We start from the raw sequence: 54746 nt of genomic DNA on the forward strand, positions 1-54746 counted from the left end.
TACCTGTAATTTTATTCACAGGGATCCACCAAGACAACTAGGCTTGCACTTTCCAGCAGCTTCTGTGTGTGCCTCTTGAACACAGAACAAATACCTAACAGCAGATACAGAAGAGGATCACCTATTTAATTGAAATGCTTGTCTCAGAGAAGACAAATTTAATCGGTTTTCTGTTGCACCATCAGGAAACTAAATAAAAAATAATTTTTAACCTAATGAATGCCAAGTATGAGCCAATTTAAACCAAGGAAGCCGGACCAAGCCCCACCATTCTATTGGGAAGTGGATCGAAGCAAACCTCGTCCTAACCTGGACCAACAGCAGTCACAATAACCCAGATAAGCTCTTGTAAGTCACTGAGCTGCCCAAGCTGAGCCTGAAATTGCAGTCTTCCTGCCTTACCCTCCCAGAGCGCTGGGATTACAGGTATGCCAGAACACCCAGCTCACATGGAACCCTCAGTGGAAACCTCCACCCCCTCCTCCAAAGCCTCTTCCTCCGCCAGCCTTCTCCACCTGAGAAAATGGTGGCCCCATCAGCCAGAGATTTGGAAGTTACTGTTCATGCACCTGCTCCCTAACTTCCCGGGTCCAGAAAATGACGTCATCCTGTCCATTGTACCTCCACACCTCCGAATTCATCTCCTCCCCTCCCCCAACACCATCTTCATCTGCGCCATCTTATCTCCCACCCACAACGAGGGCAGTGGGGTCCTGACCAGGCTGCATCTTTCCGCTCTGACCTCCATCACATTCCTCTAAGCGTCCCGGTGTGTCTCTTCTTCTCAAAGTACCTAGCCGTTGCCCTCATAGCACTGGTCACAAGGTGTTTAAATAAGTGCATATTTATTGGTTAGGTGTTTGTCTTCTCAGGATTTACATTCCACAGAGACAAAGGCTACGTCTGATTATTTTTACTGAGGTATGCCTGGCACCTCACATACAGCTTGGCATCTAGCTGGTATCAATAAAGCGTGTAGAAAGAATGAATGGATACTTTGTAGAACCCCTGCATGACAGAATTCTTTCTTGCACAATGGACAATTGCCGGTCAAAGTTGAGTCTCTCAGACGCCCTTTTCCCGTCATAGCCGCAGAGAGAAGGCCCTCTTCCTTCAGGCTGCCTGTGTGGTGATTTGCACCAAAGCCAGGGCTCTGAGGCTCATCCAGACAGACAGAATCCAAACCCAGCCCACCTCTCTGTCGTGCGATGGAGGCGGACGGATTTCTTTTAAAAATGAAATTTAAGAATTAGACCGCTTGAGCATTCCTGCCATCTGGTGGTGGTAAGCTACAGACCCAAGCATTCCCTCTGCCTCTGAGTGTCTCAATTCAAAAAAAAAAAAATTATGCTTTTAACCTCGGTGTGAGTCTCCTTTGATTCCCCTGCCTTCTACCCTGGAAATTTACATCCTTCAGTTCTGAGAAACTTTCTTGAATTATTTCTCTGACGTTTTCTCCGTCTTCTCCCCTGCATTTTTCTCTTGTTAGAGCTTCTGGTTAGACGCCTTAACTGACCTTTTACTTTACTGTCGTTGTCCATTTCCCCCCTCTATTTTTCTTATATTAGTTTTTGAAAAGTAATGATTATGGCTCTATCAAAATATCCTCAAAACAACTGTCAATTATTTTGAGATAGGATCTTGCTAAGTTGCCAGACAGGGCCTGATCTTGCAATCCTCTTGCCTCGGCCTCCAAACTACTGGAGTTACGGGCTTGCATCACCATGTCTGGCTATTTATGAGGTTTTGAAGTCTGGCTTAAGACAGGTCTTCCCATCCTAGGCTTGACCTGACGAGGATAATAGTTCAGGGCTGGCACACACAGCAAGCAAGGATTTTGAGGCAAGGGATTCAAAGAGCTGTGGGGAGTACACTGTCACTGGATGGTACATTGGACAGTTTGATGTTCATTTTAGGGAGATTTGGGGGGCGTTCCTAGAATAAAAAACATTATTTACATTTTTTATTGCCTCGTGAAAGAGTTCCCCATCAAGTTCCCTGTTAGACTGGGCAAGACTGCAGAGGTGAAGTCTTATAAACATAAACAGGAGGGGCTGGGGATTTAGCTCAGCAGCATGGAGCCTGCCTGGCAAGCGCAAGGTCGTGAGTTCGATTCCTGGTATCAGAAGGAAAACAAACAAACAAAAATGTAAACAGGAAACCCTGTGGATATGGAGTTTCACGCCATCTGATTTTCCTTCTGTATTGGGGGGAGTCTGTTTGCTTTCATTACTTCATGCTAGAGATTGGACCCAGGGCCCCACGCAAGCTAAGCACCTGCTCTGCCACTGAGCTGCATCCTTTGCTGCCTGCCTTTTTGTTGGATTTTTCTACTGTAGTATTTTCAATTTCCCAGCAATCTCTTTCCTTTTAAGTGTCCCTTTTTAAAAAAAAAATCTATTTTATAGGGGAGAAGAGATACTGTATCGTTTCTTACCCATAAGAATGGATCATTACTTTTTTAAAACACGTTTTCCACCAACTTTTTGACCTTTATTTCCCAAGTTTCCTTTTGTGTGTTTCTTGTCTCATGGGGGAGGCAATCTAGACGTCTGAAGGTGACCCTATCCATTTAAGAGCAAAATCTAATTAGAACGGGGAGAAAATACCCATTAAACAAGATGAATAAGCTCTAGAGGCCCACCGTACAACACGGTGCCTACAGGCACCAAAAATGTACACTTAAAGATGTGGTAGGAGGGGCTCATCACAGTAAAGGAAAACTCAGGATGAACCATGAGACCAAGAGGTGGGGGTGAGGCGGGGCGAGAGACTGCGCTGGTTAGTGCAGAGCGATCTTATTAAGCTGCACAACTTTCCCCTCCTGAGCTGCTAAGTTTCCCCAGAGAGGAATTTTCCAAGCGCCTGTGGGTTGAGGGTGAGCCAAGCTGCAGTATCCTCAGATCAGAGGTGGAGAAAGGAGTAGAGATCTCATGTCTAACACAGACTTTTGCTTAATTCCCACTTTCATTACAGTACCCCGGTCCTCAGCGATGCCTCCGATTTTCGTCCCAGTCACTTCCTGCCTTTCAGACCCCCACTGCCTCCCACACCCCAGCTTTCCTGGGGTCCTGGAAGTCAGCTTGCCCTGGGCTTCCCACACTGCCGAGCTGGCTGACGCTTCCATAGCCTCCAGAATGTGGTGACTGTTGTCATTTTACCCAGTTTCTTTGTCCCTGCGGGTTCGTGCATTTTGAAGATATTGTCATTTTAGAAGACTTGGGGTAGGCAGTGGGGATAAATCCATGTACTCGTGCAAACACATGTAACCAGGAGCTTGCATGATGTCCGACCTCTAATTCTGCAGTTTGAAGTGAGCCTTAATTAAGGCAAGAGTGAGTACATAACTGGATACGATCTGAAGAAATTACTACTTGGGAGTCTCTTGCAAATAAGGGGGGAAAGAGAGACGATTAGCTTTAGCTTTTTAATCATCAGTCTAGACTTTTAATTGAAAAAAAATAAACTTCTAATTGAAACTGAAGTCCGCCAGGCTTTCGTTCCTTTTTTCTCCCTACCTTAGTCTCCCTCCTCTTTTCTCTCATTGCACGATGTTCAGGGGTGCTGAACGTCAAGGGTCAGCAGCAGTCCCCTGGGGCATTTTCCTGGGGTATCAACAGCATCCTTGAGGGTCTCCCCTTCAGGGGAGTTCGTTAACACCCTGATTCAGCAACAGGCCACGTTCTCCTGTAGGATCGAGTTAGTCTTGGTGAGACAGGATCTCTTCCAAATTTTTTCTTCTCATGAGTCCTCTGCTTGTGCCCTATAGGTAGCTACTCTTCTCTCTGAGGCAGGAGATTAGCGCTTGGGCAGCCAGCTGGGAAAGTGGGCATGCTCTGTCAATCACAGAGATCCGGGACACATGGGCAGAACAGCGTCCAAGCCCTACACCTGGGACCAACCACGGAATGCCATCTCAAATTCTTCTGACGCAAGATCAAGCAGGTTTTGGATATGGTGCCTAGAACTGACATCAAAATGGGGGATACAAAAGACAGCAGCCATTTTATAGGTAAATGGATGCATCTAGGTACTATACTCATCAATGAAATCAATCAGGGCCAGGCGTGGTGGCCTATACCTGTAATCCAAGCACTCGGGAGGCCAGCCTGAGCTGCATATCAAGACCTTGTCTCAAAAAGACAAAAAAAAAAAAGAAAGAAATCAGACTCACATGTGTAGACATTGCATCATCTCCCTCATGTAAGAACCGGAAAGAGCAAATAAAATCTAAAAGGTACAATAGAGAGCCGGGTGTGGTGGCGCACACCTGTAATCCCAGCCCTCGGGAGGCTAAGGCAGGAGGATCGTTGTGAGTTAGAGACCAGCCTGGGCTACAAAGTGAGCTCAAGGCCAGCCTGAACTGCGTAGGGAGACCGTGTCTCAAAAATAAATAAATAAATAAATAATAAAAGGTACAATAGATATTGTGAAAAGGAAAGACACTGCTCAAATGGAAAGAATGACTGGGATGAGGGAAAAGAGAAAAGAAAGAAGGGAAAATATGAATATATACATATATACACACACACACGCACACACACACACACGATAGCTAAGATAATTGTACTACTAATTTCTACTGTTTTATTGAAAGGAACAGTTAATGTTTACTTGTTTGATCAATCTTCCATGCTTGTATTTGTTTATCTGAGTAACCAATTTGAAGATACCAATATGTAATACAGCAACATTGTTAATTTCTCATCACCCTGTCTGAAATTCTGTACAACTTTTACGTTTTTATGTCGTGTTATTTATGTCTGTGTGTTTGTTAATATGTTCTGGTTCTTGTATCTGTAAAATAAAAGAAAAAGAAAAATAGATTTACTAAATACTATTTAGTTCCTGCCTCATATTGTCTCTATAAAACACATTGCAGGATATCGGACCTCTTCATATAGTCTAAATGGTAAGATTATCAGACAAGAGAATTGAAAGCTGATCTTCTCTTCACTGAAATGTTTACAAGAAATATAAGTTACCATAAAAAAGATGGCGGCCATCCACCTCCACTGTGAGGTTTTTCGTTGCCCTGCTTTGCGCTGTGCAGAGTGTATTTCTCTTCCTACTTTACCTGGCCCACACTCGCTGCATAGAGCACAGTCCTTTTCCTGTCTTCAATACTTTTAATAAGCGTACAAACATTGCTGCCTTGTTTCCTGTCCAATTCTCTGTTCAGGACAAGAGCCTGGAAGGAATCTCTGGAAGGACCGCACAGCACCCCCAAAATCCCAATAACACCTCCCCCTGCTGTTTTTGTATTCTTTTTAAATTCTGTACATTACCCACTGATCCCTGTTACTACAGAATTATGCTTTACATTAAACTGTCCCTATTTAATGTGCGATTTCTGTTTCCTGACGGGGCCTGTACCTGACAAAATATCTTCTTCATGCTTCTTAAAAATATGTATAGGGATAGATAAAGATCACACACACACACCTTACACTTGTGCACATGTGTAACTGTTTAAATAGACCAAATTATTACAGGAAGGGGTAAGATTAAAAACTAAGTATAAAAAGATTTTTCTTTCTATACTTTTGTTTGAAATTTTTTATCATGGACTATATAAGTTCCAACAACAGAAAATATACTGCTTTTTAAAAAAATTAACATAAACCTAAAACCAACTTTGGAACTAGGCCACACCTGTGTATGCATCAGGCTTCGTCCCGGTGGTCCCAGTTAGGGCGCAGTTCACTGACCCGGGAATGGACATGCAAGAGAAAAGGTAAGCAGAAGCTGGCCAGCCCCAGGCTCGAGATACTCACTCTAAGTAGAAGTCAGGAACTCCAGTGAAAGATAACTGTTCATGGGTTCAAAGGTTGCCTAAGTCACTCCTAAAGCCTGGGAGCCTCGAGGAGAGGGGAATTACAGCAGATTGAGCCCAAACACACGAGTAATGATTATTCCAGGAATTTCCAGCTTCCTGTGCCGAATTCCTCCCACTCCTGCCTAGCTGCCTACTCCGCAACCTGCCGCTACCTTCAGAGCTGCAAAGATAGCTTCCCTCACTCCCACGCAAGCAGAGAATCGCCAAATACAAATTTTTCTTGAAAGTAAAGCTTTCTGTAGGATGAAACAGAGGGAATGAGCTGGAAGCAGAGAAGTGAGTTTATGTGCAGCTCGCGTGATTCAGAATGACATTCACCAAGAATATATGAGCCTGAGGCTTAAGATACAGACTGTGGTGTGTTTTCAAAAGAAAAATAAAAGGCCCTGCCTCTGTGTAGTAATTGTTTTACTTGTTCAAGTAGGCGAGTTTTAGAGTCAGATATCCTACCTCCACCACTTACTAGCACATGAACCACTTAGCCTGGCTTCTCACTTCTTATTAAATAATAATAATAATGATAATAGTAATAAAACTTAGGCTTTTTTTGTCCTTTTGAGACAGGATCTTGTTATGCAGTTCAGGCTGGCCTTGAGCTCACTTTGTAGCCCAGGCTGATCTCCAACTCTCAGTGATCCTCCTGCCTCAGCCTCCCAAGTACTGGGTTTCAGGTGCACATCACAAAGCTTAGGCTTTTGAAGAGTGGTGTACATGAACGATTTGCCGAGCGCTCAGTACTTGCTGAAATCTCAACCTATGTTATTTTCATCTCTCTGGATCTTAGGGTGCTAAAATTTTTTTTATTTTTATGAGTACATGTTTGTACTCATAAAGATTCGGTTCATCATGGGGAGTCGGTCCGTGTACACAACACATCTTCACTCTTTTCATGTCCCCTGCTCTTTCCCTCCCCAGTCCCTCCCTCTCCCGGTCCCATTCCAATCTGCCGATCTACCTTCAGGTTTCCTGTTATCCATCTTTTATCTTAATCTTTAGCCTATTTATACTTCAGGTTTCTCATCTAAGAGAAACCATGCAAAATTGTGTGTCAGATTTATTTCACTTAACATTGTGGTTTTAAAGTGGATCTATTTTCCTACAAATGACTCAAATTTATCCCTTTTTTAGAGCTAAGTAGTACTCCATTGAGTCGAAATGAGACACTTCCTTTATCCCTTCATCTGTTGATGGCATATTTAGCTGCTTCCAAGATTTAACTACTAGGAATTCTGCTGCTAAGTCTTCATTTTCTTATCTGACAATGCAGGCTCCTGTAGAGAACCAAAAAGCCCATTTGTGCCTTCCCATTTGAGGTCTGAAGCGGAAGTGGGATGCATAGTCTAAGATGGAAGTCAAGGGAAGAAAATCCATTAGACAGGTGGTGGGTAGATGAGTGCAGACTCCTCAGGGCGTCTGTGGCAGAGGACTCTCCGAAGGGCCAGGGCTGAGCATGAAGGCAGAGTCACCCATGGAGGTAATCCTGCCTCAACACTGGGCGTGTGAGGGTCGAGCTTGCGGTAACGCCGACAGCGATCCTGCCAACCTGCCGGCCTAGAAAGAGGAGGAGGATGATGGTCTCCTGCCCCCAAGAGGACCAAGGAAAACTCCCAGTTCCGTTCCCCTCCTAAGGAGACTTACGACTCTAACTCAGGGCTGCGGGCCTAGCACAGTGGCAGAGCCCTTGCCTAGCAGGTGCAATGCACTCCGGCCCCAGAAATAAAAAAGCTACCTTGCTGAGACAGTAAGGAAGATTATGAAGCAATCTCTTACTAAAATGGAAAAAACGTGGTCAAGATCTTTAAAGAGCTCTCCGAGTCGGCGTCCCCAAAACTAAAGGAACCCTCACTCCAGGGCTGAGGCGAGCGAGCGCGGGACCCTTAGGTGCAAGGCGTAGGCGGAGGACGCGGATCTCCCCCTTCCTTCCCGCGCCTCCTCGGCAGCCAGTCGTCCTGGCTCCGCTTGGCTCCCTGTCCCCGGCGTCTCCACCACGCGAACTTCGGATGTGCTAAGCCAGCTCCCCGAAGCGAAGTCCGAACGCGCGTGACCTACGCGGGGCTGAGTTTGAGGAGAAACTGCGCGGGAGCGGGAGACGCCAACAGGGAGAGGGGGCGAGGCCGGGAGGACGCGCTCGCAGGGGAGGTCGGGGTGGCCCGGCCCACAGCGCAGCCTCCGAAGCTTAATCGCACGGAGAGCTGCCCCGCGGCGGGTGAGAGGGCGCCTCGGTGTGCTCCCGCAACAGTCCGTCCTTGACTGCGGGCCGCGGGACAGGAGGCGGCCTAACTTCGTGGGTGAGGCGCCCCTGCAGCGGGGGCTGACTCTCTGGGGCGGGGTGGCCATTAGCACCGGCGGGCCTCGCGCTGCGGACGGGGGCTCCAGGTGGGTCGCGGGCCACCCGGGCAGAGCACCATGGTGCCTACTGCACCCGACCTAGTCTCACTCCTGGGCTAAGGCAGCAACCCTCCGATTGACAAGCCAGGCCTGGGAGGCCACGCCTGGCTCACCTGAGGCGCTCTGAGTGAAGAGAGACTGTCTTGGGCTGCATTTAAAATACATACCTGGGAGACTGAGGCAGGAGGATCACAAGTTCCAGCCCTACTTGAGCAACTTAGCAAGACCTTGTCTCAAAATAAAAAATTAAAGAAGAGGCTATGGATATAGCTCAGGGGTAGAGCACTTCGGGATATATATATATATATATATATATATATATATATATATATATAATATTCTTCTTTTCTGAAACATTTTTGTTGTAACACACACGTGCCCCACCCATGGCTCACAGGTTGGATAAGCCTGGTAGACTCAACCATCTCCAGTTCACCATGCACTCTGCAGTCAGGACGATCCTTTCAAAAAGAAAATCTAATAGTGTAGCTTGAAGTTATAGAAGAAAACTAAACTCCTTAACATTTCCCATCAGCCCTTCACGGTATGACCGTACATTACCTTCCCTGCAGGGCCTCACGGTAAACAGCGCACAGCAAATAGCCGCAGCGGCGCTGCACCCACGCGCACGCGCAGCCCTGCTCCAGCCACGCCAGGCGCGGGCTCCCGGTGGCCTGCTCCGCACGCCCCTGTGTCTGCCTCGGACACTTTCGGGGTTGGGGAGGGCACCAGGTGCACCGCGCCCGCGCTCTGCGATCGCGTCTTTTCAGTTAGGCGGGCAGCTCCGGGTTATATCCCCAGAGTGAGCTCCTCACTGTGAGTTGTTGACCTTCCGGCTTTGTCACCTGTTGAGTAACAAGTTCCATTGCTTTACTGCTCCTAATCCTTCCTCAAGAGCCTCCAAACTGTTCTCCCTAATCCCCACAACCCACAGCCTTTTCTTTTCTTTCTTTTTTGGAGACAGGTTCTCACACAGTCCAGGCTGGCCTTGAACTCACCATGTAGCCCAGACTGGCCTCCAACTCCTGGCAATCCTCCTGCCTCAGCCTCCAGAGTACTGGGATTACAGGAGTGCGCCACCACGCCTCACACAAACCTTTCTTTTAATACTATAGAATCTGTTCCGCCTGAGCAGACTCATGGTTTCTGCCAGCCTCACGCTGTCCCTCGGGGTCTCCAGCTGTCCTCTCTAACGCGATGGTTGGTACTGGAGCCGGGATTTGAACACCGAGATTGCTTTCCTTGGGGAAGGAAAGCATCTCTCCGGACCCAGAAAGTAGCACGGACAGGATGGGAGATCTGAGGGTGGTCTGAGCTCCAACCAGCGGCCAGCCGGGATGGGGGAGCTGGCGGGCCAGCAGAGCCGGTAGGCAGGGCAAGTTGCGCTGAGGGCCGCTGTGTGCGCGTGCGCAGGCAGCAGGCGACCTGCTCTGGTCCTGGGAGCGACAGCCCTGGGACCTGCAGCCAGGAAGCGGTGTGCTGAGGAATTCGGGCTGCTGGCTGCTCCGATGCTCTGGAAGGAGGCCGGGTATCTATGCACACTGTACTCTTCCCTCGGCAGAGCTAGCCTCACCGCCCCCAGGGGCACCGGGGTGTGCAGTCTGACGGCAGGGTCACTGAGCAGCCCGGAGGTCCTTCCAGTGTGGCCCCCGCAGCAGGCCACCGCCGCCTCCCCGCCCTTCTGCCAGAATGGAGCCGCCCTTGCCAGGCTGAGCTGGGCGCAGCGCGGAGGTGGCCAGCCACTTGGCCCCCTGGAGGAGGAGCGTGGTACCCAGCTGGCTGCTTTCAGTCCAGGCTCGGCGTCCTTGTGAGGAGAGATCTCAGCCTGTTTCCAGTTCTGGCCCTTGGGGACTGCTTGGTATCAGAGACTGAACCCAGCGGCGCTCGCAGGCTGAACCAGTGCGTTACCACGGAGCCCCCAGCCCCAGCCAGGGCTCTAGTTTATATGTGATTCCTGCTCGGCTTCCCGCAGTAGGAAACTATTTCCCCTGTCTTCATGCTGTCACTTGTGTCCGGGAGGAGCTGGGCTTCCTTGCTGCGCCACCAGCCTGCTCAGTAGGCTGAGCAGGTCAGGAAGAGGAGGCTCGGAAGGAGCCGTCAGAGAGGCAGGAGGGAGACCAGAAGAGGACGATGTGGAAATCTGCAGGAAGACAGCAGTCCGCAGTTTCAACCACAGCAACCAAGAATGGGCTGAGCGGGGCTGAGGCAGAGGATTGCGAGTTCGAGGCCAGGCCAGGCAACTTGGCGACTTACTGAGACTCTGTCTCAAACCTAAAAAATGAAAAGGGCTGGGGCTGTAGTTCAAGGTGAAGACCCCAGGTTCAAGCCCCAGCACCATAAACACAGGCATGTGGGGTCACACATACACATGCATACAAACACACACACACACACACACAAGGTGAAGACCCCAGGTTCAAGCCCCAGCACCATAAACACAGGCATGTGGGGTCACACATACACATGCATACAAACACACACACACACACACACACACACACACACATGCACGCAGAATGTACTGAATCTGACAGCCAGGGGGTGACTGGCAGGCTGAAAGTGCTGTCTAAGGGTTCTCGGGTGCAAACCGAGCCTCATGTCCAGACATGCAAACAGCAAGTGTGACGCTGTTCTAAGGACAGCCTTTTGAAAAAACAGTAGTACTGAGAGTGACAGGATATTGCTTGAGAAGGGGAGGGGACAGGAGCTTTTTGGACAGAGGACCCGTGGGCCATGGAGGCGGGTGGCCCCAGCACTGGCAAGGCCCATGCTCCTTGTGCCTGGATCCTCCAAACACACAGCTTGTTTTACTTCTGCTGCCAGAAACCTGTCCTAGAAAGGTGAATGCACAGAGAGATTCCCCCACCTCCATCCAATCCCTGCGACTTCCAATTTCAATCTTGACCACATGGTCTTGTAGCTAGTCATGGTCAGCCATGCAGTCAGGAGCCTGAAAGGTTGACTGCCACAGGTCTATTTTTACAGAACTCCTGGCAGCAATCAACACACGTAAGACAGAGCTTTATTTATTTATTTATTTTGGTCTTTTTTGAGACAGGGTCTCGCTATGCAGTTCAGGCTGGACTTGAGCTCACTTTGTAGCCCAGGCTGGTCTCAAACTCACAATGATCCTCCTGCCTCAGCCTCCCAAGTGCTAGGATTACAGGTGTGCGCCACCACATCTGGCTGTAAGACAGGCCTTGACTGTTGTTGTCTTAGTCACATTATCACTGGGACCAAATACCTGACACCCACAATGCTAAAGGAGGAGAGATTTATTTGGGGTTACAGTTTGTAAAGGTTCCAGTTCGTGACTGACTGGCTGCAAGGCAGGGAAGCATGGCAGGGAAGAAATGGCTCATGGCATGGCAGCAGGAAGCAGAGAGATCAAGGAGGAAGGAGGGAGATAGACCCTTCCAGGCCACACCCCCCAGTGACCCACCTCTGACCAGGCTTCACCTCCCAACATCACTTTTAGCTATAAATTCATCTGTGGACTCATCCATTGCTGAGTATCACATCCATCGCTTCTTGGCCTTTTGGCTAAGATCAAGTATAGCATCTTAGTATCACGTCCTAGTGATCCAGTCACTTCCCCAAAGCCCCACCTAGGAGCATAAGAGGCTATGGAGGAGCTACCTAGATAAAAACCATAATAACTGTCCTAGGTCTTGTCTAGCTCTGGTCCTTACAGCCACTCTCTCATGTTAGGACAAGTCTAGTTACAGAGAAGATTGAGGTTAGAGGGGTCAGCCATCCATCTCATGTGTTGGCAAGCAAGACAGCTGAGGTTCAAACTTACATTTTTCTGATTCTAAAGACGGTTCGGTATTTCTCCCCTTTGATTACCTGAGCCCAGGATATGAGCAACGAGCAGTGTGACGCCTGAGGCCATAAGAAGCCAGGGCTTGTGGGGAGTATTGAATTATGGGATCAGGAAGAGAGATTAAGGCCAATGAGTTTGCCAGATGAAATTTATATTACCCAGATACATTTGAGTTTCAGATAAACAATGAATAATTTATCATCTTAAGTATGCTCCAAATGTTGTATGTGACATATTTATATTAAAAAAAAGAAAGTATTCATTCATCTAAAATTTAACATTAACTGGGCATTCTGTACGTGTATTTGCTAAATCTGACAACTACAGGGCCAGAGAGTGGATACTTTTAATACATGCTAAAGAATTTAGACTTCATTCCATGGTTAATACAGCCCTATGGAGAATTTGGGCACAGAAGACTGACGTTAGTAAAGTGATGTTTGAGACCAGCCAAAGACAGTGGCATTTATCTAAATAGGAATTTCTAAAATATAAGACTGGGGATGAGGGAAGAAGAAAGAAAGACAGGTCCTAGTACCTGATTAAATATGGGCATATATAGAATCCAGTATGGGGAGCTGGGGGTATAGCTCAGCAGCATAAGTGCCTGCCTGGCAAGCATGAGGTCCTGAGTTCAATTCCTGGTACCAAAAAAAAAAAAAAATAGAGTCCAATATGACACGTTTATAGACCAAATGCCTAAAAGAATGGCAGGTACCAATGGAAGGACAGATGTCCAGAGGAAAGAATGCTTTCAGTAAAAGAAAAACATTGACTTTAAGATGATACCTGTGTGTCTAAGTGAATTTTTCTGTGACAGGAAAAGTAAGTTATTTTTTTCAGCATCTTCTACCAGGTGCTGTGTGGATGGATTAGTACTCACCCTCACAGCCACCCTGCCAGGCTGGTATAAGCACAGCGATCTTCTCACGGAGGAAACCAGTGCCCCAGAAGGTGACGTCAGGATTTAAAATCTCAGGCCATTGGGCTAAAGTCTGAGCAACTCTCCACTACCCCACTGTCACTGCCTGCGATTGAAGAACTAGAACCGGAACTCCAGACCAGTGGTGGCTAACGTTATGGTAGCTGGGAGCCAAAACAGAGGAAAGTCTGCCACAGGATGCGCAGGAGGAGGAGAGCGAGCTGAAGAGCATCTTGGGCAGAGGAACAGCCAGGGAAATGCTTCGAAGCTCAAGTGAAGCTAGCGTCTTAAGCCAATGGCTTACTAGGACAGGTGTAGAAATCAAAGAGAACGTGAGGTGGTAAGGGAATCCTGGGATGGTACACAGATGCCGTGTCGCTGCACGGCAGGGACTTTTACTATCCCAATCACCACCCCACCGGAAAAGCTATTCCTATTTCCTTTGGCCAGGTGGGCTACTTGATTCTGAAATCCCACTTTGGAGGTCTGCTCCTAAAGACCTCTCTTATACCATCATTGTCTTAGCTTAGGGCTCCAAGAAAACAAAGTTTGGATTTTGTTTTGTGATCACTGATTTATTGATTGATGAAATTCCAGGGAAGAAAGTGTGAGGGGGATGGGAAGTGAAGGAGGGACGAAGTAGAAACACACATAAAGGAACGTGCTACCAAGAGCTTCGCTGGCAACGAAGCTGTTGGCTTGATATTTGAGCATATCCCCTGAGGGCAGACAGGAAGGGACGGCCGCTCGGGACATCTGCCACACTGGGAAGAGCAAGCGGTGTTGGCTTCTGTCTGTCGCCCATCTCTCACCAGTTTCAGACATGAATCCCCTCACTTCCAGGTGGCGGTGTGCAGGCCTTAAAGAGAGCTTCTTGGGGACCAAGAGCCTCTGCAGTTCCTTCCAGCCAATGTCTGGGTTCTTCAGCCATTCCTTCTCGCCAGTGCTACAGGTAGGGGGCCCCTCAGTTTGTGGGCAACAAGGTAGAGCTGGAATTTTGGCTATGCCCTTACGACTGTAAGATAACTTGAACTGGGCATGGTGGTGCATGCCTGTAATTCCAGCACTCGGGAGGCTGAGGCAGGAGGATCACTGCAAGTTCGAGGCCAGCCTGAACTGCATAGGGAGACCCTACCTCATAAAGACACACACACAAAAAGATAACTTGTATGGTCTTTCTTTCTTTCTTTCTTTTTTGGTGCCAGAAATCGAACTCAGGACCTTGCACTTGCCAGGCAGGCACTTGTGCCACTGAGCTACATCCCCGGCACCTCCTGTATGATTTGAGAGGACACATTCACATAACAATTAGTGCCTGCCATGTAGTAATCACTTAGTAAACATTAACTATTACTAGTAACTAATAAACTGTACGTGTGATTGTTACACAGCATAACTCATTTGAACAGTTCCTGAACCTGTCTTAGTGTTTGCTACAAAGCCAGCCAAATCCGAGTGGCTCAAGAATGCCACGGGCTCTGGTCCACAGCAACCTGGGGCAAAAAACTGGGCATTCAAATGACTTTAGAGTGGGGCTGGGGATTTAGCTCAGCAGCAAAAGCGCCTGCCTGGCAAGCGCAAGGTCATGAGTTCGGTTCCCGGTACCGGAGAAAAACAAAAACAAACAAACAAATGACTTTAGAGTGACTCCACAATCCCAGCCGCCACCTCCCCCCGCCACACATAGCTACACAAGGAAGTGAAGTATTTTGCTTTTATGAAAATATGACAGATGATAATCCTTCCCTTGTCTAGCCACCTGAACACATCCTTTTAAATATTTGACTTGTCTCCGAAAGCCCCTAAGGAAATAAATTGATATTGGTTTATTCTATAACTCATGGCCAGGTAGCTAAACGGTAGTTTTCTCGTTCACAGAGTCATAGATTTGCTTCCAACACCACGAATACAGGATCCTTCAAGTGTCAGATGTATTAAGAATAATATTTTCTTTGAGAAATCTGCTACGTTATCCTCTGAGTTTGGTTAACCATAAAAGAAGTCTCCTCCCTTTGATGAATAATTCAAGTCTCATGCTTGTCAAGCTGGAAAAAGAGCTGTCTGCTCAGATTTCTCTGTATAAGACATTCCACGCCACAGACATCACGTTTAGCTCCCTGGAGGGAACAACCGCGCTTGGCAAGTGGAAAGATAATTTCGTGAAAAACAAAAACCTCCTCTGCCTTTGTTAAACACTGTTTCAATATTTTTGTTCCTGCTTCAAAAGCACTTTATAGTCAAAGGAACTCTTTTGAAGAATGTGATAGGCATGAACTTTCAGACAGCAAGAAACTACATTTTGAGTTTTTAAAAATATAGCTTTTGCTTTTCTGGAAGCAAGAGTTGAGTTTTAAAAAATAAAAGCAACGGTCAAGGTTATTTGGTCTGACGAAAATCTTCGCTATAACGAAAGTGGCTTTTAACAAATTTCCTCAGCTGTGCTTTCCTGTTGAAAACAAATTTTATCGTGAATATCTGGCTCTAGGGAAGTGGGCCAAGGGATGCCTGTCACCTACTACAAAAGGTTTTGACACTTTCAACGAGTTCCTGGAGAGAAAATTAATCCATATATTTAAAATATCATATAAATTTAATTCATTTGTCACAGCTGCCAGCTCCAAAAGTGTAAACTCCAGCAGAAAGGACATGACATAAACACAAGGCATATAAAATAATCACGGGAAGTACAATTGTCCTGATGTCCTTAAAGTCTTCTAGCCTGTTGGAGAACCCTTTATCTTTTAAGATTTAATCGAACATAGTCTTGAAATTCCATCCTGTATAAGAGAAAACCCTGTATGGCCCCCCAGTACCCTGAGGACTCAAGGACACCTTGACTTTCTCCTTATAGCCTGTGGCTTTGAGACTCCCTCTACTGAATACTGTCTCCCTGCTGACTGGGCTGCCCGCCCCACCCCACGTACACTGGGCTGCCCTGGGATTCTTCAATTCTTCAGAAGAGCGCAGGTACCGGACCCGAAGCATAGCACATTCTTACTGAAGATCTAAAGGCAAGGCGAGTGAGGTTGACCACAAAGTAAATATTAGGAAGCCCTGTTTTTAACCGTCCCTCGCTTACATTCACCTCTGAGGAGTCCTCACTGGCCACTTCTTCTCAACAGCATTAGCCAAACACCAGTTTGCTCCATTTTTTTCTTTTATTTTCCCCTTTTTACCTGCTACCTAGCAAGCCACCTCCTAACTCCTATTTGACTTAGGTAGTGATAACAAACATCAGCTAAGTGTTTGCTCTATACCAGGTAGCACAAGGGTGATCAGCATACAATGAATGTTTAAATTTTGGGGAATTTACGACAGTGAGACCCGTCACCATTAACCACTCTCAAAAATATTCCCTTGTACTTTGAACTCACTCATCCCGTCATTCTTGACACTTTCTGAAGCAGTTCTGGAAGTCCTCTTTCATGAGTGTCTTTACAAGGTGTGATTTAAAAATATATGGTGAATACTACTGCTGAGTGCCATGTGTTCTAGTTTATATGTAGATGTCCCCAAGAAAAAACCTCATGCACTCATAGGTAGGGCTTTAGGGAGGTGGTTGGATCATAGGGGTATGGGATCTCAGTGGATTCGTCCACCGATGAGTTTATAGTGATGTTGGGAGGTGAAGTTTGGGGACATGACCTGGGAGGATAAATCTCCCCCAGCCCTTGACCTCTCTCTCAGTCTCTCTCTCTCTCTCTTTCTCTCTCTTTCTCTCTCTCTCTCTCTCTCTCTCTTCTCTCTCTGCTTCTTCTCTCAGCCTTCTAAGGCTGCCCTGCCTTTGAGCCGACTAGGGACTGAAACCTCTACAAAATAAATCTTTCCTCTCTGCAGTTGTGGGCGCCAGGTATTGTATCAGAGGGAGGAGAGAAGTAACTAAAATAAGATGGGATGGAAAAGCACACTCATAAAAACACCACAGTGAGTCCTCATGCACCTTAGTCACCGCACCTGGCACCACGTGACTTCTGCCTCTTCCCAAAGTCAAAACGACCGTGAAATCAATTCAGGACATCCAGGTAGCCGAAACAGTGCCACTAGACACTCAGGAGAGAGGACTTGCAGACCTGCTTCAGAAACTGGTAAGAGTGATGGGATGAGCACTCTCAAGGTGAGGAGGAGTATTTAAAGGGGTGACTGGCAATGTGTCTTTTACTGTAATACTTTTTTTAAAAATTTAAACACATGCCAGCCAGGTGTGGTGGTGCGTGCCTATAATCCAGCACTTGGGAAGCTGAGATAGGAGGATCCCTGCAAGTTCAAGACCAGCCTGGGCTACATAATAAATTCAAGGGCAGCAAGACCCTCTCTCAAAAAAAAAAAAAAAAAGAATACTCATGCACCATAATTTTCAACCATACCTCGCTTGAGTGCTTTACATTATTCTTTCACTGGAAGACATTTTCTCTCCCTTCACTTTGCTCCAGTATTTGAGACAAAATCGGTTGTTGTTGAAACAGGTAATTCTGAGGTTTTGGTAATAAAACAGATTTGGTCTCTACCCTCATGGGCTTCCATATTCAAAGATGTGATCCAAATCACTTGCTAAATAAAACATTTCTATCCTTGAAAGTTTTTATACCAACTATTTTTCAGCTTGCTGCAATAGAAAAGAACAATAAAACAAAGAACATATGTCAAAAATATCCTTCCGCCTTTGGAAAAGTGAGATGACAATAGTGCCTTCCTTGAAGACCTGGCGTCTGCATTAAGTGAGGGGAGCGGGGACCCCACAAAACACCTAAGGCTCCTTGGGCAGTGCCGGGAATGTGACAAGGCAAGCTGACGGCCACACGAAAGGGAGCGAAGGCTGTTTTTGTCCTTGCACTCTGACCGCTTGTGGGAAGATTTTTGGAACACCTTACCATTTACCCAATTTTTTTTCACATATATACATGACTACTTCTTCTAGCAGCTTCTAAGGTGGATATGATCATCATCATCTTTATTACAAAGCAGTGGAATTTGAGCTTCAGAGAGATTAAGAGACCCCGGAGGGCGGGAAAGGGACTTAGGCCAGGGCTTTCAGTCTACATCTGTGGCTCCTGATCATCTTATTCCTGGCTTAAAAAATTAGGCCACAGCAGTGCTTTTTGTAAAATCCTGATGTTAGCAGGGTGTGGTGGTGCACACCTATAATCCCCACACTCGGGAGGCTGAGGCACAAGGATCATCTCAAGTTCGAGACCATCCTGGGCTACAAAGTGAGCTCACGGTCAGCCTGAACTGCATAGCAAGAGCCTGTCTCAAAAAGACAAAAAAAAAATTAATTAATTAAAATCCTGATGTTGATTTCTTTCTCTTTTTAGTTTCTTAGTACATGTGTGTGGTACCTGATGTTGATATTCCCTATGGGAAGCTGATACATGTACACAACACACCTTTTTTAAAAAATCTCCTTTCCTGTCCTCCCTCCTCCAGACAGCCCTTGATCTCTTTCTTTTTTGTTTGTACACGTTTGCGGGATATAAGTTGCATTCCTGCCGTGGAGGCGGTAGTGTACATAGCACATCCCAATTCCTTTTCATCATCCCTTCTCCCTTCCCTCCCTTCTCCCCCCGTCTCTTGATCCCCTTCCTCTCTGAGAACAATCCGTCCCCTTGCTTCTTATCACCTGTCTTTTATTTCGCTCTCTATTTTGGCTCTGGGTTTATCATGTAAGAGAAACAATGTGATACTTAATCTTGTGTGTCTGATTTATTTCACTTAACATTATAGACTGAAGGTACATCCATTTTCCTACAAATGGCTCAAGTTTATCTTTGTGTCAGAGTGGTACTCCATTGTGGAAAGACCACATTTTCTTTATCCATTCGTATGTTGATGGACATAAGCCACTTCCAAGATTCAGCTATTACGAATTGTGCTATAAATTGTGCTATAAACATGGGCATGCATGTATCACTGTAATATGAGGATAGTAACTCTTTCAGGAAGATACCTTGGAAGGGGAATAGCTCGATCAAGTACAATTTCTGGTTTTAGATTTCTGAGGAATCTCCATACTGATTTCTATAGTGGTTGTACCAATTTACATTTCCACCAAAAGTGTAGAGGGGTTCTTTTCCTGCCCCCAGCCTCTCTAGCATTTGATTTCTTGACAACAGCCATTCTTTCTGGGGTAACATAGACTCTCAGTGTCATTTTAATTTGCATTTCTCTACTTGTCAGTGATAATAATCAATAGCTTAACCTAAGACTTTCATCAAGGGTAGATCTGGGCATCTAAAAGTGTCAGAAGTCAAACACAAACTCTTCCCACTTTAATTAGGTCCTAGAACATGCATGTCGAACCCACCTGTGGGTGCATGAAGCCCTGACAGCTGGTCATGCAGCCCTTATAAGATCACACACCTTTAGCCAGGCGTGGTGGTGCATGCCAGTAATCCCAGCACTCGGGAGGCGGAGGCAGGAGGATCATTGAGAGTTCGAGACCAGCCTAGGCTACAAAGTGAGCTCAAGGCCAGTTTGAACTGCATAGTGAGACCCTGTCTCAAAACAGATAAACAAGCAAACAAAAAGATCATACACCTTTAATACTATTACGTGATTTTTAGCAACTGTGTGGTGGTCTAGGAGCAAATAGATGCATTGGTTTTACAACACAAGGTAAAATATCCCACTAGCTTTGTATTTATGTTGCTTCTCTTTTATACATTATAATAATATTTTTTAAAAAAAAGAAAGTTTTGCTACTTATATTAACTACGTTATGTATCTTATACGCAGTCCAACACAACTCTTGACTCAGTGTGTCCCAGGCAAGCCAAGAGGTTAGACACCCACACCCTAGAAATAACTGGCCAAATACATCAAATTAAGTGTCCAGCAATAGGGAAACAGTTAACTGCGGGTCAGCTTTGTCTGAATACCATGAACCCAGTAAAACGAACGTGATTTGTGTGTACTGGCCTGGAAGGAGAGCCACAAACCTTACACCAGAAAGGCGGATTGCGGAGCGCTGTGGCAGAACGTGTAAGCAACAGACTGCCCGTTTCCCACACTACCGCCAACCCAGGCCGGCACAGCCCCTTCCCACGACGCTCGTGTTTCCTGATCCTCGCTGTCTTCTGTCGGGATTCTTTCCCAGCTCCTTGCTTAGTCTCCTTCCCTGTGTGTCAGACTCCTACTCCGAGGATGCAGACCTACTAGGAAAGGCACGGGCATCCTCCAGGGGTGCACTTGTTCCACAGATGTGGCACACTGACCCCTCTCCCAGGGCAGAGACCAAGAGTGATTGGTCCAAGTTCTGCACATCCCAGGATTCTCCGCTTCAGGATGGGTCACTTCTGTCCTGGGTCTTCTACTAAGGAGCGCCTCTCCGCCCAGCACTGGAATCAGCTGGGATTTTTATGTTAGCTGTGGCATTTTGTTGTTGTTGTTTTGTTTTGCTTTGTTTTGTTTGAGACAGGTTTTGCTGTCTTCAAGACTGGCTCTGAGCTCACTATGTAGCACAGGCTGGCCTTGAACCCACAGCGATCCTCCTGCCTCCGCCTCAGGAGTGCTACAATTATAAATGTGCACCAGCACATCAGGCTAGCTCTGGCTTTTAAGACTGTTATCAGATGCTGGTGTTAAGATTGTTATACTTCCCATGCGTATTATGACAGGGCCCTCTAAGTGCAAGAGTTTAGATCAAATTTACTTCAAATAGAGAACTGAGGATTAAAAGCTGGCCCTGGACATGCGGAGCACACTCTTTCCCACATGCTTCTTCGTGTGAGCTGGATTTCACAACAAATTGATAGCCATGAACCCAGCTACTTAAATATTAATGACAGTAGCTAAATTTACACTGGGCATATGCTGAGCACTGACCCTTCGAACAGCCTCACACCCCATACCTATAAGGTAGGTCTCTCCATCCCCGTGTACAGCTGAAGATACCGAAACACAGAGGAATTAAGGAACTTGCCCAGGATCACTATAGTGATAAGTGGTACAACCTGTATGAGAACTCAAGGAATCTGCCCCAGTGTGCAATACCACTGTGACCGTTAATCAGGATGTGTCCACTGTTATGGTTTGTATCTGGGTGTCCCCCCAGAGACACATGCAGCCACGGGGCAGGCTTTTAGAATTTATAATTGATTCATGGGTGTGAGTGCTACACCGCCTTGGGGCGGATAGTTTGCATATGTAAGGGAGAGAAAGAGGCTGCTTGCCACCACTCCTCCCCTTTTGCTTTTGTTGCTTTTGCTGCTTTCTTCTGCCATGAACGGTTGCCCTCTGCCATGTGCCACCCTGCCTTGGAGCCAGCTGAGTATGGACTGAAACCTCCACAGACTATGAGCTAAATAAACCTTTCCTTCCTTAATTCTGGGTGTCAAGTATTTTGTCTCAGCAACAAGAGAAAAGTAACCAAGACATCAAGTTAACTGGATTAAGAAATACCTAGCAGGTTAGTAAAGCACCCTTCTGGGTGTGTCGTAGAGACATGACCTTGGGTGCTACATGGTCCTTAGTCCCTTACTCTCTGGCACTATTACCTGGATCTGCTTCTCAGCAGCCATGACTAAAGCATCTTTGCTCTGCACACCTTTCCACCATATTTCTACCTTGGAGCCAGCTAACCATGGACTGAACTCCCTCACACCGTGAACCAAAGTAAACCTCTCCTCTTTTCAGTTGTGGGTATTTGGTATTGTGTCTCAGTGATGGGAAAATGGCCAATGCAACCCCCACCCACTGGATCCTGCTGCCTCAGAAAGGAACCAGGCGTAGGGCAGAATCAGTCTGCAGTTCAAGAAGCAACTTTTTGAGCTTCTTTTTTTGTTTTAACTCAAATTTGAAAAACATGGGAGAAAAAAAAAGAGGAATGGAGATTTGAGAAGAAAACCAACAGGCTGAGCTCAGAGAACTGGGAAATTGCATGGGGTGGATTAGCTAAAGGAACATTTTTTCCTTTTACTGAGTTGAAGTTCACATACAAAATCAATTATTTTAGAGTTCACAATTCAGTACAATAATACAGCACAACCACCACTTCTATCTAGTTCTAAAATATTCCCATCACCATCCCAAAGCAAAACCCCATACACATTAAGAAATCACTCTTTAAACTCCCCACGCACCCTGCCCAACCCCTGGAAAACACCCATGTATATTTTGTCTCTATGGATTTACCTATTCTGGACTGTGTAAATAGCCTTTATCCTGGCTCCTTAGTGTAATGTTTTTAAAGTTCTTCTATATAGCATGTCTAGAGCCACGTGTGATGGTGCATGCCTGTAATCCCAGTACTCGGGAGGCTGAGGCAGGAAGATCATTGGGAGTTCGAGACCAACCTGTACTACAAAGTGAGCCCAAGGCCAGCCTGAACTGCATAGTGAGAACTTGTTTCAAAAAGACAAAAAGAAAATTATATATATATATATATTGCATGTCTCAGTGCTTTATCTTTTTGATGAATAGATAAAATTCCCTTGTTTGTAGATACCACAATTTGTTTACCAATTCATCTGTTGCTGAGCATTGGACTACTCCCACTTTCTGACTGTTGTGATAATGTTCTATGAATACGTTTGCACATGTACTTGTTTGCATACCTGTTTTCAATTATTTTGAATATATATGCAGGAATGGAATTGTTGGGCCAGATGATAATTCTGTGTAACTTTTTAGGATGGACCCATATGTCCATTTTTATTTATATAATAAATACTATTGCATGAATAAGTAAATACACTAAATTGTCTCAGAACCATTAACCTTGGGCCCTGAGAATTCTTTGGTGTGCAAGGCTGACCAAGGCTTGTAGGAATCTTCGCCGCCATGCCAGTCTCTCCCAGTAGATGTCAGTAGCATCCTCCCAGTTCTACCGTCCGCTCTTCTCTGCAGCCACTGTCAAATGTCCCCTGGGAAGCACAGTTTCCCGCTTCCCACTGAAAACCACTGTTTTAACAGTTTTCTGTATTCAGCCGTACCCGAAGCAAGTACGGCTGGAGGAGAAAATTAAAACAAAGTAAGAACCTTTAACAAATGCACATTCCTAAGAAGTTTGCATACAAAAAGAACTTTTTGTTTACTGTGTTTTGATGTCAAGGAGTTTGCAGATTTACAAATATGTGACAACCGGAAAATTTTTACCATGAAATATTCATGTACCTTTTATATGTAACTTCAGTAATATAAGCCCAGTGCATCCACAAAACTCCAAGAAATATAGCTCCCTCCACCTCTGTCCCCAGATGCGACACCTACTAAATCTCTTTTATAGCATACTACAACACATATTTTTAAGATGGCAACTAGGAGCCAGGTTTTCAGGATTTTTTTGATATGGTAACATTTATTTTTTTCAAATAGAAACGCAGGGAGTATTTCCTATTTGGTTCACCCAGACAATTGAAAGACAAATGCTGATTTCCATTTTTGGGATACAGTGCACCAAAAGGAATATTTTACTATCACAGATCCTCATGCATCCATTACATTTTTTTTTTGTACCGGGAATCAAACTTAGGCCCTTGTGCTTGCCAGGCAGGCGCTTGTGCCACTGAGCTGTATCCCCGGCCCTACATTCAGTACAGAATGGTAACCCTGAGTGCATAGATGCCTCTGACCACAAAGCAGCCGTCAAGAAGTGTCATGGAAATGGACCGATCGGCTCAGGCACAGACAGCGTTGGTGTAGAATTCACAGCAGTTAGCAAGAGCCACGGCACTGAACTCCTTGTTTTCCCAGGGACCAGAAAAAGAAGGTGGGTTGGTACCGTTTACAGAAGTACTGAAATGAAAAACCAGAGAGTCAGTGTGTCAGAAAAAAAAAACAAAAAAAACCAAGTCAATAAAACATATCAGTAATTACTCCCAGGCAGTGAGAAGCAAAACCAGAGCCTAAAAATGCACCCATCTGCCATGACTACATAAATCAGAGCCAATTAAATCTGTCCCCCATTCATACCGGCTGTAACACCAGCAGGAACGCTGTACGATGTGTGTCCGCTCCTGCACCCAGTTCCTAGCCACAGTCCACCTAGAACTTTCCTTTCTAGAGACCTGAGGCAAAATTTATGCCTCGCAATGATCTCAAACTGAATTTATTCCAAAAAGCATGGTAACAGCCCCAGGCCTTTTTCCTTCTGAGAAAGGAAAACGGCTCAGACTAAATTAGTATAATTAATTGGACAAAAACATCCCTTCCAGAGTCTAGTTGCTGATGACCCTCAGTATGTGACTAGATTGCCATCAGAACAGTGATCAAAGCTATGCCAAGCCAATGACCTACTCAGATACAATTCAGCTTTTAATGATGGCAGACATTGGTGGCTTCATCTGATGATGAACTCAGAGCGCAGGCTGGATAGCATCCATTCACTGACCTAGTGGCCCTGTAAGCAGCTAGCACCGGAACATCCACCTGTCCAGTGAACAGACCACTTACTAGGGATAATGTCCAAGGATACCTCCAGCTCCGATCCTGTCCTGAGCTTCACACCCCAGTGGGCTTGAGAGTAGCTTTACAGGGTGGCCCCACAGCTAGCTCCAAATCAGCATAGCCAACGCTGAATGAGGCCGTATTCTTCCCAACATCCTCTCCATAAATCAATGGCATTTTTAGACTCACTCGCCCAAGGCAGAAGTCACGGTGCTTTATCCTCCTCACCCCGTCCCTTCCTCCCGGCAGTGCCGGCCAACACTATTGACTCGTTGGGTTCCAGGAGCCCATCCTCACAGCCGCTTGGCCTCGGCTCTTGCCGTCTCTCGCTAACCCTGTCACAGCAGTGTGCTCACCCAGCTCCCCGGTACCCAGTGGCTACCAGAAGAGTCTCTTCTAAAAGCACAGCTGATCTCACCAGTGTTCAGAATCCTTCAGGTCAAAGCCCATGTTGCTTAGCACTTCCTACACAGCCTGCTGTGGTCTCCCAGCCCCATACCTAAACCTCCCCTCTCACCCACGGGTCACCAGCAGCATACGCCTTCTGCTTCCGCGGTACCAGACCCACCAAGGCCTTAAGCCCTTCCTTTTGTGTGTCTCCAAACTAGTTTTCCTGGTTTAACGATAGGTTCTTTGCATACGCTAGACACTGATAAATAAGCTCCTGTTTACACTCTGTGACTGCATCCTGATTTTGTAAATTTAACTTTGTCTTCTCTCAGGAATATTCATTCTGTGTGATGAAGCCCATAATTTTTTCACCACTGGGGACTGTTGCTAAATCTTCACCTTCACTCTATCTATATCCCAATTGTAATAAAAACACTAACTTCTCGTCAGAGAAACCACTTCTTTTATTTTCTTTCCCTGCCCCGCTCCTCCTCAGCACCTCACCAATACAGAGAGAACCCGGCCCCTGGGCTCAGAGGAGCCAATAGCAAAGGTGCCCCTGACAAGGAAAGAACCCAGATCTCTGTCAGCCACATGCACGCCTCCTCTCACACAGGACGCCCTCCAGGCCTCCTTTCTCCTACCCCCAGGAGCTTTTCGTGGAGGACAGCGTGGAAGAGGGGGGTCCTGTGCTCGCTCACCTCTGGAAGAGCTCTCGGCAGCACACGAAGGTCTCGTAGGTTCTGTTGGAGAAACTTGTGCTTAGGAAGGAGACACAGTCCGCTTCGGCTCCCCTGGGCACGTAGAGAATTCCTGGACGAAGGAGACACAGATGCTAAGGGGGAGGTTTGACGCACCTGCTTAGAGGCTCCTTATCCCCGTTCTTTTTTATTACTAGTCCTTATTCTTATTTGTCCATGATTGCCGTACACAATGATTGCATTCCCCGTGGGGTTGGTCCACGGACATAACACAGCTTAAGTCTTGGTTCATCCCCACCCCATCCCTCCTTCCCTCCATCCCTTCATCCCCTTCCCATTTCCAAGGACCTAGCTCCCTGTTTCCTGTTACTTAGCTTTTATTTTGCTCGTTAATTTATTTATACTATGTGTTTCTCATATAAGAGAAACTATGTGATACTTAAGCTTGTCTGATTTATCTCACTTAACATTATGGTCTCAAGGTGCATCAGTTTTCCTAAAAATGACTCAAATGTATCCTACATTATGACAGAGTAGTGCTCCGCTGTGTGTGAATACAGTATTTTCTGTATCCATTCATCTGTTATAGCTATACTGGCTCCCAAGGTTTCGCTGTTATGAGTTGTGCTGCTATCAACATGGGTGTGCAGGGATCGTGGCCATGTGATGACTTTAACTCATCACAGGGAAGTATCTAGAAGGGGAACGGCTGGGGCAAAAGGAATTTCTAGTTTTAATTTTTGAGGAATCTCCGTACTGATTTCCATAGGGTTGTACTAGTTCTCAATTGAGGACCCTGTACATGAGATCCCTTTTCTACACGTCCATGGGGTGGACAGTGGAATCAGTACTCTGACAGCCATCATCCCAGGGGCCAGGGACGTGATTTTCCCTGGGAGACCACCCTGAGGCACCTACCTGCCATGCAGGCACTGATAAAGGACACGCAGGCCCCCGTGAAGAGGGCCCTGATCACAACCTTGGACAAGTCGTTCTTCCGGTGGGGTACCATTGGTGCTGTGGACAACAAAACAAAGTAATTTGGTCTCATTTTCACCCTGATGTCACTTCCATGCCATGAGCTCCCATTTAGAAGGATGCAGAGGAGCGAAGTGTAGCAGAGGAAGAGCATCCCCACCGCCGACCACCTATGCCTGGCCAGCGTCAGCCTAGGTGTGCGCAGGCTTTGGTCCTGAGGGATCGCTGCTCAGGCTTCCCCTGACAAGGATGCTACATCTGACTCTCACTACAGAGGCTCTGTGACCATTTCTAAGCTGTGTCCGGGTCACGCAAGGCAGGGAGTTGCTCCAGGTGGGTACAAATGCCTGACAGCCGCCAACTGAGGTTTGCACTCTTAAGCCTGAGCCAAAATTAAATGGACCTGAGCCAGGCATGGTGGTGCACACCTGTAATCCCAGCACTTGGGAGGCTGAGGCAGGAGGATCGTTGCAAGTTCGAGACCAGCCTGGGCTACAAAGTGAGCTCAAGGCCAGCCTGGACTGCATAGTGAGAACCTGTCTCAAAAAGAAAAAAAGTTAGATGGACCATCTTGAGCCAAAGGACTAAAGCAGACAGCACTGACCTAAGTCTTCACCAGACAACGCATATCCCGCTATTAGCTGACCTTCTTATAACCAATCACCAGGCATCTGAGTTAGAACCATACAGACAGGTATTGAACAGAAGGGAAACGATGAATCAGAAGGAAATTATTTCACCTTCAAGTTTTTCACTCAGCATCAAATAAATAAATTGAATGACTCTACCACAGAAAAAGATTTCCATGAAAATGATGCTTTTGTCATGCACCGAGCTTTATTTGCTCTAAGATCCATTTCTAACCAGGATCTGCTGGCCATGCCCCTGCCCCTGCCCACCAGGACCAGCCCACCTTGCTCCTGCTCTCCCGCCAACCATCACCCGCCTTTAGCCCTATCTCCAGCAGCCTAAGTAGATTGATGTCTGCGTCTCAGACTCACTCCTCCCACACTGGGGACTTTTAGCATTTGATCCAACACTTTGCCTTGTTGGATCTGTCTTGTGTGTCTGCTGCTTTCACTTATCTGTGTGTGTGTGTGTGTGTGTGTGTGTGTGTGTGACAGAGAGAGAGAGAGAGCAGGGATTGAACCCAGGACTGTCTACATCCCCAGCCCTTTTTAATTTCTTTATTTTGAGACAGGGTCTCACTTAAATCACAGCTTGTCCAGGCTGAACTCAAATTTGTGATGATCTGGCCTCGGCCTCCCAGAATGCTAGGATTACAGTGCTGGGAATACAGGATTACTCTCAGCTCATTTGTGCTTTTGATTCCTTGTCTCAAAAAGAAAAAAAAGTCCTGTTTCTGTAAAGACAACTAGTAATCACCTTGATTTCAGAATAAAATTGAATAATAAAAAAAACCCACTTATATAGGCACTAGGACCATTTAAAGGTGAAACAAACACTATAACATTTTCTCCTTCAGAGCAGAATGAAATTTTTTTTTAAATTTCGGGGCAGGAGATATAGCTCAGCAGCACAAGCGCCTGCCTGGCAAGAGCAAGACCCTGAGTTCAATTCCTGGTACAAAAAAAAATTTTTGTTGCTTGGGGAACTTTGACAACAATAGGAAAACAGCAACTGAAGTTGAGATTACAAAGGGCTTACTCCCTAGCCAAGCAGCTCGATTGCTTTAGTTCTGAGTTAACTGCAGCCTGAGAGGGCCCGTCACATCAGCTTCTGTGTGTGCTGAGCTCCCAGAACTTCCCACTACAGAAGCTGGGGTCTGGCGGATTTGTCAGGAAACTGGAGAAAATTAGCAACTCACTCAGGCCTCCCAGTGTGATTCCTATGGAACTGAGATTGGCGAATCCACAGAGAGAAAATGTTGCAATGATTTCAGCTTTCACCTAGGGAAAATGAACATAAATAAATAGATCGATTCAATCCCATGTGTGCAGTCTCGTGCTCGTAATGAAAGTCCCAGGGTACTCAGAGCCTCCTGTGTACAAAGGGGGCTCAGAAAACAACCGCTTCCTGAGTTACTGTGGGGACGATGGGACGGAAACCGTCACCAGCTCCACCCAACGCTGGTGTCACTGTAAAGTGAAGGCATGAGAGTGAGAGAGGAGAAGGAAGAGCTAGAGAGACGGAGAGAAAAAGGAGATCAAGTCACAGCAACTTATAGATGGCTTATAAAAGAGTGTCTTTCCTGGACACAGTAAGGACCCAACACTTACACTGCAGGCAGAAAGTGGGTCAGAGAACTGGGGAGAAACAGCACACAGACCTCAGAGCAGCAGAGCGAGTGAAGAAGAGGCTGCCGCACATATGGTTCTGCTTGCTTCGTGGTTAGGCCTGCACCACTGGAAAGTATCTGCGGTTCAGCTGCCAACTTTTGCGTCTCACTTTCCGACTACCGTCAAACATCCACAGCCGAGCTCTTGAGCTGTGTGTGCTTCCCGGGATTGTCACTTACAGAAATCCACTGCTTCTCGCCCGCGAGCCACTCTTCCACTCCAGAGAGACGTTTGTTCTTGTACTGGGACAGCTGCTCGTAGGCCACAAACTCGTTGATGAAGAACTTGACTCCGACCACCTCAGCCACAATGGGACAGTCTGCCCAGTCTACACCCATCATGAAAACCATGGGCCTGAGCACGTAGGAGCAGATGACCTGAATGAAAGAGAGCGACCCAGGGAGGCCCGGAACGGATCGCAACACTCACGCCAGGAGCCTTCTCTGGAGCCTCGGCCTGGTCTTTCCCCTGCTCCTGACACGCTCTCTTTTCGCTTACTCTGAGGAGGACACGCCCAGGTCAAGGACTCTTAACCACAGCAGGGCGGCCCAGCACACTTAACCCTTTACCTGGAAAGTGAGCCCGTGTATGTCCACCATCTGCCCCATCCAGGACAGGACAGCATTGACGAAGGCCAAAATGGCCAGAAAGGCGATCAGGTTGGCGGCTATGTTAGCGACAAGACCTATGGCATCTGTGGCTCCACTGCCGGCAGCTTCCAGAATGTTCTTCTCCTTCCTGCGGTTAGTGGGCACAGGGAAAAGGTATGGTATCTAGAGCAGTCTCAGCACCTCAACGAAGAGAATGTCCACCATTCCTACAGGGCAGGAGGTGGAGACCAGGCCAGGGTGAAAGGAAATGACGCTCCTTAGAGAGAGCCCTTCCCAGTCCTCGTCTTGGCCCAAAGAGTTTATATTTGTAATCCTAGTGGGTTAATTTTAATCTACCACTTTTAGTACAAAGCATGGCAAACTCTAAGGCGTATTTACAGTTATGAGGAACCAAGGGGTCCTAAGTCCACCCACAGTGATGGCCATCCAAAACAAAGGCCTCGACCCAAAACTAAACCCGCGTTTTATTTATTTATGAAGAAGGGAGCGGCCTGAGGACGAGTGACTGTGAGAACCCTGAAAAGCAGGTGAGTGCTGTGAGCCGGGCTAGGTAGGAGGCTTAAAAGTCACCTCTGCAAATGCAGAGAGAAGGATCTGCAAAAAGAGTAATGTGCATAACACAACTGAGATAGTATCTAATGTTTTGGGTTCCATGTTTTAGATCTGATGTGTAATCTTTTAAGCCCCAAAAAGTCATAGCCTCTATCCTGTGGCTCGATCCCAGCCTACAGCTTGGAGCGTTGGCTCACACACCCCGCCTCATCCCAGCTCACTCGTGGGAACAACGGGGGGAGAGGAGGTGGAAGGTTGGCTAGGGAAACACGCCTCTCCAAAGATTACCATCAGCACCTCGGCTAGACTGATATACATTGCTTTAAGCCAATTGAAGGGAAAAGGAAAGGGTCCTAGCCAGCTCTGTACATATCAATACATGGAAATAAAGTTAGGCTCAGCCAAAATGGAGGCAATTGCTCCTCTTTCAAGGAGAGTCACCTAGGTGGTCGTCCACAGTTCCTCAGTGACCCTAGTCATGGAAATTACTCAGAAGCAGTATCAGACATAATTGTCATAAAATGGCGCTGATACCAAGGACAAGAAATGGTGGTGTGCAGACAGTGGCAGGTGGGGGACCCAGCCACAAAAGAAAATCAGGACCTGGGGCAAGACAGGACCTGGGTCAGGTTCTTCCCACAGGGAGATGATGTCTCCGCCACCACAGGGCCACTCTTGAGCCTGCCTGTGAAGCGCCCCCTGAGACTCACCCACGCGGCAGTTTTAACCCCTCCTTGCTCTTGAACTTGGACTCCTCCACTTCCGGGTACACCAGCTTGGACAAGGCCAGGGCACAAGGCGCGGCCATCACAGAGGCCGAGATCAAGGATGGCGCGTCAATCTGCAGGGCCAGGCCAGGGATGAGCATCTCTGCAGAACCCAGCCCGGGTCACTGGGAAAGGTCATCAGACTGCGCCTACCCCAAAGGATATGAAGGCTCCCAGCACAGAGCCTGCGATGGTGGCAAACCCTCCAGTCATCACGGCGTGGATCTCAGACAGGGTCATGTCTGCAAGGTAGGGGCGGATGAGCAGAGGTGCCTCTGTCTATAAACAAGGAGAAACAGATTCCAAGAGGGTGTGACTCCTGTGCCAGCGTCATCCCCCCCCCACCCCCTCGCCAGCCCAGGGACTGGACCCATTAGACATTTATCCCTCCAGTGTGAATGCTGTCCTGGTCCAAATCTCACCCCTGCAGCGGAGACTCAGTGAGACCCAGCGCTGGTGCGTGGGCCCCAAGCTCTGCCCTCGGGTCTTCCCAGTGTCTGCTTTGCTTCCTCTGACGCCCGACCGTGCCCTGGCTGCTTTTGTGTGTGTCTGTCTCATGGCTTAAACTGTGATGGAAGGTACGTAACATGTTTCCTTTACACATTCTCAGGGTCTAAATCCATGCACGTACTGAATAAACTCATAAAACACACTCACTGAGGACACATTAGATGCTTTCAAAGTATTCATTAAATGAATTACAAAGACCTGACCTAAGCGAAATCCTCACGAAATAATCAAGAGAAATGTTTGCGAAAATGTTATGAATTTATGAAGGTCCAGCTCTGTAAACTATGCCTACATCAACCCACACTGTTATCGTTTAATTATAGTGCCAACTATATACCTAGTCTTATACCGGATGCTAGGGATGTTGATATGAGTTAGGGAGCTCCTGCTCTTAGGAGTTAGACTCTAGCGGGGGAAACTAAGCTGATTACGGATCACTTCAGCAAAATGTGGAGGGCTATATAGTAGAAGTACCCAGAGTACTCTGAGAACATATCAGAAGCAAGTACCAGCCTAGAGCCTTGGGACAGAAAGACCTCCGTACTAACTCTTTGTCAGTCTGACATGCCAGCATCCCTAACTGAGCTGATCAGCTGATAGCCTATAACAGTACATATGCCTTACAGACAAGCCAAGGATTTTGGGAAAGAGTCTGGTCTTCGTACTGAGCAAGACAGGCTATCGCCTCCTTAGAGACCCTGAAAATAAGGATCATAGGGAATCACTGGAAAAAACCAAAAATAGGTCAAACACCCTAGTAGATCCTAAAGGGAAATAAGATTTAGACCAGAAGATCCTGAATTCCTGTGCCCGAAGTTGAGTCTATGGCCAGGGTCATCCATTCAGGTTAAGTGTGCCCCTGAAAATACTATTAGGGATGAAGGGTGAGGATATATGGGTGGGTTTATGGGTTAGGGTTTCTGAGTATTATTCCATCAGGGCTTTGCAGTCTCACGGCCCCATAGTCTTTATTTGCCTTTCATAAGGAAGCACACTTTTCTAAACCTGTTTACTGCCAAGTTCTCAGTTCCCCAGAGAAGACAAGACCGAAAGCCGCAGGATGCTTACCATCCCCACAAAGATGTTTCCTGTCACAGCCAGGGTCTCTGTGGCAGTGGTGCCCATGGTGATTTGCAAGAACCAGGCGATCTAGAAGGATACAGACATCTGCACCATCTGCATGAGCAGGAACCTCAAAGAATGTCCAGCAAAACCCCTCCTTTTCCATCCTATTGACAAGAAAACTGAGGCCTGGGAGGCAGTGGGCCTGAGGCCACAGGATGAGTTATCCGCACAGCCTCGACCAGAAATGAGGCCTCTTGCCTGCAGAGCAAGTATGTTGGAACTCAAAACAAAGGGGTGGCTGAGCCCAGCTTCTCTGCCTATCCGGGGCCTGGGCCACCCCTGGCTATAGTTTAGAGCTGCAATGTCTCCAAAAGCCCATGTGTTGAAGGCTTGGTCGCCAGCGTGGCACTATGGGAGGTGGGGCTAGCAGAAGGAAGTTAGGTCATTGAGGGAGTGGCCTTCAAGGGGACACTGGGACTCTCACCCCGTCCTCTCTCTCTCTTTGCTCCTTGGCCACCATGACACAAGCAGCTTTGCTGCACCACACGGTCTACCATGATGTTCTGCCTCATCACAGGCCCCAAACAAAACAAAACAGTGGTGCCAGCCTGCCCTGGACTGAACCCTCAGAAACCGTGAGCCGAGTTGAACCATTCCTTCTTTTCAACCGACTTCCTCAGATACTTTGTCCCAGCAGGAGAAATCTGACTAACATGCCGTTTGAAATCAGGCGTACTGGGAAGGGTTTGCCTTTGCATGTTGGCTCTAACTCTCTATATCCTACATAGGAGCAGTTCCAAACTGTCATCTCCATGCCCTTAACAGACCCAAAGATGAAGGCCCATCTCCTGCCTGGAGTAGGTACATGACTCACCTTCTGAACTACCCACTGCACGAGCCCCAGGTAGTATAAAATGGACATCACACTCCCAAAGAAAATGATGATTGGTAAGGACTGTAACGAGAATGGTGAGTAGGTGGTAAGAATACACTGTATGTACAGTCTACTGTGAGTAAACTGTGAATCCCTCCTCTAAATTAAGCTCTCAGCATCCAAGAGCATCTGATGTGATGTGCTCAAGAATAAATTTTTTTTTTTTGTCTTTTTGAGACAGGGTTTTGTTATGCAGTTCAGGCTGGTCTTGAGCTCACTTTGTAGCCCAGGCTGGCCTCAAACCCACAACGTTCCTCCCGCCTCAGCCTTCCCAGTGCTGGGATGACAGGTGTGTGCCACCACACCCAACCCAAGAATAAATTTTAAATGCATTGCAAATCTACTATTACATTGATACTAAACCACAAAGAGATTTTTTTTTTTGTCTCTTTTTAAGACTGGGTCTCTCTGTGCAGTTCAGGTTGGCCTTGAGCTCACTTTGTAGCCCAGGCTGGTCTCAAACTCACAACGATCCTCCTGCCTCAGCCTCCTGAGTGCTGAGATTACAGGCGTGCATCACCACACCCGGCAAAGAGATTTTTTTGAGACCTTCTTGCCCATCCCTATTTTATCCAATTTCAGAATAGGATTAAAGAGCAAAAGATAGATACTGTTTCCTTTATTGATGAGTTCACCCTCTTTCTTAGGGTGAAATTATACACATATTTTCACTGTCTCCTCCCTTGCCCCTCCACTGACCGTCATCCCCGCCCATAAAATAGTTAATGACCTGAAAAGCAAAGACATCTTTGACCAGTGTATCTCCAAAGACAAAACTGGAGCCAGCCACAGTGTAGTCCAGGAAAATCTGAAAGGAGAAAGCACAGAGAATAAGCGTGAAGCTTGGGGGAAGATGGGGCCCACCTCATGTGTCATGAGGACCTGCTGCCATTCCCGAGCGTGGCCTCCCTCTGATGGCCTGCAGCCAGGATACGACCCCAGGAGTCTCTCTTCGCTTTTTGTTCATATTCTTTTTTTTTTTTTTTTTTTTTTTTCCGGGAATTGAACTCAGGACCTTGCGCTTGCCAGGCAGGTGCTTGTGCCACTGAGCTACATCCCCGGCCCTGTTCATATTCTTATTTGTATCCCATTACTCTCCGCCCTTCCCCACCGCCACCCTCATTAGCACAGCGCAGCCTAATCTTCTCACACCTCCCTCAAATCTCCCTTCTCCAGGGCTCTAAAAGGACAAAGCCCTCACATTTAATTTCCCATACCTGAACCTGTCCTCCCAGCCACTGAAAAGCGATGAATCCAGGATCGGTTCTGAGGACCAAGATCCCAAAGATAAACTGAAGACCCAGGCCCCAAAACACCGTCCTCCAAGACACCTAGGAGCAATAAGAAGAGTATTCTAATGCGAGTTGTTGACCTTTGCCTGGCTCAAGTTTTAAAATGGATACATGGACGCAGGGCAGAGCCAACCTAGGACGTGAACAGCACATCTAGAGAGAGATGATGTAGGGAGCAGAGCTGGGACAGTGAGGAAAACAAGGTAGGAATAAATAAACAGACACAAACGTCCACACGGCTTTTAAAATGTAGCTAGAAGTTAGATGACACAGTCCATACATACGTATATCCCCGTGTAAACAAGTTTCGTGAGTCAATACTTCAATATTATTGTGTGCAGTGCAACCCTATCCTCTACTGTATCCTATTTTCTTCCTTTCCTTCCTTCTTTCTTTTTTCGCCTTTATTCTGTATTGCTGGCCTACACCCACAAAACCTGTACCAAGACTCACTAATAGATTGCAACCTAGCATTGGAAGGTAAGCCACCCATGACCTCCGAGAGCTTTAAAACTTCACTTAGAAACAAAGCTCTTTAAAAGGCAACTTCCAGGAGTTGTTAAAAACAAAAAACAAAACCAAACATAGTTCTACACCCTTGTAAAGAATACTTGACACATGCACCAGAAGTGATCAAAAACAAGGTGTTATAGTAAAAGACACATTGCCGTGAGCTCCCTCAAAATGCCCAGCCTCACTTCCAACGTGATTATCCCACCATTCTTGTCACTTTCTGAAGCAGGTCTGGAAGTCTTCTTTCATGGGTGTCTTCCCCAGGTGCAAGGAAGAACAGTGCTGCTACAGAGTGCCACCAGCGGAAAAGCAGGCTCATAAAAATATGACAGTGTGTCCTCCTCCAGCTTATTCACCGGCTCTGGCACCATGTGACTTCTAGCTTTTCCCCAGTGCCAGAAGGACCATGAAAGGGAAATGTTTTTAATCAATTTTGAACATCAAGGCAGTCTCAGCAGTGCAACTACAGACACAAAAGAGAACTTCTAGAACTGCTTCAGAGAACAGCAAAAGCAAGGGGATAGTGTGCTCAAAATAAGTGGAAGTGTTTTGAGGCGGATTAATGGCAATGTGTCCTTCACTGTAACGCATATTTATTTGAACTCACACTGTGTCTGTGACCACACATCATACCGTGTCCTTGGTACCTGACCCTTGCTGTGCCCAGCCCACACACCCACGACTCACTGCGCTGTGGTGTTTGGAGCAGGCAAAGAGGATGAGGAGAAACATGCAGATTCCTGCAAAGGAGATGAGCTGCTCCGGCCTTTGGGCCGTATCCAGAGCCAGCCACAGGATAAGGCCGACCAGAGAAGCACCTGCGAACAACCTGTAAAAGGACAGCCAAGATCACCACATGGGGCTGCGGGTATAGCTCAGTGGCACAAGCACCTGCCTGGCAAGTGCAAGGTCCTGGGTTCGATTCCTGATATCCGATCACATCATGGACTCAGTGAATGAATGGTAAATAATTACCTCTAAATATAGAAGTTCACTCCAAGGACAAGTGACATAACTCAGTCACTTATTCCTGAGCAGACAGAGGATTATGTCTTGATTATGGTGCTAAACCATTCATTTAGTAGTTCCCTCCCTTTCCTGCCTTCCCTCCCAACGCCTCTACTCACAGAATGAAGTCAAAGCTTCTAATCTGAGGACACAAATCACGTGACTTTCTTTTCCTTAAGTTTTTGCATCAATCAAATGTAACACAAAGACTCATTCTCAAAGCTTGCTCCAACAAATAATCAAGATACTACAAAACCCCAGGAGGACAAGTGTGGGCTGAATTCATGAATCTCCTCCCAATCTCTAACCATTCAAAGGGCAAAAGAAAAGGCTTAGCTACAGATCAACTACTCATGCTCTCATGGTCTTTTGGGGTATGAAACACAACTGATTTCTTCATCTGAGCGCTACAGTCCTTCAAGTCCAAGGGAAAAAAATTAGGAGGGAGCCGGGCGTGGTGGTGCACATTGTAACCCCAGCACTCGGGAGGCTGAGGCAGGAGGATCATTGCGAGTTTGAGACCAGCTCCAAAGTGAGCTCAAGGCCAGCCTGCACTGCATAGCAAGACCCTGTCTCAAAAAGACAAAGAAAAAAAAAAATCTCCGATGAAAACAAAACAAAAGAGCACCCTGTTCAATCGTGACACCTCCGGAACAAAACAACAAAAGCCACTCACAGGTCATGCTTGAAAGTGCAGAGCTCTCCTCACTGGAAACCTATTTTACTAAAGTGAAGAAAATCCGGCTTTGAGAATCTGTCTTCTTAATGAGTAAAGTCCTTGCAGCTCTATCTCCCCAGTGTCTAATAAATCAATGACTAAAATTTAAGTGGTGCAATTTCTTTTTTTTTTTTTTTTTGGTTTTTCTCCGGTACTAGGAACCGAACTCACGACCTTGCGCTTGCCAGGCAGGCGCTTTGCCGCTGAGCTAAATCCCCAGCCCCAGGTGGTGCAATTTCTCCAGCTTATCCTGGGTTGCAAACGTCCTTAACACCTACTATCTGTGGGTCCACCGGACAGTGGGCTAAAAGAGGAGCTAGGTGGAAAATCCAAGTTACTCTCTCACCCCACCTGTGTGAAAGGACATGTGCATGACCGATGAGCTGCTTGGAATCCAATTTTAGTGAATACTGAACAGTAAGCTTCTCCTTAAACCCCAAGACATCCGCAGGTGGAGAAACTCTGGAGGACGAGGTAGGGGAAAGCATAAAAATAGCAGAGATCTAAGGGAGAGCAGATGACCACCAAAATGACCGGATAACAACGCAGCTGCCAGCCCCTGCGCTGGGATTACAGCGCTGGAGGCAAGCATGGTTTTTCTCATTTCTGACACTGGCCTGACTTTAAACAGACTGAAACTGTTCTCCAAAACCGAGCCTTTCTTGCGCCCTGGCCTGTTGAGATCCGAGGCTATACGACTGGGCTGATGAGACTGTCTCGCTACGTAGTCCAGGCTGCCCTCGAACTTGCTGTGTAGCTGAGGTTGGCCTTAAACTCAGGATCCTCTTGTCTCAGCCTCCTAAAAGCTGGGATTACAGGTGTGTACCACCATGCCTGGCCTGCAGCTATTTTTATTGCTTTTCAATAAAAGAACTATTTTGGTCCAGAAAAAAAAAAAAATGCTGGGCTGAGGGCCGGCACGCAGAGGCGAGGCGCTGCTACTTGCCTTCTGCCCTTCGCTTTTGCACAGCCTAGGTGAGGGCAAAGAAGCACCTTCAGGAACGGTTGGAAGAGAAAAAGGAGAAGCAGACCGGGGTTCGGGGTAAGTCATGGGGCCAGGGATGCTGAGGTTCTTCTCTTACCACTTCATCCAAACTCGCAGGCGAGATCTTTTCAAGGGCTCCAGACATCTGGTTAATTTTTTACCGAGGAGCTTTTTCAGAAAGTGCTGAGCCAGGACAAAGATCGCCAAGCAGGTGAGGACGAACAAGGCCAGTGCCCTCTGGAAATCCAGGATGCAAGCTGCCAGGAAGTAGGCAGTGTACGCTAAAAAGAGGAGGTGCAGAGGGTCAGCGAGCAGAGCCTCCGAGGGCCGCCGCGGGTCCTGCCTGGAGCGCTCACGGCGTCTAGCAAGAAACGCTGCAGAGGCCCCACCCACCAGGAGAGGCCTCCCTGCACCCCTCGCAGACCCCCAAGGCCACTCCAGTGTATTCTGAAGATGGCCTCTGTGCCCTGGCCCCTGGCCACACCTCGCTCTTATCTGATACCCTCTCTGCATCTCTTGGAATAGGATCCACGAGCATCCACCGATAGACTCTTCAAAAGCCATTTATCTATCATTGAAACTGTGTCACCCCAGTCTTGTTAACACGTTAAAAGGTGAAACGTTCCCCTTGGCAAAGCCCTGTAAACATAGGGCTGGCAGAGCCCGTGCCTGGTGTGTGTGAGGCCCTGGGTTGGATCCTCCCCACCCCAAACAGCAGTAAGAGAAATCATATAAACAAGGCTCCCACAAGGAAGCACAGCACATGGCCCTCGCCCTTCCTTAGCCATCCTAAAATATAATTTGTGCTGTCACCATCCCAGCTGCTTCTAATGCTGACATCAATACCCCATACATTAAAAAAGAAGTCCATCACTGACAGTTTGTTTTATTTTATTTTTGTCTTTTTGAGACAGGGTCTCGCTATGCAGTTCAGGCTGGCCTTGAGCTCACCTCATAGCCTAGGCTGGCCTCAAACTCACAACGATCCTCCTGCCTCAGCCTCCCGAGTGCTGGGGTTACAGGCGTGTGCCACCATGCCCGGCCTTGACAGTTTATTTTAAACAGAGATTTTCTGTCTTTTAAAAATATTTTATATCAGTGACTTTACTTGTAAACCAGTAAATACATCATGTATACCACGGGCTTCTCTCATAAAGACTACGGGAAACTATGCTCTGTGTGAAATCAAGACACTAAAAGGGAGGAAACAAGCCTATCTTCTCTGAAATATTTTAAGTCTGTCAAATGACACAGTTTTGAAAACTATTTTATTGTCAAATTTTACTTGTTCCTGCAGGTGCAATTGAATAAATTATGGTTTGCCTGCAAGGAGTTAGGACCCATACATCAAATAGCCTCTAGGTCACTTTGTGAATAAGATTGCTTTTCACCCAGTAATCATCATGACACAAGGTGACATTCCAAAAGGATGGTGTTTCTCACTTCCATAAATCCTCATTATCTCACCCAAACACAAGAGGCCCAACAGGATCTTCTTGAACAGCCTGGCATGTCGCGCACAGAAACTTCTTGTCTTAACGAAAGGCTGTAGGTTCCTCCTGATGAGAGCCGAAAATTAAAACACAAGAGTCACTGCATCCCATCTGTATGAATCACAGAATCTAGATTACCTGGAGAAGGCACAACTTGGTCTTAGTCAGTGAAGAAAATTCTTCATCTAGGGGAAGCTTAGCGGTTTCCCAGCCGTGCCCAAGAAACCAGACAGAAACCTGCCCAGGTACTGCAGGTCAGAGGCCTAACTCAGCCTGGGCCAGCAAAATCCTTGCTACCCTAGAAGTGAATGATGGGGCAGATCAGGGATAACTCTTTTCCTTTCATAAAAGGACAGGTACTGCTGAGCCGCTGTGTTCAGAAGAGCCTGTTTTTAGAGGCCATTTGGCCATCCCGCTCCAAAAACCACACAAGTCCATAACCTTTAACAGTCAGGCGTGCATTGAGAGGAAAGAAAATACCACCAACCCCAAGAATCCCTTGGGGGCAGGCCTGAGGATATCCACCAAGTGCCGCTATTCAAGTCTGACTTCACCAACACTTATATAGCTCTTTCATGTGCTGGGCGCTTTCTAAGAACTTTGAAAATGCTAACTCCCTGACTCCTCTGACTCGCTTCCTGCTCCTCCTTTCCACCCACACCCCACCCCCAGGAAGGACTTACTTTCAGCCCTAGACTTCCGCAGGTACCAGATCTTTGGTTTGCTGCTCCCCCCGCTCTGTGCTCCGGCACCCCAACCCAGGCGGTCAGCGCCAATGAACTCCATGCACTCTGGCTTCTCAAGTTGGGTTCTGCCAGGGGGACCCCGTGGGACACCAGAGTGGGGGAAAACTGACGTCCGCAAGCAGAGGAGGGAGGTTTTGTCTCGCTCCTGCTGGGTTCTCCTGCATCCCATCCCTTCAGCCTAGGAATAGTAACTGTTCCCTGCTTCAAGCCTGAGCTTCATTCAGTACCCTTCCTCCTGGGTTCTGTGACCCCTTGCACACATCTTTGTAACGGTCTTTTTCTTTTTTTTTTTTTTTTTTTTTGGTATTTTGAGACACGGTCTTGCTATACAGTTCAGGGTGGCCTTGAGCTCACTTTGTAGCCCAGGCTGGCCTCGAACTCGCAACGATCCTCCTGCCTCAGCCTCCCAAGTGCTGGGGTTACAGGCATGCGCCACCATGCCCGGCCCTTTTAACGGTCTCTTTGTACGCAAAGCCCCCTCCAGTTATCCTACTTTAAGTATACCATCTCTCTCCTGCTGGGGCCCAGGCCAATACACTGTGAGAATCTGTTCGCACCCAATCAAATGCCAGTTGAACAAGACCACTGCAAAATGAGGAGACATGCCCTGGTCCACGCGTGGACAGAAATCCCAGGCCTACACAAGAGCTCTGCTGTCACCTCCTGACGCAGACCCACCATTTCCTGGGAACCAAAGTCCAGTGGTGCTTTAAGAAACCAATGAAGTCTATTTCTTTCTGCAAAACCTGTGAATAACATGATCCTAGAATATCAGCATGGAACTGGGTATCTGGTTGAAAAAGGAAATTCATAAATAACAGATGTTCCAAAAGAAAAAGAGAAAACAAGCTTTCTCACCCTTTGGAAGCAATTGGGAAGCAGCACATAGAAGCTCAGTCCTGGTACCCAGCCTGGGGCAGGGTCTCGCTAATATGACCAAGCTCTTTGCCTCATGTAACGGTACAGTTTGAGCATTAGTGTCTATGCAATATTAGGAAGCAGAACTGAAAAGAGATCTAGCTGATAGGTGGTGAGTTCTGGGACCTCACCCATACCCTGCTGGGAAGTATGTACCCCCGAGAAGAATATGTGTCGGAGGCTGCCCAGGTGCAGACTACTGATAACCCTGTCGTGTACACGCTTACTGCCTGTAGCTCATGGGACAAGATGGGATGAGCTAGCTGAATGTGACTTTAGTTAGGCCCAGCAGCAAGGTGTGTGTCTTAGTTTCTTTTTATGCTGCTGAGATAAAATACCCAACATCCAAAGTTAAAGAAAAGGGCCAGGGATATAGCTCAATGGCACAGCACATGCCTGGCAAGCACAAGGTCCTGAGTTTGATTCCTGACACCAAAAAACCCCACAAACTTAAAGGAGGAAAGGTTTGTTTGGCTTATAGCTCATAGAGGTTTCAGTCCATAATTGGTTGGCTCCAAGGCAAGATGGCACATAGCAGAAGGGCAACAGTTCATGGTAAGCAGAAGGTAACAGAAGCAACAAGGGACCTTAACAGTGTCTTTCTGATCCTTATATCTTAACCAGGTTTCTTAAGGTGGATAACACAGCCTTAATCCGAGTGCCCTTGAACCTAGCACTGCACCATGAGTCAATCCCAGTGTCACACACTGTACAACCGGACACCTCGGAAGAAGCCCCACCCAAGACTGCATGAGGCTTGGGGCAGGGGACCATCTAGACACAAGCCATCAGGGTGTGCATGCGTTTTCTCAGTGGCCCTGTCTACAAGATGTGGAATCTCTCCCAACTAAGGCACATGGAGCTCTTGGGACTGAAACGCACCGGGCAGTTAAGATGGAAAACCTGGGGCAGCCTTCAGAGAATCCTGCTCTAGTGCCCATGGGCAGTATGGTCTTGGGTGAGTCTTTGCTGCTGTAGCTTGAAGCAAAAACTAAGAGAAAGAAATGAGTCGATCCAGGACCAGATAGTGGTATGCATGTGGCAGAAGTGACCATCGAATGGAATCAGAGGTTTTATTTTGATGATGGAATAAAAACAATTTGTCAGCGGGTCCCGCGACGGATACCACATTGCTATGTGCGCCACTGAAATGGCGGGGCTGGGTGGTGTTGGGCACGGACTAGAGAACGATTCAAAAGTGTCCAAGGGACAACGGAAACAGAGCTTTGGAAGTGAAAGGATGCCCGGAAGCAAGATAGGAAACCAAACAGGGGCGGAGGAGCCAGGGAAAGCAGGCAAAGGCCTATGAGGTCGCAGCCAGCTGACGTAAACTGGATGCAGAGGCTCTGTGCTGGGAACAGCCCTTTCTGAGAGCCCTGGGCCCAGGCAGAGGGACCCTAAGCCAGAGCACAGACAGGGGCTTCACTGCTGAGTGTCATGGCTGCTGCCTGGAAAGAGCTCTCCCTCCAGGCAGCGCCCACAGCTGTTTGATGAGCCCATTTCAGATGACAGCAGACGTCAGCTCTTCCTCACACTGACGTGGAGCCCTGAGCCGGAGGCGCACACAGACAGGGAGGCCCCGTGTGGTGGGACTTCCGGCAGGCCGTTCCACCCACCCTCCTTCCTCCTTCCAGAATCTTTCTGTCTCCGAGTTCGAGTTCAAGGCAGCAGTGGCCTGACAGGCAGGGAGGCTTCCCCCAGCAGGTGCTGTCCTGACTCTGCCCCGGCGGCTTTTCAGGCCAAGCCTTTTAGTATAATTCTGCAGCGAGCAAACTTTCTCTAGGTTGTCAGTATATGACATATCCATTGTGGACTTCCTGTGATGATATGGTTTGCTGCTATTTACACATCTTTTAGTGACTTCAGTAGGAATCTGAGGGCTAAGGAGATCTTGCTGCCTCAGCGGCTGAGGGTACCTAAGGGTAGGCTTAGGCACGAATGGAAAAAAATGGAGCCCGGTAAGGACGGGCCACCTGAAACTCAGCTCCCCAAGTGCTGGGATTACAGGCAGATTGAAAAGTTTTTTAAAAGGAGGGGAAGTAGATGATACTTCATGACACAGAAAAATCACGGCAAGATTTGACAGTGACGAGGTGACTGGTTGTGTTTCCAGGAGAATGACGGAGTGCAAAGTGAATTTCAGGAGATGAAGTGTGAGCACCTGTCAGCTTATTCAGAAAGTCTGCCCATGAAGAAAAAAGCCAGAAACTGTTTTACCAGGAGCCTCAAAGCCTCATCCGCCATCTTCCCAAAGTACCACAGGGCTGAGAGGACTACAGGTTTAGAAGCAAAGAAACCAGCCTGCCAGCAGGTGGCAGAGCTGGGGTTTAAAACCCAGATCCACCCATTCCTCCAAACCGCTTCTCCTTGCAGACAAAAGGCTAAATTCTAGAGGGACCAGAAGCTGGAAGTCAGCAATGCCAAGGGAGTGCAGAAGAGGGAGCAGAGCACCATGCTTGTGAAACCCGAAGACCTTTCCACAACGGAAAAGACAGACCAAAGCACACGGAAGCGAGAGGGGAGGGTTTGCTAAGTGGTTAAAGTGCAGGGAGGCAGAGAGGGTTACGATGCTTGAGTGAGCTTCATGCTTTGGAAATCACAGTGAGATTCTTTGTCTCTGGGATCCCAGGAGCTTGTAGACAGAGGGGGAAGAAAGCCTGGGAAGAAGGCGACACCAGGGCATGTCAGTGATGTGCCTGAGTAGGGAGGCAGACATTGCCTTGTAGGTAGCAGAGAGCCAGTGGAGTCTACGCAGACCTGTACTCTAGAAGACCTGGACCCGGAAGCGGAAGTGACGTCTGCAGCGGGTGCTGGGAAGCGGCAGTGGATGCAGGAGCAGCTCAGATGGGCAGGAGGAGAGGATGCTAATGTATGTGAGCAGGCTGGGGCTGGAGGGGGGCGGTCAGTAGAACACCTGCCCAGCATCTGCCCAGCATCTCTCAGGCCCTGGGCTCCATACTGCAAAAATAAAGTGAAAAAAGAGCAGGACATGATGGTTAGTGCATGCCTATAATCCCAGCTTTCTGGGAGGCTGAGGCAGGAGGATCACAGTTTTAAACCCAGCCTGGGGTCGGGCGTGGTGGCGCATGCCTGTAATCCCAGCACTCCAGAGGCTGAGGCGGGAGGATCGTTGCAAATTTGAAACCTGCCTGGTCTACAAAGTGAGCTCAAAACCAGCCTGAACTGCATAGCGAGACCCTGTCTCAAAAAGACCAAAAATTAAAAATAAAATAATAAACCCAGCCTGGGGAAGTTAGACAGTGAAAAACAAAGACAGAGAGAGAAAGCTGGGGTTGGGGGGCTGACTACAAAAGAGACTGACATGAACCCACAGACAGGGCAGCGGGAATCAGGGAGTGAATGGGGGAGAGAGGAAGAGGCTCAGCGAAAAGACGAAGGGAGAGACAGCAGCTGATACGAGGCCCGGGAGCTCAGCCCTCTCCTGAGGCTGGCTCTGAGAGGATGGATGGACCCTCCCTCCGCTTTGACACCGACCCTGCCTCTCACAGGACACCACCCATCCTCTCTGTGGGACACCAGCTCCATGCCCCTCCCCGAGGCCGGCTCCCGGGTCCCCTGGTGGGAGCGTGTGTGACCCTGGGGTGTGTATTCTTGGCCTAACGGGCCCTGGCTGGCTACTGGGCTTTGTTTGCAATCCTGTGCGCTCCCTTTCTTACGGCTACACCTCTAGCTGTCCAGGAAACGTTGGCTGTGGCTGGGGGCACAGCTCAGTGGTAGAGCGCTTGCCTAGCATGCGTGAGGCCCTGGGTTCAGGCACACAGGCACTCACACGTGCACACATGCAGGCACACACACACACACACAAAGCGCACGTGTGCACACACCGGCTCTCAGGAGGGGTTAGAAGGTCGTCCTGCGCGGTGCGCAGAGACGGTGGCTGTGCCTTGAACGTGACAAGTAGGCTTCCCTGGTCACCCGGTGAGAGCGTTTCAGCTGAGCAGCGGTGAAAACCGCATTGTGCTCGGCTGAGAAGTGCGTAGCAAAGGGCAAAACAGAAACAAATAAATCCCGCAACGTGACCATGAAGGAAAGTATCGCAAAGTGGAGGTAAGGCTGATTTGTTTGTTTACTGTAAAAAGAAGAAACACGCCGGGGAATCCTCTAAGGAAGGAGAGACACACCATGTGAGGAAAGGGCCTTGTGCAGGGGTGGAGAGCAATGGATCTGAAAGATGCCTAGAAGGAGCTGGACTTCAGCTCAGCAGCAAACTGCATGGCCGGCATGTGTGAAGCCTGGGGTTCGATCCCCGGCACCGGGAGGAGGACGAGGAGGAAGAGGAGGAGGAGGAGGAGGAGGAAGGGGAGGAAGAGACTGGCTTCTGATTCAAACCTGGAGGACACACTGATAAATAAGGGGAAAAGTTAAACATGCGAGCAAGAGCAAATACACTGAAATTGGAGGATATGGGAAGATGTGTTTAATAAACAATAACTGTAAAGTAGCATTTATGATAGGTATAAGGGGTAAAATACATGACAACTGTGGATCTTAAAATATTCAGTTAGCTGGGCATGGTGGCCCACACCTGTAATCCCAGCACTCAGGAGGCTGAGGCAGGAAGATCACTGCAAGTTCGAGGCCAGCCTGGGCTGCAAAGTGAGCTCAAGGCCAGCCTGAACTGCATAGCGAGACGCTGTTTCAAAAAGACAAAAAAAAAAAAAATTTAGTTAATGTGAAAGAAGTCATAAAAAGAAGAAAAGAGGAACAAAGGGCAGGTGAAACAAGAAACAAACATCAAGATAATAGGATTAATCCATTAAATATAAATGGCCTAAACAGCCCAATTAAAAACCAGAAACTGGCTGGGTGTTACAGCGCACACATGTGATCCCAGCAGTTGGGAAGCAGAGGCAGGAGGATTACTACAAGTTTAAAGCCAGCTTAGGCTATATAGTGAGTTCAAGGGTAATCTGAACTACATAGTGAGACCTGTCTAAAAAAATTTTTTTTTGAAGCAGAAACCGGCAGATTTGCTAAAAAGCAAGAGAGAGACAAAAAGAAGACAAAGCAAATAAGATAATATAAGTGGTGTTGCCATGATGAATGAGGAAACTGATGACCAAAAAATACTTCTAGAAAGAAATGACTTTGGCGTGCATACCTGTAATCTCAGCACTCTGGGAGGCTGAGGCAGGAGGATAACTTTGAGCCCAGTCTGGGCAATTTAGTGACCTAGCAAGACATTGTCTCAAAACACAACATGCAAAAAAGGACTGGGGATGTAGCTCAGTACAAAGGCCCTAGGTTCAATCCCCAGTACCACCAACAGAAAAGAGAAAGAGAAAGGAAGAAGAAAGAGAGGAGCAAGGGAGGGAGAGGAGGGAAGGAGAGAGAAGGAAATCGGACTGTGTGCTAATCAGCAGCAGGGCTGGGCAGGGAAATGGTAGGAAAGGCAGATCCAGTGGGACTGGAAATTTGGAAAGATCAGCTGTATGTTTTGTTTATTTGTTTTCATTTGGTAGTACTGGGGATTGAACAAGAAGAGCAGTTTTAAAATAACTGCTGAAAGAAACCAGCAGATTCATCCCAGTGGTGAAGATAAGTGCCAGCCAGGTCCAGTGTGGGGCTGTGGCTTCGCGTGAATGTTGTGAGTTGTGATTGCTTAACGGGGCTCTCTGTGAAGTCAAGGCTCACCTGAAGAAAAGCTCGGAGCTGAAATTCAACAAAGTGTATAAGAAAATGAATCTGGCCTGTGGTCCAGATTCCCCTTCCTGGTAATTAACTTGAAAGCTAAAGCCACGCGTGTAAACAAATACTTTCGTATTCGTTTCGTATTCACCCAGGCTGGGCTCAAACTTATCCTCCTGCCTCAGCCTCCCAGAGCGCTGAGATTACAGGCATGCACCACCACTCCAACTGGACCCACAAACTCGAAGGTGTAGCGTTTAGAAGACCAATAAGGGGAAAGTGTGAGTCCCTCCCTGCCCCCTGTCGGGCCCTCCCTGCCCCGTCAGACCCACACCTCTGGCAGGACTTCCGGCCCCAGGCCAGCACCACTCCGCCCTGTCACTCAGGGCCGCGGCATGACAGAAACGCGGCCTAGTTCTCCTTACCCTAGCCCCTCCACCGCTGCTGTATGGAAAGTCCCTCTCCGGCCTAGGTGCCTGTTCTCCCTGTCACCTCCCCTGTCTCTGGGTCTCCTCTCCAACACCTTGGGAACAGCCGCCCTCCCCACCCAGCAAGGCAAACCCTGCAGGGACTCCCAGCTCCCTGCTGCTCACCCCTGGGGCTGTGTCCTGGGGCCTCTGTGGCTACCCCGCTCTTTCAGCCCCAGCCCCTCCCTCTCTCATCCACCAGAAGACTCAGATTCACCGCAGCCCAGAACCAAGCACCGGCACAGCGCCCGCTCCTCCCGGCTTTCCAGCCTGCCCTAAAGTGGGGTCATTTCCCTGAGCCGCTGCGGAGGAATGGGCCAGCCGGGAAAAAGCAAGGAAAAGAAAGGCGATAAAATCTTCTGTGCTGGATCAGGGTGAGGCTGCCACTTCTCACAGTCTCTCTGCCCGCCTCTTTCTCCCTCCACAACCAGAGATCAGCCGCACTGCAGGCAGACGTACGTCACTGGGCCTGATTCATCCTCCCCTCTACACCAAAGATCAGCACACCAGACTCGGTGGGCAGTGTCCATCCCTTCTTTTTATGAATAAAGTTGTATTCAAACACAGCCATGCCCCTTTGTTCAGTGCTACCCGCGGCTTCTTTCCCACGCAAACGCTGGAGCAGAGTAAGTGCCGCAGAAACAACGCAGCCTGCTACACCTGAGGTGTTTATTTACTGTCTTGTCCTTTGCAGAGAAAGGTCTCTATTGCCCGCTTTTCTGCATTCAGAGGGAGTACAAATACCAAACGCCACTCCTGGCAAAGCTGTGCTTGGAGAGCCAACTCTTAAATACTCACCAGCACGCCACTAGAGCTCAGATATGGTTCCAAGCAGCCTGGCTGCATCCCAGCCTGTTTTATTTTATCTCCCCCCCCCCCTGGCATCGGAAATCAAACTTATGACCTTGCGCTTGCCAGGAAGGCGCTGCACCGGTGAGCTAAATCCCCAGCCCCCTTATCTTATTTTGTGATGGAGTCTCACTATATTGCTAAGTTGCCCCAGCTGGGCTCAAATGTGCGATCTTCTTGTCTCAGCCTCCCAAAGTCCTGGGATTACAGGCATGTCCCACTTTACCCAGCTAAAGTATGAAATATTATATAAGCATGAAAAATTGATGAAGCGTTTATTGTCAGTTCATAGGCACATTAAATATAAAATAAGTGGAAAGCAAAAATACAGTGGTAATGTCCACATTGCAACATATCGCTGGGTGTGGTTGCGCACGCTTGTAATCCCAGCACTCGGGAGGCTGAGGCAGGAGGATCACTGTGAGCTCAAGACCAGCCTGGGCTACAAAGTGAGCACAAGGCCAGCCTGAACTGCATAGCAATACCCGTCTCAAAAAGACCAAAAAGAAAAAAATATATCAACTGACATATGTATATTTTTTACATAAAAATTGTACATAAAAACAAATTGTAGAGAATAAAACAGAATTTGAAAGCTTAAGAAGTCACTTAGATAATTCTTTAAAAAAAGAGAAAAAACAAAAACTTAAACTGTTTGGGAGCAGCTCCGTGTTACAGCCACACATCCTCCTCACAAACTACCCAATACTCTCAGCTTTTCCATGTGGGGCGTCTGCACCCTCTTATAATCCCCAGGCCCCTTCCACACATAGGATGTGCCTTCTGGCTGGCCTAGTTACCAAAAAAGCTTTTAACGTTGTGTCTGAGGCTGGATCTGTGATCAGATGCAAAGATGTCTCTCACTGCTCCTTCCCTGACCAGTGTTTACCTAACACTACTGGCCGTACCTTCCTTCCTTCTTTCCTTCCTTCCTTTCTTTTTCTCTTTCTTTTTTTCTTTCCTTCCTTCCTCCTTTCTCTCTTTCTTTCCTTTTTCTTTCTTTCTTTTTTTCCAGGACTGGGATTGAACCCAGGGGCCTGCACGTATGAGGAAACACTCTCCCACTGAACTCCATCCCAGCCCTGACTTAATTCTTGAGACCCTCTGTTGATTTCCAAGACAGATCTCCTGCCTCAGCCTCCCAACTCTTTAATTTATCATCCTTCGTAGAAAGCCCTTTTGTGTTTTTCCCCTTGGTTGTCTATTTCCCCCCATTTCCAAGTAAAAGTATTCCAGAAAGTCTTTTTTAAAATTGACATGAGGAAGTTAATTTCTAAGCTTCCCTTTTTAATCCCAGCACTCGGGAGGCTGAGACAGGAGAATCATTGTGCGTTTGAGGCCAGCCTGGGCTACAAAGTGAACTTAAAGCCAGCCTGAACTGCATAGTGAGACCTTGTCTCAAAAAGACAAAAAAAGAAAAAAAAAAAGAAATGTATTAGAATTGGAAACACATCTGTTGTGAAAAATTGAATTACATACACCACACAATAGTAAGCACACAACAAATGTCTGTCACAGTGCTACGTTTGCTGCTGTCAATCCATCCAACACTAATGAACTTGCTTACTGCCCAGGAGTTTGCCTGTTTGGGAGAAGTTTAGTTTCGTTTGGATTTCCAGAGACGGCATCTTTGTACGTACTCTGGGCTGACCTTGAGCTCACTATAGAGCCCAGGCTGTCTTCAAACACATACTCCTCCTGCCTCAGCCTCCTGAGTGCTGGGATCACTGTCGTGCCCACTGGCACACGTAACATACATACACGGGGTGGTTGTGGTCTTATCCCAAACAAGGCGTGGAGGAGGTGTGAGCTCCTGCTCGGCCCAGCCCAGGTCCCGGACGCACTGGACCTGGATTTAGAACGTCCGTACCTCTGTGGAGGTCCTTGCGCGAGGGTCTTCTCAGCTTCCCCGGGGTTTGCTCCTTCTTCCTATAAGCACAGGTAGAATTGGGCTCAGCCGCACGGCCCTGCCGCAGGCAGCGGGGGTCAAAAGCAGCCAGAGACCTGCGGCAGGCAGAGCGGCCGCAGCACGGGCGGAACCCTGGCGAGTTACCGAGAGCTCCAGGCCCAGGTTGCTGATGCCCTGCTCCATCCTGGACAGAGCAACCTCTCTTCCGCTGGCTTCAGCCATCTTCTCTTCTCATCTAGAAAACAATTCAAGGCCGTGGCTGAAAGAGGGCTCCTTCTGTCCTGTGGGGGTGGCCAGACTTTTTAGGGCCACTTCCTGGCTGGGAACGCAACGCTGAAGTCTTTAAAGAAGCAGGGTGTGGGGGCACACGCCTGTAATCCTAGCACTCAGGAGGCCGAGGCAGGAAGATCTGCAAGTTTGAAGCCAGCTTGGGTTACAGAGTGAGTTCAGCACCAGCCTGAACTACATAGCAAGACCCAGATTCAAAAAATAAATAAATTAATTAATTAATTTTAAAATAATAAATAAGGGCCAGGGATATATATAGCTCAGTGGTATGAGTGCCTACCTGGCAAGCGCAAGGTCCTGAGTTCGATTTCCAGTACCAAAAATAATAATAATTAATAAATTCTTTTAAAGAGTTGATTTCTTTAAGAACAAGAGTGGGACTGGATGTGGTGCTGCATACCTGTAATTCCAGCACTTTGGGAGGCTGAGGCAGGAGGGTCACTTACCAATTCAAGGCCAGCCTGAACTACATAGTGAGAGCCTGCCTCAAAATAAAACCAAAAAAGGGGGCTGGGGATTTAGCTCAGCGGCAAAAAGCGCCTGCCTGGCAAGCGCAAGGTCGTGAGCTCAGTTCCCGGTACCGGAGAAAAACCAAAAAAAAATAAAAATAAAAAAAAAATAAAACCAAAAAAGACAGAACAAAAATTGATAAGACTGGGTGCAGAATTTTAGTATAATAAGTAATGAAAGGTGGAATTTGGTTTCTTATTCTTCATAGCCAAGGAAGAGGTAATAAGATAGAGGAGGAGGAAAGAAGGGCAGGGGAATTGGAAGGAACCAGGAGGACCCCCAGGGCTCCAGGGCTTGGGTTAAAAATGACCCCGTCGCTGAGGGAGGCTGAGACAAGAGGATCCCCATGAGTTCAAGGCCAGCCTGAACTACCCAGCAAGACCCTGGTCTTCAAACAAACAAAAAATGTCCCTGTTTACATCCTCCAAGGAAGGTTCCTGCTGGGTGTGACGGCTCAAGCCTGTAATCCCAGTCCTCTGGAGGCTGAGGCAAGAGGGTCACCATGAGTTCAAAGCCAACCTGAATTCCATGTGAGACCCTGTTTCAAAAAACAAAAACAAAAAAAGAGGAAAGGTCGAGCTGTGACAGCGCCTTTTCCCAGGGGAGGTCCCACTGCTTCGGGCTAGGTAGGAAGGAGACAGAGAAGGGAGCTGAGAAAATCGCGGATCCCAAATCACTGCAGAGAACAGAGAACCAGGCCTTCACCTTCCTGACGGCAGTGTGCACAGCGCAGGCAGGGCGCCGGCACGCAGACTGGTCGGCTTGAGCACCGGTGACCGCGGCGAAGGAAAGTTTTAAAACAAACGAAAGTGCAAGAAACTTAAGCAAACATCTGAGCCTCGATAAGCAAACCTAACACAGGGACATGCACGTTTAGGAGACAGGGTCGTTTTGAGGCGTCTTCTTACTACGCAGAAATTTTCCTTCCTTTGGACATTGCTCTTAAACACTGTGATCGCTCCCAATATTCCAACCGTAATTTCACTAAGCATCAATAGCTGGCTTTTATGGGGCTGGGGATTTAGCTCAGCGGCAAAAACACCTGCCTGGCAAGCACAAGGTCATGAGTTCGGTTCCCGGTACCGGAGAAAAACCAAAAAAAAATAGCTGGCTTTTAGCGAGTAAATGAGGGAACAGAACTAACTACCTGAATCTTGTCTCATTCTGACCCGTAAAGAAAACCGGCAAATCAGGGTCCCACCCGTCCCCACCCTTGCTTACCCCTCAGGCTGCTCCGCGGGACACTAAGGACGTGCTCTGCAGTGCAGGGTGGGCTGTGGATCCATCGGCTGCTGGGTTCCGGTCCTGTCTCCTCCTCTTTCACGTGCCCGTGCTCTTGAGGAGGAAGGGGACTCTCAAGTTAATGATTTATAGGTTTTTAGGACTCTCCAGCCCGTCTGAGAATTCTCCAAGAACTTCCACCAGGCACGCCCATCGCCCTCCGCTGGTCTGGGAACTGGGTGTATGTGAGAGAAAAGTCTCTGCCTTCAGAAACTCAATCATGCTGCAGGGAAAGACATTTCCTGGAAAATAATAGCAGAACTGGAAGACTCCTGGGAATCCCTTTATCAGTGCATTCGGTCAGTACTGCCAGCTTTTGCTGAGCGCCGGGGAGCTGTCTTGAGTGCTGAGGACACAGGCCACGTAACAATAGCTCTGTGGGACCTGGCGAAGCTCTGACGGGAGCAGTAGAACAGGATGGGCAGAAAGACAAACCTACAGGACTGGGTGTTCAGTCAGGCAAGGAGAGGATGAAGGAAGGGAGGGAAGATAATTTCTCAAAGCTGTCAGGGGCTGGGGGTGTAGCTCAGTGTAGGGCATATGTTTAGCGTGTGTGAGACCCTGGATCCAATCCTCGGCACGCGCGCGCGCACACACACATACACACACACACACACATTCTCCAAAAGATCCTGTTTCTGGCTGCTTCTACCCTCCAGTAATAAATACTTCCCTGTGCGCTGTGCCCCAGACACCCCATGCTCCCTTGCGCCCTTGGGACTTTGTTAGGGGACGAAGCCCTGGGACTATTAGTTGTTCATTCTGCCTCTGATACCCTGCCCTGAGTCACCTACCTAGGAGCCTCCTACGCTGCCTGCTGCGGGTCCTCGCAAAGCCTCTTCTGCAATGAGAGGCTGTGAGACCCCCGGATGAGACCCCAGACCTGTCACCTGCACACCCACCTTGCCGCGTTCTTGAGGAACTCGCCTCACTAGACAGGGGCGTTCTGGAGCGCCGGCTGCCTGCCTGCTCCCCAGTTTCCCTGGCTCGAGGGCTGCCTCTAATTAGGAAATCAGTAAATATTTGCAAAGGAAGTGCAAACAGCATCATCACCGCAACACTCCGGCTTAGATTATTTGGTATCAGAGGATGAGTCCAGTCACCAAAATAAGGACATCTATTTCCCTAGTCCCTTGTTCAAATGTGCACATTCACACGCGCACACGCGCACACACACACACACAATGAGAGTGTATACTGGATCATGGTCTAGGTCGTCTCCTTGGGCTCCTGTCCTGTCTGTTGCTATCTCACCAGATTATGGTAAAAATTAAGTAATTTAAATAGAAGAAATAGGGGCTGGGGATTTAGCTCAGCGGCACAGCGCCTGCCTGGCAAGCGCGACGTCGTGAGTTTGATTCCCGGTACCGGGGAAAGAAAAAAAAAACCTTAAATAGAAGAAATAGGCTGGGCGCGGTGGCACATGCCTGTAATCCCAGCACTCGAGAGGCTGAGGCAGGAGGATCATTGCGAATTCCTGACCAGCCTGGGCTACAAAGTGAGCTCCAGGCCAGCCTGAACTGCATAGCAAGACACCGTCTCAAAACGACTAAATAAATAAATAAATGAAATAATCTGGAAAGTTGTAGATGATCTTGTCATTGTGGGATAGTAAAAGATCCTGCTATCAGCTCTTCAGGAAAATAAGATATCAGTGTTGAGGGCCGGCCTGCTTCAGGCACTTGAAGGCTGATGTCTGACTGTCACCTCAGTGTGACTGTTGCTCATTCTCTGTCTGTCTGTCTGTCTCTGTCTTTCTATCTCTGTCTGTCTGTCTTTTTCTGTTTCTGTCCTTCTGTCTCTGTCTCGCTCTGTCTCGCTCTGTCTCCCACTCTCTCTGCGTCTCTCTTTCATTTTTACCTTAAGCATCTGTCAGTTCTGGAGCTCGGTCCAGGCAGAACGATAGGCACGGAGCACTTGTTCTGCCCAGGAGAATCCCAGCTATCACCCCTCTCCACTCTCCCCTCCCCTTTCCCTGTGGAAGGTATGAAATCCGTGTCTTCACCATCCAAGTGCAGACCACAGAGCTCATTTCACTTTCTCAAGAGATCCAGATGTGTAGCCATCTCGAGAAGGAGAATCACCCCAGCAGAAGTCTCCCTCGATGAATTGTTCAGACTCCATTGCGTGTTCTTTGTCTTACCTTGTACAGTTTTATGGATAAATGCTCTCAAATTACAGATCACAAAACACAAGGTGACCTACCCAGAATAGCTAGTTCAGTTCTCCTGGCTCAAGGTCCCACGACCCTCCATCCCAGCTGTCTGGGCAATGGCGGAAAAGTTAGTAAGAGATGCTAGGTCACAGCAGCCTGTTAAAAGACTTTCCCATACCCCCGTGTTCATCTCACAATATTCCTGTAAGAGTCGCAGTAAAGAAAGACAGTCTAACAGGACGTGAGCAACTTGTCTAAAGCCATACAGTTGGGTCAGAGCCACTCACTTCGGTGGGAGCAGGACCTGACCTCTGTTCTAGAGCCTGGAGTGACCCACGGGACCCAGCGAGGCAGTGAGCAGGCCAGAGTAACGGGTGGTTCTACCTTCCTGCTCTTACCCCTCCTTTGATCGCCGCAGAAGCAAGCAGCGCCTGAGAGATACAAGGACTTCCGGTTGGGGTCTTAAGGGAGGGGTCGGTTTTTCACTAAGCTTCCTGCTGCAAAGCCGAAAGGCTTGACAAGATGCATAAAGCATCAGCCCAAAGGTGTCACAGAGCAACCAACAGGGCCAGGACTCGATCCTGCACAGAAGGGAACCGTGAGACTTGTGCCCCACGTTTATCCTGGCTCCATTGTTGTTGCCATTGTTATTATTGTTATTATTATTATTATTATTATTATTATTATTATTATTGTTACCTCTGTTGTTATTTTTTCTGTCTTTTTGAGACAGGGTCTCCCTATGCAGTTCACGCTGGCCTTGAGCTCACTTTGCAGCCCAGGCTGGTCTCGAACTCACA

General features: G+C 47.8%; 1 protein-coding gene across 2 annotated transcripts; it reads right to left on the reverse strand.

Annotated features, from left to right (window-relative positions):
* Window positions 1-23240: 23240 nt before the first annotated feature.
* Slc28a2 (solute carrier family 28 (concentrative nucleoside transporter), member 2) lies at window positions 23241-52774 on the reverse strand. 2 transcript variants are annotated; one of them, XM_005376738.1, is made up of 19 exons: window positions 52694-52774; window positions 51732-51845; window positions 49857-49947; window positions 49674-49732; window positions 39149-39240; window positions 37779-37962; window positions 35658-35799; window positions 34383-34496; window positions 33896-33973; window positions 33106-33186; window positions 32235-32315; window positions 30810-30935; window positions 30600-30730; window positions 29296-29464; window positions 28906-29103; window positions 28255-28336; window positions 26367-26465; window positions 25449-25560; window positions 23241-23706 (listed from the first exon to the last, which is right to left on the reverse strand). In XM_005376738.1, the coding sequence occupies exons 3-19, from the start codon at window positions 49932-49934 to the stop codon at window positions 23589-23591; spliced, it is 1944 nt and encodes a 647-aa protein (XP_005376795.1). In that variant the 5' UTR covers window positions 49935-49947; window positions 51732-51845; window positions 52694-52774; the 3' UTR covers window positions 23241-23588. The 2 variants fall into 2 exon arrangements, 1 of the variants encoding a protein (XP_005376795.1); XR_001232515.1 differs by lacking the exons at window positions 23241-23706; window positions 25449-25560; window positions 26367-26465 and having other exon boundaries at window positions 28667-29103.
* Between the last annotated feature and the right edge of the window lie 1972 nt (window positions 52775-54746).

Source organism: Chinchilla lanigera, unplaced genomic scaffold (genome assembly GCF_000276665.1).
Source record: "Chinchilla lanigera isolate Chin_1 unplaced genomic scaffold, ChiLan1.0 scaffold00008, whole genome shotgun sequence".
NCBI classification, from domain to species: domain Eukaryota; kingdom Metazoa; phylum Chordata; class Mammalia; order Rodentia; family Chinchillidae; genus Chinchilla; species Chinchilla lanigera.

Bases quoted from the DNA above. Each gene is read 5' to 3' on its own strand.
- Slc28a2 (XM_005376738.1), bottom strand. From the start codon at position 49,934: ATGGCTGAAGCCAGCGGAAGAGAGGTTGCTCTGTCCAGGATGGAGCAG. The intron at 26,466-28,254 runs GTGAGTTGCTAA...TGTTGTCCACAG, and splicing joins AATCACACTGGGAGGCCTGA to CACCAATGGTACCCCACCGG. The intron at 23,707-25,448 runs GTGAGCGAGCAC...TTTTCATTTCAG, and splicing joins TGCCGAGAGCTCTTCCAGAG to TACTTCTGTAAACGGTACCA.